This window comes from Aythya ferina (assembly GCF_964211825.1).
Source record: "Aythya ferina genome assembly, chromosome: 15".
Lineage (NCBI taxonomy): Eukaryota > Metazoa > Chordata > Aves > Anseriformes > Anatidae > Aythya > Aythya ferina.
Window position 1 is genome coordinate 15,854,604 of NC_140314.1, and position 71,899 is coordinate 15,926,502.

General features: G+C 42.9%; 1 protein-coding gene and 1 long non-coding RNA gene across 4 annotated transcripts; both read left to right on the forward strand.

Moving 5' to 3' along the window:
* The first annotated feature begins 1,476 nt into the window (after nucleotides 1-1,476).
* LOC311445427 lies at nucleotides 1,477-26,714 on the forward strand. The gene is made up of 3 exons (XR_014698404.1): nucleotides 1,477-1,569; nucleotides 9,513-9,574; nucleotides 24,817-26,714. It is a non-coding gene; the product is annotated as an uncharacterized lncRNA (long non-coding RNA).
* Nucleotides 26,715-42,495: 15,781 nt separating this feature from the next.
* Nucleotides 42,496-58,800, forward strand: HAPSTR1 (HUWE1 associated protein modifying stress responses). 3 transcript variants are annotated; one of them, XR_014698229.1, is made up of 5 exons: nucleotides 42,505-42,955; nucleotides 43,796-43,876; nucleotides 47,814-48,089; nucleotides 48,604-48,782; nucleotides 52,508-54,051. XR_014698229.1 is itself a non-coding variant. In XM_084536881.1 (4 exons), exons 1-4 carry the CDS (start codon nucleotides 42,736-42,738, stop codon nucleotides 55,667-55,669), a joined length of 822 nt encoding a protein of 273 aa, XP_084393007.1. In that variant the 5' UTR covers nucleotides 42,496-42,735; the 3' UTR covers nucleotides 55,670-58,800. The 3 variants fall into 3 exon arrangements, 2 of the variants coding, with proteins under 2 accessions (XP_084393007.1, XP_084393008.1); XM_084536881.1 differs by lacking the exons at nucleotides 48,604-48,782; nucleotides 52,508-54,051 and adding an exon at nucleotides 55,425-58,800 and having other exon boundaries at nucleotides 42,496-42,955; XM_084536882.1 differs by having other exon boundaries at nucleotides 42,506-42,955; nucleotides 48,604-54,051.
* Nucleotides 58,801-71,899: the final 13,099 nt, after the last annotated feature.

Below are 71,899 nucleotides of genomic sequence, written 5' to 3' on the forward strand. Positions count from 1 at the left end.
TCAATGAAATAATGAATCTCATGTTTCATAATGCCAAACAAACATTTCTAGAGCAGAATCAAGGATCATTGTGGAAACACCAGCCTGCACCAAAGGCAAGAAAGAGATGGCCAGACTCAGCAGCAGCAAAGCGTACAGAACTCATTCTCCTTTCTTGAGAAATAAGTCTTTTTAAAAGTCTTTCTGTAGAAAATTTTATTTCCATTTGTTTTCCTAGATTGATGATGTATGATTCTTCCTGTGTTATTTATGGAGAGATTATTTGGCCACATGATTATCTAACACAACAACCAATTACATACTTATTGTACTAATTGAGAGTTTGTGTACAGAAAAATTACCATAGAAATTATATGAAATGAGCTCATCTCAGTGAAACAGAGGGAGACAGAGGAAGACATGCTATTAGAGCAGGAAGAGCATAGACAATGTCTTTCCATCTCGATTTGTCATCTTGTTTTGCATTAGCAGATGCAATGATTCTCTTTCAAAAAACACATTTGGTGAAATGCAAGAAAATCTGTAGTTTATTAGATGCTCATGTATGGCATTTCTTAAATTAAACAATGACATGAATAAAGTCCTTGTGGTCTGTATTTGTTGCTAAATGCTTTTACTATGCAAAGGACACTGAATGGGGATGTTACAAATGGAAGGTGCATTTGTGTGATGTTTTGCAGTCAGCAGCCTGGTGTTGCCTTCTCTGTTTGGGACAGTTCCTTAACCCTTATGCTAGAAACACAAATGTTTAACTACTGCAGGAACAGTTCCCAAGAAATTATGTTTGTGAGACATCTATGGCATTCCTGTTGGGAAATGTGCATCTTACCTTAATGGTTTAATGGGGAAGCAGAAAAATAGGCTCAATAGGTGAAAGAAGCACAAAAGTATAAGAGCAACCCGTAGGTAATTTTACTTTGTTCTAGGGGAATCTTGTATCAGAAAAGCAAAATGGTTCTGCCATGCATCTGGAATTCAAAATTCACAATTTCAGACTACCAATCCCCAAACAATTTGCTGCCAGGGTTCTCTCTCTCTTAGAATGTTGCTAGTGAGCTGGAAGAAATGCCAGCTGTTTCAAGAACAAAGGGAATAGGGCAGTGAGGTAAAAAATTGAGGAGTTCTGCAATTTGTTTCCCACTCTAATAAAAATAATAATAATAAAAAAAACGTAAGCACCAAAATAACAATTATAAATTTATTTTTCTTGTTTTTCTTTTAAAACTAGTTCCTTAAACTTTACGTTGTTGTATACCAACCAGGACAGTATATCAGTATAGGTACACTGTTACTGTCTACAGGCTTAAGAGAAAGAAGGAAAGACAGTTGTTACCATCACCAAAAATATCAACACAGAACTAAGGTTAAAGGAAGACGCTCAAAAATTATAACGGGAAGCAAAAAATTACTAACCTCTTAACATTCTTGTCTTTCACAGAGAGTGCTGTCAGGAGCAAGCCCCCAAGCGTGAGCACACCTCAGCTCATCCGCCAGCACCAGCCCGTCCTGTGGGGAGAGCATGGGGCAGCAAATGGGTGAATGCAGGTCCCTCTCCTGGAGAGCTGTAAGGTAATCCAATAACAAAATTACCAAAATATCATCTTTAACGTGCTACAGGCCTTGCAAGCTAAATCCTCAACTGTCATAGAACTGAACAGTTCAATGAAGGCAATACATACACGTCAATCCAGTCCACTGGAGGTTGTTTATACAGAACAGCGTATGAATCTTGCCAATCTCAAGTGACACTACATTCCTGGAGAAGCACAAAGAAGTGGAAAACAATGTGTCATAAACGCATTTGTAGTAATCCAGCAGAGTCAGGTAACTTTCCACATAGCCTCAGTGGTGGCCATAAACCTGGCCTGCACTGCCAGTGAGCGCCGAGCGCTGTCATGAAACACAGAGGTGGTCATTGCTGGCCAACTCCTGGTCACTTGTCCGTTCATTATATTTTGCATATCTCAGATGATCTGTTCACTAAGAGCTTTATAAGGGCAAGTTGTGCTTGGGCCGATGGAAACGCAGCCATTGGTGGTATTATTTTGGAGGTTTGAGGGCAGCTCAGTGGCTGGGGTGAAACCAGTGCGCCCAGAAGGCCCCTCTGCCTCCTGCTGCCCACAGTGCCCGCTGTGAGGTGCTGGAGAACGGCCCTGGCCCTGCCTCCCTGATCCCACAGGCACTGTGGCTGGGCAGCGTGTTGCCGTCTGGTGTGTATAGCAGATGAGATGATTCCTGAGCTGGACAGGCCGCATTACTTGTGACTGCCTGTGTCAAGGCTAAAATGTGCCCACCTGCTTTCAGTGGTGAGGAGGTTCTTTCTGCACTGGCCTATGGCACTCTTGTGTGTAGAGCTGGGCTGAACCCCATATGGTGCCAGCCAGGTGAGGTGGGAAGCCCACCCTTCCTGCCGCCTCCTGCCTTTCTCCCCTGAGGAAAATTCACTCACTGTTCACAGGAGAGGCAAGATCAGCCCTCAAACCAGTGAATCTGCGGTGCTTCTAAGGGCTTGGGGGACAAGTTTCCCCCCAAAACCTCGTTCTGCGATATGTATGTGCACACATATACATTCGTGGTATGCACTAACTCACAGACAGCCCCGATTAACCCATTTGAGGGGCTCTACATGATCAACACAGCCATGGGTACTCCTCACACCTCTGCCCAGCCCTGGAGCCTGCTTCTCACACTGCCCCAAAAAGTCCTGTCTGTATGTCATTCCCCAGCCAAAACTCCAGGGTATTCAACCCAGTTCCCTGTGGAGATAAGGCACACGTGTGCCTCTGTTGCCAGGTTCAGTCAAATTTGACAGTAAGGCCCCAAAGATTTTATTTTATTTTTTTCTAAATTTTGCTTGAGTGCAGCCATCTCTTCCTTTACCATCTTACTTAGCCCTAATTGACTCTATTTTAACACCATTCTTGCCTGTCTTCCCTTATTTCTCAATGGGTTGCCATGCTGCAGAGAGCAAAGGAAGCAGACTCCTCCATGCATTCCCTGTTCCTTCCCTGGGGATCACTCTCTTCCCAAACTGCTAGCAGATTGAGATGTCTGGCGTCCAGAGGAGGGGGAAAAACCACTTGCTCTCGCAGTCCCAATGCCACTTTTTGCCTCCTCTTTCAAATCAGGTTGGCTGAGTTTGCTGGCTGCAAGCACACAGTCAATTAGCTGTTGTATGGCTGGGTTCAGATGTAAAGAGCTGGGGACTATCAGTTCAGGATGCCACAGTGTTATTGTTACTGTGCTGGCATAGAGAGGCACCTATGTGCTTTTACACTCAAACTCTGGCTCACATGAGGGAGGTTAAACTTCTGAGAAACTTTATTATATATATATATATATATTTTTTTTTTCTTATTCTACAGGCTGCAACATAGTGAATTAAACTTCTAGAAAAATTGGCTGTGAACTTTTTTTTTGCAATGTTCAATGGTTCGACTCAGCAAAACAATCAAAGGGCAAGGCAGAGGCATGCCTTTTCATTGCCTGCTATAAACCATCAAACTCAGACTTTGCACCACGTAGAAGTCTGTGTTATAAACAAGCTCAGCTGCTATCATATTACCATCCTGAGGCTGATTTATATAAACTGCCTTTGGAGATCTGATTAGGCTCAAAAAACCCATACACCACATAGGCAGACCAAATTGCTGGAAGTAAATTTTTAGTAACACCACTAATTATTCAGGTATCTACTATTGGGAAATCTCTGGTTCAGGAAAGTTGCATGCACTTTCTGGAAAGCTTTAGGAGGCAAATAATCAATAGACTTTTTTTTTTTTTTTTTTTTTTTTTTTCTTTGAAGAGGTTGTATCTCTATTCTGTACATGCTGTATATTCAGGAGCAGTAAGTTCAGTTCTTTAAATTGCTGGAGGGACAAATAAATATATTGTAATGTTAAGGTAGTGTACAAGGGGGGTCTTTTTAATTTATGCCATGGAAGGAATATGTATAGCTGGTGAAATTCAAAGGATTTTCAGGAATACTTGCAGGGGTCATGATCAGGACTACTTTAAATGAACATCCACTCTTCATCTTCAACTATAAAAAGAGTTTCTATCAAAGCATAGAAGAAAAAGAGCACTGTTTCTTCTACTCAACATGATATATATATATGTCCATGATATAACTCCACCTCACAAAAATTTTTGGGGCAAAGACTCCCTCCTTATTTATGTGGAGATCCAGACATATCTATGGCTGAGAATATATTAACTCATACTTGTTCAAATGGCAGTGCAGTGACAAAAATCAAAGAGACTTAGCTGCTTAAAAAATGCTGAAAGCTGCCCAAAATTAAGTTCCCAAAGGTGCTGCTTCATGCATTGGTTCTAGCCCAGTGTTACTCAAAAAGTAGTACAAATGTGCTAACCTTTATCAGTCAGAAGTCTCTGCTGTCCTGGATTCCCATGCAATTGAAAGCAGAGCCATCTGCAACAATGGGAGCTTTATTTATCCCGCACAATTGATGCCAAAGCAGTCCTGGGACTTCCATGAGACTGCTATGAATATGTTTGGAGTGGGATGAATCTGGCAAAGCGCTGCTAAACTGCTGTGTCACCAGTCTCAGGTCTGCCGGCTGGCTGCACTGACGGGCAGTTTTTGTGCAGGGTTATTAAGGAAATTTTAAAGCTTTTAGGAGACTGAAATAGCAGTCGGTATTCAGTCCGCCTGCCCTGGTAGAGACTCATGATTGCTCTACCCTCTAGAGGCAGTGGAGAGGATGTAATTGCTGCTGCTAGCACAGATGATGAAGATTTAAGGTAGGGACTATGGTCTGCGCCCAGCCCTGCATCCTGCACATACGGCTCCCACTGAGGACGCAGGGAATTTTGAGAAGTAAGGAATGAAGAGATGAGGAAAGAGTAAAAATGTGAAGCATTTTGTATAGTCTTTCTGCTGACTCCCTGGACCTCATTATGAGATTGTACATTCTTTTCATTATTCAAGGTGACAGCAGGTGTGTACCCGAGGAACAAGAATTTAAGTCTTTGTTTTTGTCAGGGGCATTCAGCACTTTCAAATATGCTGCAGAGCATTTATCAGCTGCAGCATGGGAGAAATCTGTGGCCTCCTGAGTGTCCTACTGAACTGGTCATAATCTTGTTTGCCTCTCTAATACGACTTACTTCTTCCCTGGACTAAGAGTCACCCTGTTCTCACAGGAGACGATGATGAAACTAAATCTGCTTTCCAGCCTGTAGGACTCCCTGAAGAAGAGTGATTTGCTGGCAAGTCAGGACTTGGTAGTAGCGGCAGCTGTACTGATAAGTTCACACAGAATAAGCTCCACAGTTCAGAAGCCTTCTTGCAGGACGTTATTACCAGGCTTAGGTAGCAGTGAGAATTTAGGAGCATCAAACTTATAACCTACCTAGAAAGCTCAACTGATTGCATCCCAGAAGATGGAGCCATTAAAGCAGAAGGACTCAAGCACTCTACATCCTAAGACATCTTGGCATCTTCAGTCATACAATATTTAACTGCCTCACAGCTGGGAAAAGCTCTGGGTCATTCTTACAAGGGGTATATCCAAATATTCACTGAAAATAAAGTATCAGTGTGAATTTTATGGAGACTAATATAATTCCTCTTTTGTGAATGTGCCTTTTTGTTTATGTACCCTTCCTGGCTCCTCAGTAAATAGACTCTCTAGACCTGAGGCTGAATCAAAGTTCAGACAAGGACAGGACTGCTTTTGGTGACCACAACTTAAAGAAATAGGGGACAACAAAACAGCGTGGAAGTTATTCTCTGAGGTGATTCTGTCCTTATTTTTTAATGGGCTTAAAAGACAGAATCAATAAACAAATAAAAGATAAAAAGCAATTTTATATTAACTGTAAACTTAGTTACTTGAACTCTTGCCAGAGTGAAGATGAGAACTTTTTAAACAGCCAGATTCCATGCATGAGTGCTTCTGCTCATGGACAAACATAAATGATTGCTCATGAAACAACCACTCAGCTCTATGGTTAGAATTTGGATAATTAAGGATTGTGAAGGCATATTTCTTAGCATATAACCCTCCGTCTGAGAAAAACACATAGAAACTTTGGTATGACAGAGCAAATGTGAAAGGCAGGTGCATGCCAAGCTTGAGAACTTGGGAAAAACAAAACAAGAACAAGAACAACAACAACAACAACAACAAACAGCATATATTCTACTACCAGCATTAAATTTGTGCTTATTTTTAAAGATGCATATTGAAGTGAGGGTTGTTGGTGAATATTTCCTACCAGGAGTAAGGCTAGGCTACTTATCGGGATTGGCTTGCAGAGGCCAGACAGAGCAGTGAGGGGAAGCTTACACCAAAGGATTCTTCTGCCAGATTTTGAACATTTCAACTTGGCTTTGAAGATACAACCTTGTCCTGATGTGCAGTTGCAGTATCCCAAGATAGGGTCCCCCATGTGAGGCAATTGGTATGGGTTTCCCCAGGTGGTCTCCATCATTAACTGCACCACACTCCAAAGGCAGAGTTGATCACAAGTAAAGTGATGGATATAAAGGCAAACTTTGAGATGCATTGCCCAGGCAAAAGGAACTTGTAATTGATCCAGAATTAGAGCCCAGTGTGAAGTCCAGAGCATTGCTGTGACAAACCCCTAACATGCTAACTGTGACAAACTTCTAAGCAATGTGTGTAGATATAGCCAAAGTTTGTGTGCAACGTTTGGCTGTTATTTCTACCTTGAGACACATTGCAGTTATTCAGGAAGGACTGTATCACAGCTTGTAAGACCATATATGTAAGGTAGGCAGTGCATGCAAGGTCATGGGTGTAAGAGGAGCATTCTCCCTAGTTACCAGATGCCTGGGAGAGTCTGTGTCATCCTGACACCAAGAGCAACAAATCCCAGTGTCATAAGTCAAAGGAAAGCAAAACCTGTAGATTGACAGTGGCTCAGAGATGTTTAGCGGTTCCCTAAACATTAATTTCTCCCTAGCATCATCACCTTGGTTTGCGTAAGGTTGTTTGCTTTTCATTTTGGTTTAAACCTCCATTACTTCTGGCATAGCGTCAAAATGTGAGGCCCTTAGACAACAGCTTGTTCACCTTCTGCCTCTAATCCCAAATCCCAAAGTGTAAGACATCTTTTGGGGGGAAGTTAAAAATGTACTGCTGTGCTTTATGAAGAGACTATAAGGTTCAATCAGGCTCTAGTGAAAAGATAAGATGCAAACCTCAGCAGTAAATAAGGGTTAAAGTGCTCTCAGGAGGTGATGGGAATGGTCTACAGCGAGGAGCTCAACATTCACCTCCTCTTGCTTTGTTTTAGCCATGTTGCTCTCTAAACGTGTATAGTAGTTTGTGTCCTAAGAAGTTTACACTTCTACAGTTCTACAACTATTACAGGCAATTATAATACAATGCTTAAATATTAGGACAGTCATTTTACAGTGATAACATTGATAGGTGTTGGAAGGCTTTTAGTGGAGAAATGGATATTTGGAGTGCAGCTTTATGAAAGATAAGAGGTCACCAGTGATAAAGCAGAAATATCAGTATTAGTGTACAAAATGATATAAAAATTTCTGTTAGTGTGAAAAGTAATAAAATAATTGTCATTGAGCAAAGTAACACAAGGACCAATGCAAAATATTTTTTCAGTCCTCCCAGATTCAGAAGTATCAGATAAGTAATTTTAATTCCTTCATTATGAACAAAATGGCATAGTCTGCATCCCCTCTCTTAAAAAGATAGACTAGTATTTTTTCTCATAATGTTTTGGAAGTGTAAGCATCCTGATCTCTGACTGACATTAAGTGTTCCCAAATAAAGTTACAGTAATGTCACTGGATATTACCTCAAGAGCAGGCAGGAATAGGAACAAAAGTTCAATTTAAGCTGAGTTGACAGAGATGGATGTGGAGCTGTGTCTGAGGAGTACTCAAGGCCAGAGCAATGCACAGTTTCCAGGCTTTATTTGAGTTCTTTCTGCTGGTTAGAATTGCTAATAATACATTGATATGGTCGAATAGCATAAAGTATCAAATGAAAATAGTCTTTCAGGTAAAATTTGCTACCAATCTTGTTACAAGTGAGGTGAAAGGCTTTAAAGAAACATTTACTCAACAAATTGAAGCTGTCTATTTTCTGCCCAGAATTTTCTTTTTAAGAAACTTTGCCAAAACTCCTGATTTTTTAAATAATATTCCTTATTTTAATAAAGAGCATAAGCCAGAATTTCAGGCTCTGATACAGCAGGATTTCTTCTTTAAGTGTGCACCATGTCTACCCAGCAGCCACACATGGATGTGGTCTTCCAGTGCCAGCCCCTGCTCTGAATCTCCCATCCTATTCTGAATATGATGGAGCACAAAGCCTTAAATCATGCTGCCAGGGACAACAATGTGACATAAGCATTATGACTCACTCTTGTGATCTGTTAAAGAAGGACATAAATATTACACAGCTTGTCTCAATTCTAAAATACAAAAGTTGTGAGTTTTTAGGGTTTCTGAATTCAGTGCAAGGCAGAGACATAGGCAAACTGCATCATATTTCTGTGAACTGGCAGTTCCACTTCTTTTATGGTAGGTATTTTTCATTCCTTTGACCAAAACTGGGGAAAGTAGTCTTTCCATTCACCTCCTATTCTGCCTCCCACAAAAAAAAAAAAAAAAAAAAAAAAAAAAAAGTTTGAGTAGAACTTTTCTGATGCTGCCAAAAACTGATATAGCACATAAAATACAGCACTATCACACAATACAAATCAGTCATAAGGCATCTCATTCCTGGTGCATACATGCTATGCAATGGTGAAGTGATTGCACTCCTCAGGTTCCAGAGGTTACACAGGTTACAAACCAGGTGGTGGGCTGCTATCTGCCATCCTTGCTCATGGAAAGTACAAGTAGTCATGGGAGTGAGGTGTTATTCAAAGTGAATATGAACGAGTAAACAGTTCTGATCTAGTGTGTGCATTTTTAAGAATGAAACCTTCTGCAGGTGAGTTTCTCCTGACTGTGTGCTCCCTGGAAGCTGAGACATGCTCCAGAGGTGACTACCGGGAATAGAAGCGGAGGACTCAGATTAGATTTCAGTCAAACATCAACAGCTAGGAGACAATGGAGATCTTTATTTCCTACCGGCAACACTGCATTTGGGCCAGAACACAGCACTGGACTCAAATTCCTGTGGGATTTTCTGGAGAGCTTCAGCCTCCCAACCTCTTTTGCTATTATGCATAAAACAAATAACATTTTTATTTGTGGTACATATCAACTTGCTTAGAACAATACAAGAAAAGAAAACACAGCCCTGCTTCCTTTTTTTGGTAAGTTTTCAGAGCAGTATGGTCTAATAGTTCATCCAAAAAAATACAAAGGAATGTGACACTCACTCCCTTGGCGGCAGGATGGAAGGCTGATTTAACTGGAAAGCCAACTCTTGACAACAGAGAAGTTCCTTTCCTGGGCAGTACCAAACATAGAGGTTCACATCCTTGGCTGTTACAAAGGAGATTTATACTCTACCAGAAACCATCCCTATCTTTTCCAGGTTGACTCCAATAGCGAAGATGAAAGGCAAAAACGTTAAGGAGGAACCAAGATACTAAAAAGGTTAGTATTTATAGCACTGACCTGTAACAGATTCAGACAGATAAACTCCTACCATCAAATGGCTTGGTTATCTGAAGGGCCTATATGCCGACAGAAGGCCACTGGCATCAGACACCAGAATTGTTTGTGAGCGGGAGGCACAGCTTGTGATCTTGGGAGCCAAGTGCACCCAGGGCACTCATAAACCACCATCCTTACCTGACTTCTCTGTCAGACCGATACATGGTGACTCCTCAGATCAAAGGTAAGGCCCCACTCCTCATTTGCATAAAATAAAACTAGTTGCATGTGGTCTATCAGGAAAGGTACAGTTAGAAGCACTGGCGATAATAGATAACAGTGCTGTGTGCTGGGCATTAAGCGTAAACCAGGGATCCTGGCATGCTGCCACCGCCAACTGCCACACCATAAAGGTGCGATAGTGCTGGCTATGGCAGTGAGCCCTCTCAGCGGCACTGCTGGCACCAGTACCCTTAATGGCAGATGTGCGGCTAAACGGCTTATGTGATATCAGTCTCCTCTCCTCTCCTCTCCTCTCCTCTCCTCTCCTCTCCTCTCCTCTCCTCTCCTCTCCTCTCCTCTCCTCTCCTCTCCTCTCCTCTCCTCTCCTCTCCTCTCCTCTCCTCTCCTCTCCTCTCCTCTCCTCTCCTCTCCTCTCCTCTCCTCTCCTCTCCTCTCCTTTGTCGTGGATGAAGCAGAGTGTGGTGGTCTTCAGGCCAGGAATCCTTATCCTCGTTTACCTCTTCCTCACAAGGTAAAGAACTGACTGATTTTCATCTGATGACTTAAGAAGTAATTTACTATACTTTGATTGCCTAAGATTTTATATTTTGTCTATTGATATCCTCACAAAGGAGAAGTAAATACAGGTAGATGACAAGGGAAAGCAGCTTGAACCAAGCAGAAAGCCTTAGTGATAGCAATTTTATCACTCCTATTTCAGAAGATGCTTGAATATTGCAGAAAATGGTAGAACGGAAGTGAGAAGACACAAAAAGGCACTGCAGCTTTATGGATGAACTGCAAACCACAACATCAGGACAGTTCTATCCCAAAAAAGAAAACCCCGTCCCTTAACTGTTCTATGTTGCACTCAGTGCGACTGGTCTGTGTTGCAATGTTTCACACTGATGATGGTGGCTAAATTTTACCTCTGGTCAGAATAAAGCACACCCCAGCAACACAGCACAGTTCATTTTCCTGTCCGTGTGTGCACAGCATGCACTCTATGTAACGAAGGATAATTATGTCAGTACATAATTACAGATAAAAAAGCAGTGAGTGCAATGCCAGAGATGAGATCAGTATGGCAATCCTGAAGAGATATATATCCACCTGGCATATGGTTTAAGGTCAGGCCTGGGACTAGGGTCAAGAAGCTACTTCTTTCACCAAACTGTTGCATGACCATGAGGAGGGCATTTCACTTTTTTTTTTTTTTTTTTTTTTTTTTTCCCCATTTCCCATGTGATGCAAATTAAGGTGATTTTTCAGATGAATATCATTTCTCTGCGGAGGACCTATGAAAAACTCAGGCAATGTTTGAATCATTTAAATGTTCTTTCCCAAATATCCTCTATCAAAGTTTACAGAGCTGCACAAAGGCTGGGAGACTTACAGGAGTTTAAAGGGAGTATTTATAAATCAACTAAGTACTGATTGATAGACAATATACAGATATTCAGAGTCTATAACTCCAAAGACAAAGCAGATTTGTAGAGGAAAACATAATCAGAACAGGTCTACTGGAACTATGAGAGAAAAAGTAAAACGTTTTGCAGTTTTTCTTTTGTTGGGATATATGGGTTTTCATATTGGAATGAACACTTACTACCTAATAGATTTAGACTATGACCATATAAAACATTTAAAGGTAAGAAACAGTTCTTACTTGATGAGAGGTTGCCTTGTTCCACATATTACTGAAGGCTAGACAGGAGCATTAAATCATTTATTAGACCAAATATATATTTTTTTGCATCTGAAAAGGCATTAAATTTTGAGCTGATGCCCCCCTACTGTTAACAATTGGCTCCTTGTTTCTCTTTTTGAAATTGCTTGGCTTTACCATTAAACTGTTTGCTAATACACATTTTTCCTATGTCTCTTTCTGTGATCTATGGTTTAGAGACCTCATCCAGTCCTTTAAAACCAGTGGAAAATCCTTATTAAAAACAATTTTCTGTCTGCTCAGACCATTTATTTATGAATGAATAAACAAAAATACCTCACAGGAGCAAAAAGCTTACCCCAAATAGGTTCAGATACCTGTAAACATATGGGACTGCTACATGGCTATCCATTCACAGATAGCGTAAAGCACATGTTCCATCCTTCTTCCCTCCTGCTTTCTCACCAGGAGACGAGGAGATCACAGATCTAGAGGCAGCCAGGAGCAGGTTGCCCAAGGAGGTGGTGAAGTCACTGTCCCTGGGGGTGTTTAAAGAAAGGTTGGACGTGGTTCTCTGGGACATGGTTTAGTGGGTGATATTGGTGGCAGGGGGACAGTTGGACCAGATGGTCTTGGAGGTTTTTTCCAGCCTTAATGACTGTATGATCAAAAGGAGGGCTACAAAGGAACACGTTCACAACTGCACGATGTGCACAGAACTGCACTAACTTTCAAGGGAGCCGGCTGAGACAAGTCAGCCCAGCCACACAGCTGAACATGGAAAAAACAGGGGCATTGTTAAAAACCATTCCTTTGTATGAAATTCCTTTGTGTTTACTTCTCCAAAACACTTTTTAAAGGCCATTCATATAATGCTGGAACAAGAATAGGAAATGCCTTGCCTCAGACTTCCTGTTGTCAAAGCAAAAAATAATCCAATATCCTTCTGCCTGCGAGCTGGTGTGGGCCCAAAATACACTTTGCTGTGGCACAGGGGCCTCCAGACAGGCTCCTGGAGCAGGACCATGGTACTGGTGTGGCACAGCTGGGAACACACCCTCTGCAATGGGCACCACACCATGCCTGCTCTTCCGGGTCATCTTTTATTTTTAATTCACACAGTCAGGGGAATGGAGAGAGGAAGAGGCGGGTGTTACACTGAGTTGAAGTCCAAAGAGCATTGTTTTCTCATTATGACCATTGTTTTGCCATCATGGATAATTATAATCTGACATCTCAAATCTTTTTTTTTTTTTTTTTTTTTTTTTTTTTTTTTTTAACTGCACCAAGGCACTGAAGCCAGAGACTCCTTGGTGACAACCCAGGAGATGTCTGTTGTTCTTCCTGACTGTGTGACTGTGTATGTTATTTTATGGGGATTCTAGGGTATTGCTGTGGACACGCCAGATATTAAAACTTCATTATACTTGTGTTTGCAAAACAGATCTCAATCACTCTCCATCTTAGACAATTACCCTGGCAGGCAGATTCTGGAGAAATAACAGCCAAAAAGAATGAAAACACTTTTCAATTGCTTTGTTGAAGAAGTGAAATCTGATGCAAATTCACTTAGTCAGCCAAAATACTCTAACGCACCCATATTCCCAGGGAGGTACTTTTCCAATTTTCTAAAGTCAAGCTACTTGTTCCTCCTAAACTACTTTTTCCAACTCTAGCTATATTATGAAGGGAAATGTTTTACCTGAAAACTACACCAGCACATAGATCCTCAACATGAAGCAGGGAGGTGTGTTCCATCCTCACCCTTGGCAGCCTTTCCTGTGTGATCGCATGCTGAAGGGAGAAGTGCGAAGCACTGCTGATCCTGCTCCTGTGAACAGAGGGCTCAGGTGGTCAACGCTCGAGATTCAGTGCAAAAACCTCTTGACATTAAGAATTACCAAGGCACTGATGATTTCTGATATCTTCTAGTCCCATGAAAAAAAATCATGCAATTTGGCTGGAGCTACTGATTGATTCTCACTTCCCAAACTGGTAGCATTAATGTGGCAGGGCTACCATGAATGTACTGCAGAAAAAAAAACTAGTGATATCTACCATAATTGTCTCAATTTCATGGACACCATGGTCTGGTATTTCTGTCATTTTGCAAATCTGAATTCTTTGGGCTGTCAGTGTCTGCTGGGACCTCCTTTACCAAAGGACACCAAGTGCAGGTCTGTCCTAACTGCCAGCCAGTTCTGTTTGTCTTTGCATTATCTTTCCTCATGCACCGTGCAGCCACTTTTATTTCATGCAGGTATTTAGTGCAAATCTTGGAAGCAATTAGTTTTCATGCTGAGTTTTTCAGCCACTGGAAACAAGACTAGTCAGTGGTGAGACCTTTAACTGGGATCTACCTTCTGTGATTAAAGCAAGACTCCTTCCAGGAGGTTCAGGAGATATCACTTTTATGACAGCTATTTCACTAATTAATATTGCTGGAACATTTTCTTGCCTCAGAGAAGATAAACTCCTTTTATTGTTTCTGTCCCTAAAGAGGGCAGTAACCCCTTGACTCTGGAGAATTGACTTCTAAAAAAATTGGAACTAAATGGGCTGAGTTCTGCCACTGCTATCCAGCTCTTGGGCATCAGATGAATTCCCAGATTAGCAGCAAAGCATCCCCAAGGCCACCTCATCTAGCACCTCTGAAAGGGACATGTGAGACTTGCTATGCAGACTAATCCCTAAAACTGGGAGAAGGTGTCTCAGCCTTCAGTATAGCATGAGTTCCTATACCAGTTTGCAGTTTGCCATATTACCAGCATGCTCCTTATACTAACAATGTTCTGTGTCTGTCAAGCAAACATTGAATGGGCATGTAGGAAATGGGTCTGCAAAAAGTCCTTCCTCATATTTTGTGTCTGCCAGCAAGAGTTCTGCTGAAAAATGTTTCCTTGTGAGATGGGGGAATTCATTCTGACTTCCTGGAGAAGGGTGGCTTCAGTCCTTATGGAGCTATATACGACTTCTGAGTCCCTGAAGGTAGCTGAAGGCAAGTACAGTACCAGAAGGCTCACATTCGCTAGAGAGGGGTCTATCTTTCCACTAGAAAGTTTTAGGGCAGATGAAAATAATGATATCTTGGTGAATTGATTTGTGCAGATAATGCATGTGTACATTTCTGTTCTGCTATTGAGAGCCATCTGCCTGTCACGCAAAGCCCTTGCTCCAGGCACAGGTGTGGGCAGGCACCACCACTGTGCCCAGTCCCAACTCTGGATGGTCCTGGGAAGATGTGTGCCTTCCCTGTTTGTTTGTTTGTTTGTTTGTTTGTTTTTTATCAAGAAAATCCTGAGGTGGGATAAAAGCTTAATCACAACCAGCCCATGTCTAAGGAGCAAACGTTTTTGACAAGTGGATATGATCTGCCTGTCCCCGTGCAGGTGACCTGCTGTGTCTGAGACCACCTCCCAGGACCACAGCCCCACATAGCACCCTGCAGCCCCAGGGCTGGCTGCTGCTGCATGGAGAGGGATTTCCTCTCCTGGTCCACCTGATGTAGTGCTCTGTATGGGAAAGCTGATGTTCAGGTTTCATGCTAGATTACTACCCAAAATTATTCAGAAACTTCTTTTACAGTAAACAAATTATAAATTGACATTTGCTTCCCAGAAAGCTCCATTCAAATCATGGGGAAACCTTTCATTAAATCTCATCATGGAGGTCATGGAGCGCTATCATGTTATCTCACTAGGATGTAACATAGGAATGCTTTCCGGTTCTCTCCTCATTCTCTCTGCAGTAGGATCCCACTTGCCCAAAGACAGTCCAAACAAGACCCTAACTGCAGCCAGGTCCGTAGATCTGTCTGCTCACAACCCCTTTCCCAAAGACAGGAGCAGTGCCTGCTGCCTCCTACAGAAGTAGCCCTCTTTCTGTGGTTTGCAGGGCAGCTCCCGGGAGAGCAGCCTCTGGTTTCACCAAGCGTTCATCCCAGGGTGAAGCTTACAGATGGGATGCTCGCTTCCCTGCAGCTACCCACAAATGCGTATCCAAGTGTGACCCTAAGCGCCCAGCTGCAGGCCAGAAGATACCACCGGTAGCACCAGACGACAACCTGTATCACCAGCAAGAGCAGTCCCTGCAGCTGCTTGGACAGCAGCAGGCCCTGGTATCATGTCCTCCCATGGGTGCTGTGCCTTTGTCCCCCACCCCGCACCTGTCCTCCCTGCCCTGGGCATGCAGCTGGGCACAGCAGCGCTGCCCCATGTGGGGCTGCCTGGGGAGGGCCACCCCCAAACACCATCCAGGCAGCTTGGAGGCAAAATATCTGGAGAACCCTCACAGAGGTGACCTAGATGCTTATTGTGATTTTCTTAAACACTTGCATCACTTAAAGAAAGTGCTGCTGGTGCCCAGGCTGTGGGTCACCCCATTTGTAGAGCCACATCTGGGGGCCTCCTCTGCTCTTTGCTCTGGGCTTTGCAGGACTTTGCACCATCATGGTGGCACAAGCTGCAGGGCAGAGCAGGCCTCTTCTCTCATCAGGTATTTTCTTAGGAACTTTGTTTGATCCGAAATGCATGATATTTGAAATTCCTGAAAACTAAGAGTACAGAAACACCCTTAGGCCCATGAGATATAGAGGGTGCGAGTGAATTACTTGGTTTAGTTTTGGTTTAGTGGCATTTAACATATTGTATTTTAGGACTGATGACTGGATGACATGAGCGACAGTGACGTAATTCTCCCATGTCAGCTGGCTTTGTGCCTTTGCCAGTCTAGCAGTTCACCACGGCACTGACTTCAATGAATTAGGAAATTTATGAGAGATCGCTACTCTCCCTTAGTGGCTGTAATTTTCCAAAACTGCCAAAAGATAAATCGACATCACAAATGGCTGAATTCCACGTTTCACATCTCAAATCTCAGTGGCCAATAGATGTTTATTTATTGAGCAGAGTTGAGCACTTGAGCAGAGGGTTGAGCAGAGGTGTTTGACTGCTACAAGCACAGAGCCAGCATCTCTGTGCCTGCTTGCTAAACCCCCTCAACAGGACAAACCTGGCAGAGCATCACGGTATAGGCAAAGCTTGGTTGTGCTCCCCATAGCTGGGAGCAGATCTGAGTTGATCATAGGCCTCTGGGCTCTGCTCTAGGGTGGGATTTAATGACAGACATAATCTGACCTAATGGCAGTGATTTCCAAAGCACTCAACATTATTGTGCATACCTTTTCAATCTTCTTTCTTTCCTAAATACACATGCTGCCTTTTACATTTGTTCTCCTGGCTAATCACACAGTCCCTGGAGCAGTCAAAGTAAACAGGCTGTCTTTAAAGAGAATGAACGCAGGGCTGAGTCATTTTACGGCAGGGCAAGAAGACAAAACCGCAGAGCTTGGGTCCCAGCCCTGTGGTCACCCTTTTCAGTCCCCAGTGCAGCACTTGTATCCTTAGTGCCTCAGTTTCCCTGTCCATGAAATGGAACTTATCATATTTGTCTAACATCAGCCTGTGAAGTGGCTTTAACAATGAAACTAGATAAATATTATCTGAACTAAATGGATATTTTCAGGTGAAATTAAAAATTTTAATATGTTTATAAGACATTGTAACTTATTTGAACCTGAAGGTGCTGGAAGTCATTGGTTTAAGTGTTATTTAAATTGACATAATTGAAAAAATTACATATAATTGGAAGATATTCCCTTCCCCCTAACAGGTAAGTAGAGTGGGTTTTTATGTGAAAGGTCAGCATTAAGTTCTGTGAAAACTACTTCTTCCCAGAAAGCATAACTTATCCACTACTTATCCCAAGAATATCTTTTTTTGGGAGCATTTTCAATGTCATTTAGTCATTCATGATCATATTTTAATTTTGTTATTTCCTCAGAAAGACATAGAAGCCAGTTGTAAAGCTGCACAATGAAAAAAAAAATCAAACTTGGGTTAAAACTATAAGTAGCTCCATTTGGATTTTGAATATTGTTCTAGATATACCATATATAGAGCAAGGCACTAAGATCCTGAGCCAAGGGTGACGTAATACCTACAAACACACTGGATAGAAATATTTCTGGTGAGGAATTGTCCATTGTTTAGGCCTCTCACACTTCTTTAAAGTAATAAAAAGGTTGTTGTAACAAACCAGTCCCGTTCTCAGCCCTTACCAGATGGTTTTTGCAGCTCCCCAGTGCTGAAAAGCTGACAGGAGCTTGCTATGGTAGGAGGCCATGGGACAGACCCAAGTGTCTGCTGTCCATTTTCGTCTGCAATGTAAATACCTCACTGAAACACAACATCTCTGCTGTAAAGAGATTTTCTGATGCTGTGACCATGAGGAAGTGGCTTTCATTGAAACATGACAATGACTCTGTCGTATTAAACCTGCTTTTGATTAACAGCGGGTAATAGCATCACAGTGTGACAATGGATGGTTTCTGCACGCCCTGTTCCCACAAAGCACCTGGCGCGTAGGATACAACCACACAGACACAGCTTGGTCTCCACTGCTGGCCTGAGGTTCTGTTCTCTTTCACTTGATGGCTGTATGAGAGGACCAGCTCTATCCTTCCCTCCAAGCTGGCGCTAGTAGGGAGCTACCGACCATCAAGCAGCAGCTGCCATGGATGCCCCCTTTCTAGAAATCCTGCTGAAAGATAAAGAAAAGCTCTACCTCGGCACAAGGTTTTTCAAAGGTGAACCCAGTGATGCAGGAAGGGGAACCTCCTCAAAGCTGATGAATTCATCTCAAGTTTGCAAAGCCAGCTTTGATGTTAGAGTCAGGCTTTGAAAGGGCCATCTCTCTTCTGGCCCCTGGAGAGAAGAAAGTTTGATTGTTTCAGCCACAGGCAATGGCACCAATATAAACAGTGTGTACAACGACAAATGCTCTGTATCTTAGCACATTCATACTTCAAGAGTCACCAACAGGGATTTAAACACATCTGACTGCTCAGCAGGCACTGGGAAGGACAGAAGATTGTGTTTAAACAAACGTTTGCAGTCTTGCTGTAACAAGAATCACTGACAATTAAAAAAAGTTAGCTTGCAAGTAGCTTGGTACTAGCTATTGTATGCAAGCCCCCTTTGTACGTGAGGGTCCTAGCCCGCCAAATGTTGTTTTATGTAAAATGAGTGAATGCTACCAACCAGTGCATATGCTGCTCTGTGTGCCACCGTCCCAAGTCAATCGTGGTCCATCTTTGCAGACGCTAAAAATAGTGCATGTTGAGATTTGCAAACTTAAAGCAGTAAATAAAAGCTCTCAGTCTGGAGCTCTTGTAATTAAAAGGTGACTTTTGGTGTATCCCTGCTGGGGGAGCTAGCCGGGGGGGAGGGCAGCTGTTTGCCCAAAAAGTGTGAGCTGAGATGGGTGGGGGATGTCTGCTTAACAGCCCGCATTCCTGGGCTCTGCCAGCTCCCTTTATCTTCCGATCTTAATGTTGAGAACAAACAACCATTTGTACTTGAAGCAGGTTGGCTGATGAGACAGGCATTTCAGGTGTACAAGTCCTACAGTGCTGCCAATTTGTAATTACCACACCAGGCATTTCGCAATTTTTTTTTTTTTTTTTCCAAAGCTGCAATCTCATCAATTTGTGAGAATTTCAGCCCAGATTTCACATGATTATTGTTATTTTTTTCTAACATGCAGCTTGCTGTTTCAGAGGAGGTGAAAGTGATTTCAGAAGACCTGTGATTTTAGAAGCAGTGCTCTTGTACTAATCATTATGGACTGAGGCAGGGAATTGCTCTCCAGATGACCCCCACCAGCCTGAAGAGCAACTTCCCCCATATTCCTCCCTGGGAAGTTCAGGGATGAAGTGGACACACACGGTGTGGTATCACTGGATCACAGCATCACAGCGGGGCTGAGGCTCCCCGGGCCTGTCTGCTCCCCCTGCCCCAGCAGGGCCACCCCGAGCAGGGGGCCCAGGCCCATGTCCAGGCGACTTTGGGAGACCTGCGAGGAGACTCCACAGCCTCTGTGGGCAGCCTGGGTCAGGCCTCAGTCATCCTCACAGGAAAGAAGTGTTCCCTGAACAGCATAAAGTTTGGAAAGCAGGAAGAGAAGAAGAAATGTACTGCTCCACTTGCAGAAGCGCTGTGTACAGCAGCCACTTTGCACAAGAGCAGCTGGTCGCAAGGTTTAGTCCAGCAATAGGCCCCTCAGTATTTCTTTGGATTTTCATGTTGCCTTTACTGGCCTTTCTCAGGAGGTGTTTCTGGGTATGTGTGCGCTCTCCACACCAGCTGAAATGGACATGAGGTGGTCACACATCCCCTGTGATCAGTGGGCGCCCTCAGGGTGGCTGTGCCAAGGTGGGGCTCCAGCCCCTCCAGGCCTGCGGCAGCAGCACCAGGCCTGCTCCGGGCCTCCTTGAAGCGGCAGAATCCTCCAGAGCAAAAGAAGTTAATTGCAGTCACAGCTATTTTTTTTATTTCGTCCACTTCCAGGGTAAATACTACAGTATGAGGTGTTATTTTCCTCACTGCACCATTGAAATGCCCATCTGCCAGAGAAGATGTTGGGAAAAACTTTGGTATTTTGCCACAACCTCACAGAATTGGCACTGCCAGCACTTCTTTCGAATACAAACAGGTCAGAGTACTGACCAACATAGTATTGGAAACAAAGAGATGTGTGGAAGCTGCAGTTCAAAACAGGATATTGAAAAAATGTGGTGCTAGAACTTGTACAAAAGATTTGTTCATATCTGCAAGTGTCAGAGGATACAGAAACTCTCCTCTTCTGCAACAAAATTGGCATCAGATAGGGACATTTTCCTGTATGCTGTGCATGGCTGTGCCTCACAGGACACAGGTACTAATGAGGCTGACCAAAAGCTAAGATTTACATGAAAATGCCATCAAGTGCATAAGTAAAAGTTGTGTAGAAAGCCCAGTTTTATGGCCCACCTTGACACATTTATAACAATGCTGAGAAACTGCCTACTTGTCAGAGTACCTAGAGGGTACAAATTTTATCATGGTTTCTCAGAAAGAGGTCTGAGCGTCAGCTGTAGGAAGGGAATATGGAGCTTAAAAGACATGAGATGAGAGGCGGATAAGCAAAGATTCCCCATGGTGTCTCCTCCAGCCAAGGGGCGAAGGCAGGGGCACTGAGCTGAGAGAGGCTGCAGGTGCCTTTGGAAGGCCGCAGCTTCCAGACACTGAGGCCAAGTGATGCAGGCATCCCGGCCATTCACTCCTATGTCTTTCATTATTAATAATAATTTATCCTGTGCTCAGAAGTGTGTTAGATATGAAGACATAACAAGTACAGGATGCATAAAGCTGTTTCTATAGTGAGTACAATTCTTTCCCAGTCATGTAATGTAAAAATAAACAACTCTTAGACAGAAGAAACTCTTTCTCCATAGAGACCTAAATGTTGGCAGATGCAGCAAAGTATGTACTGTGAACCATATTTCTCTATAGAGAAGGGTTGGGCTAAAGTGTGTCAGCTCCATCAACCCAGGCTGAAAAAAAATTGCTAGGTTCATAAGAGAAAATCAACTGACAAGATGAAAATGCAGTAGGTGGAAATTAGCAGCTAACTGTGCTCACACTCGTGTGCGTGGAAGATAACTGGCGATCACTGTCCAGGCAGATCTGTAAAAGGAAGCTAAGGAGAAGGTGCAGGCAGAAAAGTATTAAAAAAGAATAAGGATAGGAGTGAATATAGCTAGAATAAGACCCAGGTTATCATACCCAAAGGAGACCCAAAGCAGTGTACAAGCCCAAAGCAGTGTGCACAACAAACTGCAGTCCATGGAAAGATCAAAAGATGACAATATTGCAATTAAGATTTTTTTTTTTTTTTTTTAATTTTTTATCTATTAAGGGGGTTAATGGCTCCACTGAGAAAGGCTTGAACTTTGTGCTGTGCCATCCCATGATGGTGTGGATGGGCAGTGAGGATCATGTCACTGTTACTGCAATTTTATGTTACAGGTGCTAGAAGAGACACAAGTGACAAGGAGGATGTTGTTCTTCACAGGGATTTAGCTTCCTTTATACAGCATCCAGTTTTTTTAGAGTGAACTTCATTTACAAACATCATTATCTGAGGATATGTTTTATACTCAGATCTCACATATGTAACCTCTGCATTTTTTCCATTTTGTCCAAGCTTTGGAAAAAGAAAAAAAAGAAGAAGAAAAAAAAAAAGCAATAGCATCTGTACCTTTACTCTCATAAAGGAATAAAATCATCCTATTAGAAAACATTATCACAATATATCTTTTAAGTGGGTAACTTAACAAAGTTTTTGAAACTTTCGTTTCAACCTTTGTATGGCTAAATACTATCATCTGTTTTCCCAGAAGCAAGAAGTACCCAGAAGTTGAATTATTCCTGTCTTGAGAAAACCAGCTGCAAAATAACCAGTTTGGGAGCTCACTTCTGGGTGCAGGGACAGCAACCCATACTAGTACACTGCCACATGGCCAGAATATAGAGCTGTGACAGGCTTGGCCAGCAGAGCCATGTGCAGTAGACATCACCTTTTATCAATGAAACTTGCTGAAGTGCTCTCAGTCTTGAGATTTTCCCCTTATTGTTGCACTTTTCCATTTGAAAACAGTAACACATTTTATATTTTTTCCAGACAGAATCACTGCTGACCTCACTGAGATCTCTGCAGAGGGGCTGGGAGGCATTACTGGACCTTTTTAAATGGCTTATTTTGGATATTCAGTTATTTTTGCACATGCACATACACACTGGCACTATATATATATATTTAATTTTGGCACAAGAAATAAATCTAGCAATGGGCTCCATTATTTCATAGTCCTTTTCCCCCTGGCTAGTGTGTAGCAGCAGAGCCCATGGTGTTCTGTGTCCCACCCAAAAGCCAGCAATCTTTCCCTACTAAGAGCTAGTGCAGCTCAAGTAACCTGGAGGAGAGGCCCTGAAACTGCCCACTCTTTCAGGATTTCTCTCTGTAGTATTTCTCTAATTCACTCGTTACATTACTCATGTATTATTTTGCTGATGTCTATAACGTCATTAGTGCTAAAGTCATATTTATGTTCAATTAATAAATAAACTCATACATTATTTATTTTCCTACATTGAAGAGCCTGGGGGTGCTGGTGTAATAACCCATGTAGTGCTATTTATTTTAGAGTGGAGCAGAACTTTATATATGTATATATATATTTTGGTTTATTTTGTAGTCAGAATTTATTTTGGAGCACAGTCACTTGCTGGAATTTCTGAATGTATTTTCAGTCCATTTAAAACATACTAATAGTACAGCAAGTGACCACCGCTCTCCTTCTCTATAGGTGGCTGTTAAGCTAAAGTAATGAGAAGGATTGTTAGCTTAAAGTTACCAGAAATCATTGTGAAACGGCCAGAGAAATATCATTTTCACCCACAGCTCCTGACCCGGGGGTGTACACTGGGAATACTTCTCTAACCTAGGGAAGCGCCGGCTGCGTGGTTTGGTGCCCGGTTGGGACACTTGGCACAGCTTCGCATCACAAGCATCTCCCCCACACCTGACTTGTGTCCGCGCTGCTGGAAAATCGCCCAAATTTGCCCGGCCGGCGGCGTGGGAGCACCCACGGGCAGGCGGCGGCAGGGGGCAGCAGCGGGCGGCGGGGCCACGGCACCCCGGGCCCCAGCCCCAGCCCCAAACCCCCAGCTCCGTCCCCGAGCCCCCAACCCCAAACCCAAGCCCCCAGCCCCGGCCCCGAGCCCCTCGGTAGTGTCCCAGCCTTACGCCCTGCGGAGCCGCTGCTGCCGCTGGCTTTGAGGAGCAGCACCGCTACCAGGGCTGTGTGAGAGGGATAAAGGCAGCCTTCCCTAATTGTGCCCAAAAAAAGCGATCTCCAGGAAGTTTCATGTATATTTTGAAAGAAGCAAAAAGGAAAAGCCCTCCAAAATATTACGACATAGATTTCACAGGGGACCCTTGTGTTCAGGGAGTTTAACAAAATCACGCGGCTATGCAGGCGATGAAAACCATGTTTATTCGCTAGGAGTTCGTTCAATATCATATTGTAAATCATGCAGTTCAAAATCTTAGCATTGTAGGGAATGCCCTTGCGAAATGCACTTGTCCAATCTTTTATGAAGGAAATTATTGAGAAACGTAGGAAAATGTAAGTGTAATGAAGGGTGTGAACTAGGAAGGTGTTTGGTACATGACATACAAAGAAAATGGCAGACTTGCGAGCAAAAGCTCCCCTGATAAAAAAAGAACATCCTAGCACAGATTAAGCCAGCTTCTTGAAACCAGAAACCCGCAGGGCAGAGCTTGCCTCCTGAGTCCACTCCTGCCATCTCATTCTGCCTGGGGGGGTCGCTTTGTCACAGCCACCAAGCAGAGCTCCTCAAAGCATGAAGAGTCACAGGTGGGAAGTGAGCTTTGGGAAACAGGGGCACTACTGTGCCATGACTACAGCATTCAAAGAAATGTTCTGTTTCTTACAAGAAGCAGCAGATTTTTGATGAGTGAAAAAGAAGAACCTTTGCTGAGGATTTGAAGATTCACTGCCAAAAGTACAAGATGAAGGTCAGCTCTGGTTTGGGCTCTATCTTCTGCCAGCAGAGTTGCTTGGGGAAGCAAAGGCAGCAGAGCCATGTATGAACAGAGCAGGGGAATGGCAGGCACACAGCTGGATTGCTGACACACGTGTCCACCCTGTGCATTCAGAGCAAAGTGGAAAAATAGCTTGTGAAATATTCCCAGTCTGGGATTGTGGACATTCTGGAAAATAGTGAATTGGAACAATCTGCTTGAAGTAAGACAACGAGTTTGATGTAGGTTGTAGGATTATAAGCTTTAAATGTAGCTTTGGAGGAAAGTACAGCAGCTATTGCTCTGTCACACTGGCAGTACTTCACCTTCCCATGAAACATCTGTCCTTCTGTGACATGCTGCACAAGTAGTATCTGGAGATCTTGCTCAGATTTACTGTGTGGATTTTTTTTTTTTTTTCCAAAGAATCTGCTCTTCCAAGGAATTTACTTGGGAGAAAGTGTGGTTTCAGGCCAGGCACAAGTTCTCTATTATTAAAGCAAGATTATTGTGTGAAACCATTGCTTCGTGGTTTCACACCACTGCTTCAGAAGTGTCAGCCAGTGTGGTGCTGGTGGACCAGAGGCTGAAGGCCATGTGTCTTTCTAGGACTATGCCAGCTGCGATCAGGGGAAGCTTACACAAACAACTGTGTGCCCCAGCTAATGTCTGGAAATGAGTATGTTGCTCTGGGAAAAATGCTTTGAGATCTTCCAGTAGAAGACAACGATCTTATCCCTTTATTAAATCTGCAGTTTAAAGAGGGATTTAGGGTATAACTGCTTAAGAAAACATATGACTTCTTACATTCTACAGATAGACAATTCGATTAAAATTATTATTTTTTTATCTATTTTGTTAGGTGGCTTTGTGCAGTCTACTTCTTTCTGGGGAGCTGTTCTGACTTCCCTGTGGAGTGCTGCAGTGACACCCAGAGGGACCGCCCAAGACTGAGGCCAACACCATGCAAGACACTTATGCTGAAGTGAGCTATAGCACCTCATAGGACTGACCATCTGAATAGGTGATCCACACATAATGAGAAGGTTAACTACATTTTACTGACCCCTAACTGAAATAGAGGCCTGTGGGTGTGTGAGCAGAGCCACCCCAGATTAGAGGTGTCAGGAGGCTGCTCTGTGCATGCATCTGCTGCTCCTGGTGGCTGCCTTGAAGTAAGGAGGCTGGCGGGCACTGGTGAATCCACTCATCACACGGGTGGTTGGATGAGCACTAATGGCAGCACAAAGGAGGGGCTAGGTGTTAGATATAAGATGCTGCTGGTCTGTTTCCCAAGATAAAGCAGCCTGATGATTTAACTGTGAGGTCAATGGGGGCAGGATCTGTTACGATATTGTCACACTCCTCACAGATGGTATGGGACATCCCACCAGGACAGGGGGCTCTGCTCCTGATCCTGCTGAGTAGTGGCATTCCCTGGTCATGTCCCAAGGGATGTCACCAGCAGGGGTGGCTTCCCCAGCAGTGGCTGTCGAGGAGTCCAGTCCCAGCAATTCCCCCTCTGGGCTGTTCCCACCCTGCAGCCGCTGAGATGGGGAGGGAACATCTGCCAGGGGCAACAGCCAGCCCTCTCCTCTTCACATGCTGCCAGCAAGCTTGTGAAATTTGCATCAGACACTGGGTAAGGTGTTATCTGGAGTACAGAATGTACCTCTGACAATGGTCTGTTTGAACAAAAATCTCCCCAAAACATAGCATGAACTGTGCAATTGCCAGTGCTCCTTCCCAGAGGAACCACTTGCTCCAAACGCCAAGGACCTGGCAGTGGGGCAGTACCCACCAACTGCTTACCTTCAGAGCAGAGTTTACTCAGCTAAGGCTGCTCTTCTCCCGCAGTTAGCAGCTTGCAAGGTGGGGGGACTTTCTGCCACTGATACTGTGCATCGAATTTATGGTGAATGGCATGTTCTGCATCCTGTGGAATTCAGCTTCATAACACAAGCAGATGATCAGCTGAATCCTTTTCTCTCCATCGGCTGTCTGTGCACTAGTTGGAGTCTGCATTATTTCCTTCCTTGAGTTCCTACTAAATAGTTTGAATACTCCAGGACCCAGAGCAAGCTCAGCTCTCTCATATTTTTATCTATCCAGCCTCAGTAGATTTAAAAACAATGGGCGATTTTTAAACTGACAGAATAATCATTTCTTGTTTATTCTACCAGCGTGCTCAGGAGCATGGTCTGAGCCAACATGTCACAGCTATTCTGTTGTTAATCGAATTAGGCACGCTCAGGTGGTGCCAATAAACTGCACCATGTAGCCATGTGTGCTGCTTGGTAAACATTAGTAAAGTTTAACATCAAAAATTTACACTGGCCCATGTCTGCTTTGGTTTCACAGGAACTTCCCTCAGGGCAGAAGGTGTGCATATCTTAAGATTTTCAGTCGGTGCTGGTGATACTGGGTGGGCCGTCAGCTGCATCTTCAAGCAGCCTGCCTGCCAGAGAGCACCTGGGTAAACGTGGTGTGTGTCTGAAACACAGTCTCACCAGACTTGTGAGCAGTTTTTAAGTAGGTCAAGTAACTTTGAGCATCACGTCTCAGATCATACCTTCCTGTGCAGGAGGTTTTATTTATAGCCATAGCTGTATAGATACAGATGCAGAGGTACAGATACAGCCTTCAGCATTCACGGGGGAGTGGTTGACTCTCATTAGACACTTGGACCCAATTCCTTTGGGATTTCTCACCTTAGGGTGTTGCCAGGGACTGTTGTATTGTATGCAGGTGGAAAGTGACAAGCACTATATAACCAAATTATAAAATGAACCAAGTCATTTGATATTTGAAAGAAAAAACACTTTTCCTAGTGCTCATCATTTATTAAAACCTGAAATCAAGAGCTGAATATTTATAGTTTACTTTTGTTCCTCTTTCTTGAGCTCTCTAGACAAACATTTTGTTCAGTTGGCCTAAAAAATTAGCTCCACATGCAGAAAGAACAAATCTGAAATGCTTTTCCAGATTTATTTTCTCTTGGAAGAAACTAAGAGTTTTGCCCACTGATGAGCCTGTTTTTTTTTTCCAGCTCGCTACCTTTCTGGCGCTTCTTCACTTTGGGTTTTTCTCTTGCACTACAATGCTGTGATGCTTGGGGCCCATGCTAGCAGGGATGCTCGGTGCACCCCTTCCCTGGGGCTGTCACACATTGGTGCAGGACTTCTCAGCTACAAAGACATGTGCATGTACTGCAGAAAAACCCTTTCCTGCAGAGCAGGTGAAGACCTGGAGATGTCCTAGAGCACAGAAAGGAGTTTGAAGTTTTGTCACCTGTATATCCAAAGCCCAAAACATCCTCACCAGAATGGGCTTTGGGAATTCGGCCCTTCTCTGTGAACAGCCTCTGAGCCCACTGGATAAAGTGTCCAAGACACACATTTAGTCAGAAAAGCTCAAAGATTTGTGATTTTTGACACCATATTGTGTAAAGCACCTCTCAGACTGTCATGCTGGAGTCACAGCTGTGTTAATCTGCAGAAGCACCCAACACTCCTCTGTGTCGATGGCTCTGTGAACACAGAAATGCTTGTGAACAATTAAGCTCGCGATACTTTTCCTTTTTATTTTTTTCAGGATTTTGGCAGATCCCATCCCATCACGCACATGCAGTAACACCTATTGTGCATGTGCTGCAGCTCTGCGTGCTGTCAGATTCAATTTCTTCTTTATTCCTGGCTGACAAACATACGAAACAACCTCTGCAGCAGTCCAGTATAAACAGCTACATGCACACAGGCATTCTGCTGTGCTTTCAAAAGGCAAGCAGCTGTATACAGGCTCCAGCGAGGATCTCCCACTCGCTGTATGCACACCAACCTGCCCCATGCTCCAGCACTCCTAGGCCCCCTGAACACCTATGGGGCAGGAGAGTGGCCTTTCCTGTCCAGGTGGGGAACCAAGAATCACAAGGTGAGCAGGAAGCTTGACTAAGAAGGGGAAGAGGGCAGTCGGTGAGAATTCATCTCCTTAGCATGGGCTGTTCCTTGGGCTGCTTTCTACAGACTTTAATAGTAACTACTTCATGCTTTAAGTGACATGCCAAAGCAGAAACACTTTTGTGCTTGTAGTTACTGCATAGCGATGCATACAGTCAAGTTTTGGAATGGAAACGCTCCGCATAAAGGCACATACTTGGTAGGAAACCCAGTGGCAAAAAGAAAAGCAGAACCACTGCTTCTCTGCACTGCTGCAGTTCACAGATTCCGGTGCAATGCCCCCCCCACCACCCCCCAAAAAAAAAAAAAAAAAAAAAGAGTTGTTTTATTTACACATGCAACTGGAAAAAACCCTGGCTAGGGCTGCATGTGGGGTACTTCAAGAACCAGCAATCGGTGAAGGCAGCAGCCCCAGGTCAAAGCTGGTACAGGGAAGACAAGAGGTGGGGATGCTGGCTCATGTGACACAAAGCAACCGAGTTCCTCATTGTCGTGCACGTTCGTTCGGAAGGGCTCAGCACTGCGGGGCAGATAAACCAGACATCCACAGACCTGACCTGCCAGCTGCACGTGTCAGGAGCACAGCGGACTAACATCATGCATGCAAGGACTGTGCTCCTGTGGAAAAAGATACTCCAGAGGCAGGGTGTCAATCCTGATGGAACAGCTTGAAGCTTAGCATTTTCTCCAGGCTGTTGAAATGGAAGTTACTGTCTTCCACACTTTTTTCTCTGCTTAAATAACCATTTCAAGTCAGAAGACACCATTAGGAAAATCTGCTTTGTGCACAGCGGGGAGTTTTACACAAGGAAGCATAAACTGCCCAGAAAAGCAGAGTATCCACACTGCACTTCAGCATAACAGGATTTTCCTTCTGGCACTTAAAAGAACACTTGTTCATCAGTAAGAAGCAAGCAAGTGGCTTGCTATACACCTCCTGCAACATATACAATTATACAATACAGCAATGCTTTGCAATTACACAGCCTTTTTCATTCAAATGCAACAAATCATTTTGCAAGTGTTCATTAAGTAACTTGCACAGCATCCTCACTGATAAAACACACATGTTAATTGTGTCTCAACCACAGGCCGAGGCAAAGAAAGATTTGGGGACCTGCTCAGGGCCACACTTTGATGATCAGTAGGAAACACATCTTCCCTCTCATTATCTAATGGCAGTTCCTATATGCAACTTTCTCTGTTCAGATTTTAAATACAGATGACCGATGCCATCTTTCTGTTCCAGTTGGAAAAACCTTATGTGTCAAATTTTGAATGTGAAAATACCATATTTGATACAATATATACCATAAAAAGAAATTATGCTAATAAGAACTTGAAAATTCATAGACCTTTAAATCCTGAAGCATCTCAAAGAGTTCTTCCCTGCATATTTACGATTTTCACTTTGCCACCTCTGAAGTGGAACAAAACCTCCCCTTAGTAGCACACAGCAACACTGCATGGGAAGTGAAGAACCATATCCGAGAACAGGGATGAGAATGAGAAGGGATTTATACCCAGAAACAGGGCACTGCTTCAACGGAAGGCTCGACTGAGAATTCCAATTTATTTTTCCCTGCTTACCTGCAACACTATTATGAAAATCTGCCTGATTTTCCACTTGGCACTGAGCAGAGAACTTCAGCCCCAAGTTCTGTTATGGGAAGAGCAAAGTGTCTGGTCACTTCACCTAACCGTGTCCTTCTGGAGCACAAAGCGCTGCACGCTCCCAGCCAGGCAGAAGGAAGAAAGCTATGTACAGTGCAATTTGCTGAAAATGATCCCATAATATATCATTCCCCAGCAGCTTTGTTTTTATTCATAAAGGGACAGATGAGCAGTATTAATTAACAAAGAGTCATTATTAGAAACGGATGAAACGTTGGACTTGGAAAGTCCACAAACCGAAGCTTGCTGGAGCTTGGGAATGTGCCCCAGGGCAGAGCTGCTCTGTCCTTGCCTCGCTGTTTGAGGAAGACATTAACCTGACCAGACCTTTGCTCTGACCTGCTAATGTAGTTTTTATAGTGAGAACTTAAGGGATTCCTAAGTCAGAAAATACCCAGACCACTGTGTCCATTGGCTACCAAAGAATCCGGTCCTTTTATTTCTGTTTCCCCCGTATTCGCAGTGAAATTCTTTGTTGTTTCAGTCGCCTTTGGATGATCAGGTGTATTTTTTCTAACATACGCAAACATTTACTGCCAAAACAGCTGCAGCACTCTCAAGCCAGAGGATGGCAACCCCACAGCAGGGTGGGAGAAATGGATGGAGAGGGTATTCCTCATCTGCTTCAGCGCTAGGTTCACTGTCCCAGCTTCTGTCCTCAGTGGATGCCATACACATTAAACATTTTGACTTTTTACTGTGTGCATGGGTGAAGGATATGAATGCTCAGATGACTGGGTAAGGTGAGAGACAATGTCTCAGACTGCTTCAGCAATGTCTGGACCTAACGAGATGTTATTGCTCTGCCACTACTGCCTTGTGTTTCGGTACAGCATTGTTCCCAGTCTGTTTGAGAAAGACAATATGAATTCAAAACTGGTTCAGATGTGGTACAGCACAAATCCCTGCTGTCAGTGGCTACAGATTAAGGAGTGATTTATTGTAAACTACATGACTTACTCCATGTAAAGCAAAGACACTGAGCTGCAAAGAGCAAAGGTCATTGTGAGGGCTAACCATCATCTTTGGATTTGGGCCTCCACCAGTAACATGGGCACAGCTAATACGGAACATGCAAAAAGGACCAGAAAGAGACAAAAATCTCCTCATTCTGCTTCTTCCCAAATTCTAGTCTTCCAACTGAAAACACCCCCAGGGAAAACCAGTGCAGAAGAATTAACCAAGACACTAGAGGAGAACACTAACAGTCCCTTTGGCATCCAATTCTTTCTTTTCTTTTGTTGTTGTTTCCCAATACTTTGGATTTACTGCCTTCCTGCTCTCTCTGATGAGCAACCTCTTTGGAAGACAAGTGTCAGGGAAGGACAGCAACTGCTTACTGTTTCTCCTTTCTCCTTTTACCAGCTCCCTGTGTGACACTTCCTGCCACTCAAAGGCCTGATGAAGATAACTACTTGACCTTTCTTCTGCACCAGGGAAGGAGGAATCACTGCTCAGTTCTCCTCTCCCATGCACAGTCTGTTTAAATGCGGAGTTTCTCTTCTATTTTTTAATTCTGTGTCCTCTACTGAAAGTCATCACAGCTTGTAATTTAGGCAAATAAGTTCTAAATTTTCAGATCTTGTTAACCAAGGCTGGAGTTTCTTAATGAGGGAAGTTAAGAGTAGCACTTTTGTTTGATTTTCATTTCAGAGCATAGAAGAGGACTCCAGAAGTTAAATGCTAATTTTATTAGATTATTATCCATTGAAATACACTGAGATTGGTGTAATAACTCAACTAATGGCATCTGTAATTATTTGATTACTGTTGCTGAACTCTGGAGCTGTGCATATTAAAAATATTCTACACTAGGATAAAGCCAAAGAATAATCTAACAGTCATGAATTCAGGTAGAACAGCTATAAAAAATGTATTTGCAGTATTAAGCCTTCAAAATGAAAAAACATCAATATAACTCCTGTTTTCCCATCTCTAACTCAATGTGATGCTTCTAGGCTATTCAGAGAAACATATTACTATTTCAAACAGATTAACTTCTTCTTTTTTTTTTTTTTTCCTCTTATTTTTCAAAGTAGTTAAGTATCTGTATATTGAAACAAATCTCCTGCACCATCCTCATTCCAAACACAGTTAGTGTTGCCAACTGTGGCACATCATGAGTCAAGATACTAAACCTGTTCTAGATGAGGTATTTCTTTACCCATACATATATATATAGTAATATATATATATTTTATTATTTTTTTTCCCCACTGATTCACAGCTAAGGACCTGGCACACTGCTGCTAGACAAGAGAAATGAATACAAATACTCCTTTTTAAGGGAAAACATGATGTGCCATGTGGACTGGAACAATTCAATTAAAACAAATAAAAAAAGAGCAAGAGCAGCAAAGCTTCAGTAAAAGAACTAGAAGAATTCACAGCAGGCAGAGAAGTGTATTAAACACCTGATCACATTGCTCCTCCTCTGTGATGATTTGGTCTAAGAAAACCCCAAATCCAAAGCTAACTCACAAAATATCTAACAAGACCAAATGGGTGCCACTGAAAACACGTCACAGGTACCTTTGAGCCAGGATTTACTCATAGTAAACATGAAGCTACCAAACTTGTCCTGCCAGGAGTGGTCAGGTGCAGGCTCTTCAAAACTCTGACAGAGTTAAGCTGGCAAAGAAAACCAAATAAACCCTTCAGATATTACAAAGCACAAAAATTTCCAGTGTGAGCAGCCCCTCCAGGTCCTGCAGGCTGCCATGCCCTGGGCTTCCAGCAGACCTTCCTGGTTTTGCACAAGGGTATTTTAATGGAGATTGGGAGTTTCCTGGATGGCAAAGACACATACCCATGGGGCTGGCAGCATGCTGACACAGCCTTCTGCAGCTGTGCTCCTAATGGGGACACAGAGAATTAACAATAAATTTGAACTGAGTTGTTTAAGCATGCTTGTTCATTCTACATGTTGTACTTATGGTTGTATGCATTTATGATTATGCATTTATGATTTTCCCCATCATCTGAGCAAATAATTTCTCCTTAGCAAAGGCCAATGTCTAAAAAAAACCTCCCTCCCTTCTCTTTCCTCTGTTTCCTCCCCAAAATACAATCTAAAGGAGAAGGGGTAAGTTAGCTAGTATTCCACCTACAAAAGAAAAGAACAATTTAAACCACAATATTTGGCTGTCGTTTCTTAATGACATGACATTGATTCAAGCCTGCTCTGTCACCAGGATGTGTCTCACCACCTCCACATCACATGTGAGCAGTGAGCCAGTTCAGGGAACCGATCGGACTGAAAACTAGTATTTTTCAAGCACAATAAGATAAAACAAGTAGTTTTCAAGCTGATCTAGTTTGCTATGGGGTACATGATTGTAAATGCTGACATAAGAGAAACGGGGGTTAAGTTTGTATGGGAGAGGACCAGGTGACTGCCCTAATTTTGGTTAAATGTGGCTTTGTTTTTTCACTGCCCCCATCTCCCAGGAAATGAAATAGGAGAGAGCTTAAAAGCTAAAAGTAGGCAGAGGTGACCCAAACTGCCTAGAGCTGCAAAGCCAGAACCAGAACTTCAAATGTGGAGTCAAATGCAAAGAAAATACAGGGGGAATTTTTTTTTTTTTTAAAGAAAGGAAACATATCCCATTTCCATGTTTATTGGATGGATTCAAAGGTCTGTTTCTGTTCTATTCCCAGGAGTAAAATACGGGAAGAGTTACAGAACATTTGCTGACAGCAACGGACTATAGCTGGGGGGGTGGGGGGAATATGTTCTGGAGTAAGCTCTCCAACATCCTCATAAATCCACACTGGAACAGATTATAACCATTGTATTTCCAAGACTGTTACAACAGAGCACAGCAGGACATACTCTCACCATAGCAACTCAGAGAATTGCCCCATCCAAGTGTGTTTCCAGTCTCTGCAACACCAATCTTCCCCTGTCCTTGCTTCTCAAAGAAAATTGATATATTTGGGTCTTTAAATAGCACTTGAAGCCTGAGTCCCAGCTCCAATGCCACTTAAAGTCCTCAGTACCCTACAAACAACAGCAACAGGAAGCATTAGTAACATCTCTCTTATGCTGCAGGGAGGTATTGAAAAATGGGGTCAAACATGGGAAAGAGTCCTTCAAATTCCTTCAGTACACATCGACCCTATGGGGCCCAGCGCTCTCTCTTTATAGAGCATAGTGGAAAGGTTGCACAGAATCACAGAATTGTCTAGGTTGGAAGAGACCTCCAAGATCACCGAGTCCAACCTCTGACCTAACACTAACCAATCCTCCACTAAACCATATCACTAAGCTTTACATCTAAACGTCTTTTAAAGACCTCCAGGGATGGTGACTCCACCACTTCCCTGGGCAGCCCATTCCAATGCCTCACAACCCTCTCAGTAAAGAAGTTTTTCCTAAGATCCAACCTAAACCTCCCCTGGTGCAACTTTAGCCCATTCCCCATCATCCTGTCACCAGGCACGTGGGAGAACAGACCAACCCCCACCTCGCTACAGCCTCCTTTAAGGTACCTATAGAGAGCGATAAGGTCGCCCCTGAGCCTCCTCTTCTCCAGGCTGAACAAGCCCAGCTCCCTCAGCCGCTCCTCATAGGACTTGTTCTCCAGACCCCTCACCAGCTTCATTTCCCTTCTCTGGACTCGCTCGAGCACCTCAATGTCCTTCTTGTAGCGAGGGGCCCAAAACTGAACACAGTACTCGAGGTGCGGCCTCACCAGAGCCGAGTACAGGGGGACAATCACTTCCCTAGCCCTGCTGGCCACACTGCTTCTTATACAAGCCAGGATGCTGTTGGCCTTCTTGGCCACCTGAGCACACTGCTGGCTCATATTCAGCCGACTATCCACCAATACTCCCAGGTCCTTCTCCGCCAGGCAGCTTTCCAACCACTCATATCCCAGCCTGTAGCTCTGCTTGGGGTTGTTGTGGCCCAGGTGCAGGACCCGGCACTTGGCCTTGTTGAACTTCATGCATTTGGCCTCAGCCCATCGGTCCAGCCTATCCAATGACCTGTTTAATGACCTGTTGGGGCTGCATGGGATGTGGTTTTAACTGTGCTCCTCCCAATGTTACCCTCCTAGCTAGCCCTTGATGAAGGGGTCCCAGTTCAGGGCTTGCCCTTGATGGAGGTGATTTTGGACAGACAGTGGCTGGGATGGTGAGAGATGACATTCAGGCTCACGCACAGCCCTACTCCCCCTGCCCCTACTTCTGGCACATGCCAGCCAGGCAGCTGGAGGTGATAAGGCCATGTTATGTCTGTTAATCCAGAACTGGTCTGTTAGACTGCTCATTCTTTAGTATTTCAGTAGTGTTTCATTCTAAAGATTTCGTTAAAACTTCATGACAAACACCTCTTTCTTGTGTAATTTTCCTGGGGAAAGAAGACATTTCATTGCATGCTTACAGTGTGAATAGGACACCACTCTTACTTTCCTTGAACTAGAAAAAAAAGCATTTAAGAAGAGAAACCACATACATCATCCCCTGAAACTGATAAGCTAGTCCTTAGTTCCTACAAACAGGAATTACTCTGTTAACTTCCCCAGCTTACTGTCATGTCCTGTTTACTCAGGACAAACTAATAAGAAGATTTTAAAGAACTGGCAATATTGTGATCCCCGAAGAGATGGTCTTAATTCCATGCTTGTTATGGAATAGAAATTTATTATCTCCTTTACATAGGTGGATAATTTAGCAGAGAAGCTAGAAGACCCATTTTTGGGAGTTCTGTGCGTCCTACTCCCACACAAACTAAATGAAATCTTCCCTGGCCAGGGTCCCACGAGATTACTGGTATTCAAACAACTATTGAATCCTCCAATAGCCGAGCTGCAGAACTGCAAATATTATATTTAGCACTTCAAATGCTTTAAACTCGAACAGTCAGTCCTTACAACACAGGAGTAGGTGGTTTGATTTATTTTTTTTTGTCTACAAATTAGAAGAGTGTGGGGAGAGATGTGCCTTTTGAAAAAATATGGTCAAGCAAGAAAGGACATTGCTGCTTAAGTTGGAATCAGAGATTTTGTATCTATCTCTGTCCATATTACTGATCACCTCTAGGCACATGCATTATAGGCATGCTTGCTCGTGTAAAGAAACATTTCAGTCAAATTCAGATGTCCTTGAGCAAGCAAAACGCCAGTGGCTTCAGTGGGGTTCTGCTGAGCCTCAAAGTTTTATCCAGGAGTTTGCTTTTCATGGCTTATTAGGCCTGCTAATCCCACTGAAAATGCCTCCTACAGAGCTCTGTAGGCACAGCTGAATCAGGCCCTCCTGCACTCCTGTTCATGTGCATCTAGTCCAGTTGTGGGACCTGTGAGTGCACCTGGGACAACCTCAGCTGTAGGACCAATGTGTGCTACTAGATAAAGGGAGGAAAATTATTCTTGTTTGTAACAGCATCAGGTGCAAAAACATTACGGAATCCCTGCTTTTCAAAGCTATCTCCAGCAGTATAAAATGAGACTTGTTATGACAGTACCCAAAAATGTTATGTACCTGCCTACCTGCCACCCTGTACTCTACCCGCCACCCAGTTTCTTCACAAAAGAAGCATTGAGTTACACAACATTACGAGATGTATGCAGGTAAATGTATGACAGAAAAATAAAGTTATTGGGATGGGACACTTCAGGTAGAAACAAAAAAACTCTGAGCACAGGGTTAACACAAGAAATATTCCTGCTGTCTGTGATTTCCAAACACTCTGCAAAACCTTATACTGTAAGCTACTTTTTCTCCTATAGTCTATGATGCTCTAAAAAAAAAAAAAAAAAAAGAAGACCTAAATGCTGATGTGATTTGTAACTGCCTTTGAGAGCATGCAGGCAACCTCCTGTAGACCTTTGGCATCCCGCTGATCCTTCAACTAATGAGCGACACTAAGTGGTGGAGGGCCTGCCAGCGGCAGCAATTCAGATAGTGCCAAATATCTCAACATCACTCCACAAGATCTCATGGAGACTTCTACTTTCATTTATACTCTATTAAGGATTTTTAAAAGTCTTGGCTTCCTGTCTCATGAAGGCACAGGAGCAAGTCATGTACTCTACAAGCAAAGGAAACTCCACTCAGATGACCCACACAAGACGGCTTTTTCCAATATTTCATTTATTCTGTAGCCTTTTTGTTTTATAGGCCAGTCATATATCTGCACTAAGTGATTCAGACACTTTACAGTTAGACTTTGACCTGCAGTAATCAGAGATTATTGGATATTGCTTCTCCTCATGAACTGAATCTGCAGCCTTGGACCTGGCTTTGTGATTGGGTTTTGGGTAAAAACTTCCAAATTGGGCCAATAGTTATGGTAATCCCTTACTACTGACAATACTAGCTTCTGTATACACTAATAAACTTGTGTTATTAGACAGAGCAGTCAGCTGCTCATTCATTGTGTATCATGAAAATATGATACTGTCTTTTTTCTTCCTTTGTGTTTTAATTGCTAGTCTTTCACATCAGAGATTGTCTTTATTTGTGTACAACACACAGCAACAGGATCTTGTTCTTGAATATTATTGGGCTATGCAGAAATCATTTTTATTTCTGATGATGCACTGGAGATTTGAATCTGGGAAAAAAAAAAAAAAAAAGAAAAAAAAAAGTACTATTAACAAGCAGAGTTCTCCTTTCTGAGTGGGTCCTAAGGCATGAAGAAACATCAGGCTGCTCTGGAGTCCCAAGCAAAAGAACAACTGCATATTCACCATGTGCTTTACCTTGCTTTGCAAGAAACAGCATTTATTTCAGAATGAAACACATGGCAAGGTACCACCCAGTAAAAGTGAAAACTAAGTCTGCTTGGTAGGACTGGAATTCACACGTCAATGACCTGCACTTCTGTGCAGATGTGTGGCCTTTCTGACAAAAGGAGTCTTGCTCCTTGTCTGGACTGTGTAATCATCTCAGTAACAGAGCCTCCATGTGAGGTTTTGAGAATCTTGTTCCCACCGAGTCAAACTGCTTTTCAACATAATCTGGGAAAGAAATAGTTTTATCCTATTTCCCTTCTTTCCTGCTTCACGGGTTTTCTTCTTGTTCAGGTTATTCAGTGAGGAATAGTAGTAACAAGTCAATATATACATGTATAAAAGCCTAACGGATTACATCAATAACAGGTTAAACAGTCTTGATTATCTGGTATGCTACAGTTAGCGTGCCATGTTCTTTGTAAGCCAGACTTCTCAGAGATACCTGCTGCTGGTTTGCTCCTGCTTACTTCAGCTTGACTTGGGCTGAAAACTTTTGCCTGAGAAACATTGCAATTTCCAGTTGAGCAATTTCCTTCCCTGCTTCCCTGCTTTTATTTGCTTTTTATTATTATTTTTTTATTTTTATTTTTTAGGATAGCATACCTAGAGTCTGATCCCAAAGGACAAAATAGAGAGGAGAAATGAAAATACTGTCACTCAGACAGGTTATTTTTAAGCTTTGGTGAAATGAATAGCTGTTCTCTTCAGTTCCCCCAGTAGCCTAACCCATCATGAAAGTTCTCTTGTACAAGTATTCACAATTTTGGCCATAGCACTGAGGAACCATTTTCATGTCTACAATCAACCATCAAAACATTTAAATATTAAAAAATATTAGTGTTCCCTTTGAATACATACCAGTCAATAAACCCTCCTCCTCTCCCAATTCTGTATTTTCCTATTTAAAAAATGTTTTTAATTATTTATCATTAAATTCAACTCCCAGTTAGAGTCTGCATAAGGGAATAAAACAAGTCTTCAGAGCCTTTTACAATTAGCATACCCTCATCATGCTCCAGTAATTATCTCCCCAGAGACTTCAGTTGGGATGCCACACTTCTCTCATCACTACCATGCTCCCATGGGGGAAATTAAGAGGCAAAACACCAAGATTACTCAGGTGCCACAATTGTCGTGCACAAATCATTGATCTTTTAGTCTTTTTGCATTTGACTCTAGCCAACAAATGACTTACCAGCAACCAATAACAGCACAGCTGTGTTTGTTCCAGGCCACTTATGGCAGGTCATGATGGATTAGCACAGAACTTGTTCTTTATTTACAGAGAGGAAAAAGTCTTTAATAAATCAATTTTGCTTCACTTTTTTCCCAGGTCCCTATCTTCTTCCCTTTTTACCTTCATGTGGCATAAAGAAGTTAGTGTTGACCACATGAAAGTTCTTTAATCCATCCTATCAAAAATGACATTTTCTCATTTTATGAACTACATGTAATTAAAATTTCTAAATCTGATCACATGCAGGAAAATTCAATACGCCAGTTCTCAACTATGCTAAGTGTCTTCCCACTACCGTCCCAGAAATTGCTTCAGTACAACTCCAATGTTACCCATCACCTTTGATGTAATACATGTAGAAAGGCAAACAACCCTCTTAAAATCTCAGCAGTTTCTATCATATGTAGATATTTCCAAGAACTCTGTGTATCCAGGTTTCTCTAAACTAAACCAGGAAATTTGGCTGCTGTATTTTTACTCAAGATTATGTAACCTAGTGATGGCTTACATCTCCCTGCTTGATTTATACTGAATGGGCATCAGTCATAGCCAAATTTCAGGACTGCATGCTTGATAAATCATGACTAACACTACATTGTATTGCAGTAACCAACTGTTTATTTCAAAGTTGCCAACATTATGCAACTCTACAAATATTCAGAAAAACAGATGTGTTTCAAACAAAGTCCAGGATAACCACGTTCCCTGCTACACCAAGCTACATACACTCACTTCTGATCTCACACCTTACAGAGAGCAACTGCGAAGCCCGCTGAAGTTGACAGAAGCATTTCTGCTCACCTTTTGATCAAGGTCTGATAAGAAGGATTTAGTATCCTATTTATGGGAATCATACTTGACCGCAATCCCATCACACATTCCTATTTGATGCCTTCCAATCCTTAAACAAATTAATAACCTAAAGAATGAATGTTTCCAAGTTGTAGGTAGTTTGTAAGAAATGATATTCAGTGGAGTGGATAGTTGATTTTTCTTTCGTTCCTTTTTTCCCTTAACACAGTTGCACAGGAGAAAAATTCAGTTCTCACAATAATACATACTAACTGGCTTACTGCTCAATATATGACTTACAAAGCAGAATTTTATTTATTGTCAACATTTAAGCTTTTATTTATTTATTTATTTTATTATTATTATTATTATTATTTTTGTAGTCTTTGTACATTCATAAAGGACCAATAGCTTGTCCCTAAGCCTATTCCTAAGCCTGGTGAAGTTATTAATCCTAAAGATGGACTTGACAGAGCCATACCTAAAACGAAAAATAATATCCATGCTTCTGTGTACATACATTAAAAAAGCCAATGCCACAACTTCAGGTTAGAACACATGCACAGAGGCATGGATACTTTCCTCCTGTCTACTTACGTGCAGTAGCATAGCATAACCCACAAACAGGATTTCTCTTGTCTCAGTGGTCTAAATAAGATGATAGCCTGCAGCTTTAGTTTTTAGTAGTCTTCAAAGATCAAAAAAACACCGCACATGCAGTTCTCCTAACTATTTCTTCATGCCATCTCCTCCTCCACTACATATGCTTTTAGGCCTGATTACTCGTATGTTTTGGAAAGTTGTACAAAGATCCAGGTCCAAAATGAGAACGAGTATGGACTGAATGAAAAACACTGTCCAGAGAGGAAACAATTCATAATGTTTGTGTTTCCAGCATGTAGTGGTTTTGGGTCAGATGGGTATGCATTACTATCATTTTACGTATAACACCAGTTTAATAATATGGAAGAGCTGATCTGAAATCCACTTTTTCACATGCAGCCTTGGCTCTGCAGACTTTGGGCAGAGGATATAAAACCAGCTGCAGGCGTATTTAGACTTTGCACCAGAGCAAAAACAAACAAACAAAACAAAACCCCCAAACCACCCAAAAGATGAGAAATCCTGCTTGGTATATGAAGATTGGCCATAAAGCAATGGAAGGACGTTGGTTTTTATCATAATTCAGCCTGACCCATAAAATAACTTTTATGTCTTGGGAACAAAGTGATATAAACCTATTTTAATTCCACTTTAAACATCTCTAGAAGCATAAAGGACCTTGATGTTGCCCAACATCCTATATGACTCATAGTATATTGTGCTGCTCACAAGACTAGTACAAGGAAAACTAAGGAAGCATTCTTGGAACTGCTGTAGTTGACATCAACACCATCCAGGAATTTTGGTAATTAAGAACAGCACAACTAGCTTACGTTATATCTGTGAAGTAACTTTGACTCACTGAGTTCCTACCTTAGGGCTGCATTAGAAAACAAAACAAAACAAAACAAAACAAAACAAAAACAGTTAAACAAATGTTACAGCTAGCATGACAGTAAATTATATATCTATTGGTATCTAGCCTGTATCAATATTTCCAGCTCCAGAATAGGGAATTACATACTTCCACGGGTATCATGTTTGTGCTAAAATTAAGATGCAGTAACTAGCTCAGTTCCCCTCTTCACCTGAGTGTGTACTTGAGGTACAATTTCAGATATAAGCTTCTTCTTTTCTTTGGGATTGAAAGAAGTGGGTGGAGGCTTCACAGGAATTGCATCACCACTGTACTTCTCTTTCCCCTACTGAATCCACCGCCAGCCTCATCTCAGTCACGCACAAAACCCAGTCTTCTCCTCGGAAGCCAGAAGCTACCACGTCCCGTCCAGCCTCACGCCGGCGAAGGCTCCTCAATCTGCTGACTTCCCTGCTCGTTCTTGGCCAGGCTGCCTTGGAGACAGCACCTCGCTGAAGTCATCCTCCTCCTTCCCCGCTCTGACACACACATTCAGTCGTCTTCCCCCAGGTCTCCTCACTGGGCTGAGGAAATTTCATCACTTGTGTTCCTCAGGCACTGCAGCAACGCCAGCAGTTCCCTGGCAGCTCTTGGAAACTACAACTCCCACCGTGCTGCACTCGGAGGGTGGCCGCAGCGCAGAGCTGAACCGGGCTCTGCCTTCAGAGTGTGCTGGCTGCTGGCCCTGGGGGGATCCCCGCTCCCAGAGGATCCCCGTTCCCCTGAGGGCGCTGCGTTATGTCGGCTGCTCTGTCACTGGAGCCGTTTGTTGAGCTCCAAGTGTTTCACAGAGGACACAGAGGGGCAAGCACAACGTGCCAGCCGACTCTTCGGTATTTCTGCATAAAATCACGGCTTGTCTTGCACAGGGGCTTGGAGGGGCATGAGTGTGACTTGAGCAGTTAAGATGCGAACGTGATTTCCACAGCTTTATTTTGAAGAGCGTGAGGTAAATGAGGGGCTCAGACACAAAGGAACTCCGGTTGCCAACACCGGATCGGAACCGTGCCTCACGCCGCGCAAACGGACGATGCACAACGGCGACCCCCCGGCGGTGCAGCAGGGCCGCCCGGCAGCCATCTTCCCCGGGCAGCAGGGCCTGGGCCGGGCGGCGGCGGCGCCGTGCGGGGCGGGGACGAGCCCCGCCGCCGGGTCAGGGGGCGGCCGCCTGTCAGTGCCGGCAGCCGGGGGAAGCCCGAGGCGGGGCAGCGCCTCGCCCGGCTCGGGGACGGCTCCGGCGCCAAGATGGCAGGACCGCCCCGCCCCGCCCCGCCCCGCCCTCACGGCCCCGCGCCGCCGCCGCCTCAGGGCCCCCGGGGCCGCTCAGGGCCGCGGTCCCGGCGGGGGGCGAGGGGCGGCCGCGGGCGGAGCCGCCTCAGGGCTGCCGCCAGCGGGAGGGGCAAGGCCGGGCCGACGGCCGGGGGGAGGGGGCGGGAAGGGAGCCCCACTGCGCCTGCGCCTGGCGGCCGGCGACGTCTGCGCACGGGTCTGTGACACCGTGACCAATCCGCGGCCCGCCCCCGCCCCTCGTGACGCGGCGCGTTGATGGGCGTGCGGGACAGCCAATGGAACGGGGCGCTGCCGTTCAAACCGGAGGTGCCGGGGCAGCAGCGGCCAGTTGTGCTGCGGGGCGGGCGTTGGGCGGCGGCGCGTTCCCGGGCGGCTCCGCCGGGCTTTTACTGTGCTCGGGGCGGCGCCGGCGCTCAGTGTGTGCGCAGCCGACTGACGGAGCGGGCCGGGCCGCGCCCGGGAGCATGGGGGTGAGGTAGGGCCGGGCCGGGCGAGGAGGAAGAGGCAGAGGCGAGCGGGGCCGGCCGGCGGGGCCGGGCCTGCGCGGCGGGGTCGCGGAGCCGGCCGGAGGATGGAGGACAAGAAGGAGGAGGGCGAGGCGGAGATCCAGGAGCACGGCCCCGAGCACTGGTTCAGCAAGTGGGAGCGGCAGTGCCTGGCCGAGGCCGAGCAGGAGGAGGCGCTGGCCCCGGAGCTGCAGGACGAGGCGGCGGCGCAGCCCGAGCACAAGCAGCAGAAGCTCTGGCACCTCTTCCAGAACTCGGCCACCGCCGTGGCGCAGCTCTACAAGGGTGAGCGGGGACGGGGGGCGCCCGCCGGGGGGGGCTAGGGGTGGTGGGAAGGGCCGGGGACGAGGGGGCCGCCGGCCCCGAGCGAGGCCGGGCGGGGGCCGCGCACAGCGGAGGGGTGAGCCCGGCGGTGCGGGGCCGGGCCGGGAGGGGGGCCCCGGGGTCGGGAGCGGGGCCACAAAGGGGCTGCGGCGGCGACAGCGGCCTGGGCAGGGGGAGGAGCGGGCTTCCGGCCCGGGGCTCCGCGCCCGTCCATAGAGGCAGCCGGGAAAACAAAATGGCGTGAGGGGCGAGCCGCCGCCGCTGCCCGGCCCGCGCCCGTAGCGGCCCCCAGCGGAGGGGCCCGGGCCGGCTGCCGAGGCCCGGCCGGGGGCTCGGCCCCGGGGGGAGGCCGGAGAGGGCCACGGGGCGCCCGGGGGCGGCTCCGGGGGAGGGCGGCCTCGGCGGGGGGCCGCGCCCGGAGGGTGCCGGGCGGCGGGGGCGAGCCCCGCGGAGGGCCCGGCGAGCTGCGGGGGCGGGAGGGTTGGGGGGAGGCCGGCCCTGCCCGCGGCGGCTCCTGCCGCCCAGCCCGGGGAAGAGGCTCCGACAAAATGGCGAAGTGAGGGGCCGGCCCCATTGTGCGGCGGGGGCTGCGGGCGGGGGCAGGGCACGGCGCTTCCCCGTCGGGCTGCGGCCGCCGCCTCCGCCGTGCCCGGTGCCCCGGTCGGGGCCGCAGCCGGTCCGTCCCTCCCGGCCCCGCTCCCGAGTTGCCTTTGGAAGGTGGAACAAAATGGCGAAACCTAACATGGCCGTTCGGAGTTAGTGACTCCAAAATAAACAGCGTGTGTCCTTCCTTCCCTGCAGACCGGGTGTGCCAGCAGCCGGGGCTCTCCCTCTGGGTCCCCTTCCAGAATGCAGCCACTGCAGTCACCAACCTCTACAAAGGTAAGGGGCTGCTCCCACTGCCCTGGCAGCCCTCCTTGCCGAGTCCCACTCGGCCTCCTGCCTCGGCTTACTCATAAATAGGGACTGTTAATGTCTCTTATTCATGCTGATAAAATCTAACCCGAGACTGCTTCCTGAATCTTGCAAGTTTTCCCAGGGCCACTTTAGCTGACAGTAGTTGAATCTTTTCTGTTGCCTGATGCTAGTGATTAACAACTTAAAAGCTGTTTTATTCTGAGACCCTTGAAAGTGGGTGCTACTAATCTGCCTTGTGAATTCAAGGGGAGAGTGCAATAGCTTCTTTAGTACTGAAATTTCCTGCATATTGTGTATTTCATGGTGTATTAAATGTTGGGATATCAGTATGATAAATGCATATCTGTGAAGTATAAGTTAGGTTTAGTATTTGCAGAGTCCTGCATAGTTGCTTTGTGGCGAAAATAAAACTTGTTCTTGTGACAGTGAGGCTTCCTAAATAAGCCTCCTGGTTTATTTTAAGCACCTGAATCATGTAATGACTGTGTCTAGGGTGTCTATAAGAAAGCAATGTTAGCCAGAGCTTTGATAAGAATGCACTTTGTACATGGCTGTGCTTTTGTGCTGTTTGACTATGCTTCTGTTGATCAAGGCCTGCTTCTGAACTCTGATGTTCTTTGGGTTGACATAAGAATTCTTTGCTGCAGAAGAATCAGTCAGTGGCTTCTAATTTGGTCAAAAGATTGTACAGAAATAATTTGTTGGAGTAGAGGCTTGAATTGGCACAATATGAATCCCATTATTACTGTCTTCCGTTACTGGGAAGAAACAGAGTAAGTTCCAAACTTGTTTTTCTGATAGAAGTTTTCCATGCTTTTTGAGTTCTGGGGGTGTTTTTTGCTTGGTTTGTACAGTAATACTTGTATATCCTGCAAGTTTTTTGCTTGAGTTCCCTGGTTTGTGGGAATTGCTTTAAACAACTGAATTTAGTAATGTTTGTGATAGCTTATCATGTTTCTGACAAATGTGGTTAAAGCAAAGAGTAAATGAAGGTAAATAACCCTCACCGATAGAGACTTGACTCTCCTGCAAAAAGTGCATGTGAATATTGTATATGTGTGATAGGTCGTATAAAGGGGCATTAGTTAACAGCACAAAGTTGGCCTGAGAGAGTTGGTCACCAAAACATGGCCTGGGACACCAGTCATGTGAGCATGCAGCTGGAGTAGCAGTGGATATTTGTCTGTTTCACAAAATGTGTTGGCCTTTACAGCATCGTTGCTACGAAGTGTAAGGCTGCTTATTTTTGCTGAAATCAGTTAATTACTTTTGAGGCCTATCTTTCCCTGCAATAATGTGATTAACAGATGAATGTGTGGTTTGTCAAGGATTAGGGAAACTAGAATTTAAGTAGGAAGCAGTCTTCAGCCAGGTATGACTTAATACTTCAAAAAGTAGCTCTGGAAGTATTTCCTTAGAATGGTCTCAGTGCTGAAGTAATACTACAGTCTGTCTTCGAATTTTCACTTAACCTCCTAAGTGGAGATATTTGAGAACATGCCTAGAACCATCTATGACCAATGTCATACCCCATAAGTTGGAGTTTCTTAAAGTGAATTTGCCTTTAGTGATAAACTGCTCATAAATATCCTGTGGCTTCTCGCATACTCAGATTTGATTTGGAAGAGTTTTGACAAAGCATTGTAGAATTACTTGGTATGGCTAAGGATTGCAAACTGTCTTGCTCCATTAACAGATCTCTGATTTGCTAACTGAGGCATCCAAAGCTTTACAGTAGCAACACAAGGAACAATGTGTTAGGAGAATGTCATGGTATCTTGAATATCAGTGTTTTTTTTCTTTAAAATAGATTAAAAGTTGAATATACCACAGTGTGCAGGTCTTGGATTGCCAGTCTCAGAATGGGTGCTGGTGATCAAGGCCTAACTGAAAGACAAGACAACAGACTTTCTTCCAGGTGGCAGTGAAGAAGTGAAGGTTTGTTTTCTAAGGTAGGGCTTGGAACTTCAGAGCACTGTAGAAAGTTTTAGTCATTAGAATGACTTTCTGAGCCTGTTGTTTACCTTATTAATAAAAGCTGTATTTTTGGTGGTGGTAGTACTTCATAATTGCAAAATGTAGGCAGCTTGACTGCATGTGTATTTTGCCATCTGAACTTTGTAAACAAAGCAGCCATAGCTTTTAATGCAAGTCTAATCTTTCCCAGGGTAACAATGCTTGAAATTTGTCCAGGCTACATCAGTAGTCAGTGTTTGACCTCATAACAATTTCTAGTTAGCCCTTTGTTAAGTGTTCTTGTATACAAGAGCAGGTTGTTGATGTAAAGTTGGGCTCTTTATTTCTTAGGACTTTCTCAAGGTATTTCAGGAAGGGATTAAACGAATGCTGCCAGTTTCCAAACTAGCTTTTACTAGTGCATTGGAGTCTTAGATGCTGTGGAGCATAAAATGGCTGGAGGAGTGATCTGTTATGTTGCCATTGCTTTGACAGGAATTAGCAATTTTAAGTCTTCTAGTCCTTTGGTTACAAAGCAGCATAGGGAAAAATACTCAATAAAGAGTGCATGGAAGTAATGTGTTAATGTTCTCAGGGTACCTGTACAGCTTACAGTAAAGCCTTGCGGCTTTTAAAGTATGATTAGTTTGAGATGTTTCTGCTGGTAAGTTGTATTCTGTTTGGAGAGCATTTGGTAGTGTTGGTTTTAGTGGTCTCTTCTGGGGGTTGTGCACTGGTGACTTAAATGCCATTCTTAAACATTTTAAGTGATTATTCTTGATTTTTGTATGTGAGAACTAGGTTAGATGTATATGTCAGTTTGCCTGTAAACCAATGTCTTGAACAGCTGTTCTTAAATTTCTTAAAAGCTGGCTGCCCAGAACAGTATTACATTAGACTTCATTAGTAATGCAAGAATACAAAAAGCAGTTTTAATTAGCCTTGCCAGGTTAAAAAAATGTGGAAATAGAATAAGTGGAATTGGAATGGATACTATTTTGCTTTTAATGGAGTAAGAGCTAACATGGTGGCAGCTTCTACAAAATTGAAAGGGTTGCTGGCAAAGCTCTGAATCTATCTCAAGATAGGCATTTCTGAGTAGAGAAATACGGCTTGTCCCACCTCTTACTTTTCTGTGAAATTTTCTTGTTATTAAACTAGTAGCCAGAAATGTACTTACTGAAGTTTGAAAGCAATGCAAATAATTTAGGAGTGCCTTTTAGAGGTGAAATGTACTTTTGTACACAGATGACCATTAACATGAATGGGGGATTCAATTGCTTTTTGTAGCAGGTTTAATTACAAGCAGCACACTTCAAGCTTCTGTGTATCAAGCTTTTAATGGGCCCTAAATAGGGAAAGAAAACTTGAGGCTTCCTTTGTGAATGTTGCTGCCTAATGGAAAGTCATTGGGGATACTGCTTTATTTTTTCAAAAACTATGGTCTCCTGCAAATTGTTTCTGCAGAGATCTTAAATTAGAGGGACTCTAAAGAAATTGAAAATTCCTTCTGTTGGAATTGAGAAAATGTTATTCCTTTATGTGGGTTTTTCTAACTGTACTGATCTCCTTCAAGAACGCAGTCAAAACATGCAGCTGCTCCTTAAGCCAATACTTGTCTGTTAAGTACCTGTTTCAGACTGACCACCTCTGATCTTAATGTTCATACAGTATGATTTACTAAATAGTGCTGTACTGTTGACATGTAGTATAGCAAATGTGCTATTTCTGTGGTGTTTGGGTTGTTAACTTTCTGACTTGTAACATTGGATGGGAAGTGGAACTCCTGTTAGTGTTCTGTTTCGGTTTAATATGCATCATTCCATAATGACAGGTAGAAGAAATGCTTAATGCTTATGGTTGACAGGAAGCCATATTGGTGATGTACCATGCTGTGTGTTTCACCTGTAACATGTACTAAGAATACTTTTCTGTCTTCTTGCAGAGAGTGTGGATGCCCATCAGCGAAGCTTTGATGTAGGAATTCAGATTGGCTATCAGCGTCGGAATAAGGATGTGTTAGCGTGGGTTAAAAAACGCAGAAGAACTATTCGTAGAGAAGACTTGATCAGCTTCCTATGTGGAAAAGTTCCTCCTCCAAGAAATTCTAGAGCTCCCCCAAGACTGACTGTAGTATCCCCTAACCGAGCTACTTCCACAGAAACTAGCTCATCTGTAGAGACTGATTTGCAACCCTTCCGTGAAGCCATAGCTCTGCATGGTAACAGTAATTTTTTCAATACTACTTGGTTAAAATTGGGTGGGGATTCTTAAAGTGTCTTCCTCTTATGCTTTGGCACTTGGTCACTGTAGGTGTCCTAATGTCATGTACCTGTGTTCCAGCTGAAGGTATTTACCTAATTCTCTAAGAGCAGTTCTGCATGTATAAAGCTTGTTAGTAACTAAAAAGTTGCATTGTCACATTTTGAGTAAGGAAAAGGTACTGTATAAAAATACACTTTGGATCCTAACAGAGTTCAGAGCTATAGAACTAAGTATCAACTTCTGGTAGCATTTCTGAAGCACAGAGAGACTTGGCATTTGTACCAATGCTAAAGTAAACAGAATTCTTGGAAAATGATGATACTATGCTAGCAACTAGTTAAATATTAAGTTTTGGCTAGTTGCAAGTAGCTAACAGATCTGTGCAGGGTAGGGGAGGTAATCCAATGTCTGGAATTTTGTCTTTGGGGAACCTTACCTTACTCTAGTGTCCTCTTTTTGTTGTGCACAAGTTAATACAGTGGTCTTCTGCTTCAAGAAGTACACTGGAAAGGGGTGTTGTAGGCTCACCTCACTGCAAGAGTCCTGTTCAGAACTCAGTTCTAGTTCCCTGTCTTAGTATGTGAGAATTTTGAAGACACTGAGCTTCCTTGCTGTCATCAGCAATGGTGGTGGTGTAGATTTTTCTAAGGTAAGGATGTTCAGTAGCTAGTTCTGCATTGAACTTCTTCCTTGCAAGTCATAAAATGTATTTAAGGTGAAAAGAAGCAGTTCACCTATGTATTTTGTCTTCTAAAAAATGCTGAAGGGTAGCAGATAGCTTGAAGTGTCAGTAGTTAGACCATTCATGAAGACTTCTAGATGAAACTCTAGAAATAACTCTGGAAGAATAAACAATCTGTACTGTATAATCCTCAGTGGGAATAGAATTAATGAGTTAACTAGATTAGTGGATTCCTGAAAATGCAGTCTTTGCTTCTGCTCTGTGGCAGTTTTTCAAGATACATAAGCCAGACACTGTTACTGTCTAGGTGACAGCCTCATACCAGCAGCCTGGTATTGTTTGCTGCTCTGTTGCCATTTCAATGAAGCATGCTGCTGCCACCTAGTCATGTAGTATTTGGCAGTTTTCCTTCTCATACTGGAGGCTGGTTAGAGAATTGTGTACCAGTACTGCTTATTCACTAGGTTAAGCTGATTTCATCAAGGCAACTGCTGCAGATGCATATCAATGCAGATAGTTCTCTCAAGCACAGTCAGCTTGTGTTTTCACTGGTAGTATAGTTATTTTCACAATCACAGAATTGAAGGGGTTGGAAGGGACCCTGAAAGATCATTGGGTCCAACCCCCCTGCCAGAACAGGTTCCTTAGAGCAGGTCCTTGTTTCTTAGCATCTGCTTGATAGAGGTATTTCATGGAAGTCACAAAACTGAAGGAGTAGTTAATGCAATATGAAAGACATAAGGTTCAAGAGCACTGTGCGAAGTTCTCTGCCCTGTAATGCATTGTAGGGGCTGGAAGTGTATTTGCCATCAGGTGGTTGACAAGATTACATGTCTGTCACCTGGATTAATTTTTCCCCAATATCAGTTTATATCTGGTCTTTCTTACTACTTATGCTACTCCTTTAGTGACTAAGCTTGTGTTGGGCCCCATAATTGTTTTTAGGTTGTTGCTTTCAATGAGCATTCCTACATCTACTTCCTGTCCTTTAGGGAACTAGTGGCCAAACTACTCCTGAACTACTATCCTATTTATCATTGGTTTTCTCAGAACTATTTTTGAAACCTGTGAATGATCTGCAGGTGTTCATAATTTGAAGTACTTTGTAGGGCTGTGCATGTGCATTTTTTGTCAGGCTGTTTAAATGTGATCTGCTTCTAAGCATTGTGAGAAAACTTGATGATAGTAGTAATCTTAGCAAGTGTTCAGGATTAAGGCTTTAAGCAGAGTTTTTGGCTACTGTGTAAAGAAGTGGCTTTTTATGCTGATAGGTTTCCTGTGGAAGTGGAGTATTTCCTCTATTGGTAGCACGGATGGGTTGAAACAGTTGGGGGTGATACTGAAATTTGCTGTTTTAAGCATGGTCTTGTTTAATGAAACAGATGAGCATGCATTTAAGACACAAAATAAGCTATGAAGCTTTAAGCTGTAGCTGTGCATGAAAGTGTTCTAAACCTGTATTTTTAACCTTGCCTCCTCAGTGTTAAACCTCGTTTTATCTCGCCTATATTGTAGCTTAGCAAGATGGTTAATGGCTTTCTTGACAAAAGCTAGGGATTTCAAAACAGAAACTTCATTTTGTGATATTTGGGGAGGACTCTTTACAGTAGCTAAAAACAATGTTAAGGCAAGCTACACTTGGAAAAAGCTTTTATAGTATGTGATCTATCTCTTCACAGTGTAGTTATATCAGTAATGGACCTGTTACTGAAATCCTGTAGTGTAACTTACGGGTACTGTAGGATGAGTTTTTTGGAATGAACTAATATTGAGTCTACTCTGGCAAGTAGAAATGTTAGCCTTCCATTATTGTTGTGCTGGAGGGTACCCTTGAAATCAAGTATGGCTAGAAACTCATTATTAAAGACTAACTTTTCAGATCTTAAACATTGAACAGTTAGCTCAAGGTAATGTATGATCTCTTACCCAAATGTCCAAGTGGATGTTTCTGAAACTTGAAGAGCTGCATCTAATGTCAATCAACTCTTTTAGATGTGATAATGAAAAATATTTTTGTTCAGCTCTTCAAAGTTGAGTTTTAATATCCACCTAACCCTAAATCATTCTTGCAGTTAGCATAGATGTAGATGCATTTTTATGTACTTCCTGAATGTGTATTAATGTATCCCAGTTCTGTAAAAGAAGACTTTCAAATAAAGATTACATCAAATTGAGCTGACAATAGTAAAATTCCCCAAAGTTGACATGTGCCTGGTTACTTCCTGTCTTGATATAGCTAACATGCTATGTTTGTCTGCAGGACTGCATGTTACGTGCTGGTGGTTCTCCACATACTGCTTGTAAATGATATTTGATTTCTAATCTGGGATGTTATCCATGCTCTACAAACTAGTCTTTCAGCATAATGGGAGAAAGTGCTATCACTTCAGCAAGACGTGAAGCAAGCGTAGGAAGGCAATATTGAAAAGCAGTGTACTTAATACTAAAAATGATGCAATGGGGTCAGCAGCACAGTGAGGGAGTGTTAGTGCTTTTGCTTGTTAGCTTTAATGTTGATGTATATCACTAATTCAGTCCCCAACAGGTGGGGCAAACCCTTATGTTACTATGTGTATGTGTGTGGCTTGGTTCCTTCAAAACCCTAAACTTCCATTAGGTCTTACCTTGTCTTGAAATATTAAATTGTGATATAGAGTGTCTTTCATTTAAAAAAAAAAAAGTGGTGAAGAAACAGCTGGTAGAAGTTGAAATGGGAGGACAGTACAGGTTAGTTTCCTAGGGTTTAAATTGGCATGAAGGTTCTGTATATGCCTGTCACAGGATTGTATTATGTGCTGCTGAAAGTTGGTCTATGAGCAGTTATGTAGAAGTACAGCATAGAAGGGTGAGAAGGATCTATGTATTGATCTGTATGTATCTTGGGTTAATTCCTGCTTTAGGTGAACTTAATGTGGATGTTCCTTTTGATACTTGCTGATTAAAACATCTGGAAAACAGTAGTTAATACTGCTCTGCTGAGCAGTAGTTAATCAGGATATGATCCTTTGGTAGTGACCTGAAGTAACTTATTGTGGATATATATGTATATAGTGCAGGTAAAACTTCAGCTTGTAGTTCATAAAGCTTCAGTTAAGTCAGTGCTAATATATACTATGACTGGAAATGAGAAGTTCTAAGCAGTGTGATGGTGTGAGCCATATTCCTACTTTTCCTAGTAGTGTTATAAAATGATCTAGATGCATTTTTCAGATGCAAGTAGGTTTTTGTGAAAAAAGGAAGAGCAGGAATAAGAATGTAAGTAGTACTGTAAAGTATTTTGGATATGGCATGCAGTTCTGTAAAGTTTTAAAAAGGAGAGAAATACATGTTTCTTAAGTGTCTGTGGTGAAGAAGATTTCTAATGTAGGAAGTGAGAGACTTCAGAGGTAAGTATGGGGTAAGGAAAGAACTAAAGCCTTAGTAGCTATTTGAATCTGTCCTGTTGTGTAGATAAAAACTAATGTGCCTGTGATTAGGTCCTGTTAATCACAGTATAGAAGTTTGAGGCTGTGAAATGGTGTTGCTAACAATCATGTAATCTTTCTTAGTATATCTATATTACTGCCTCCTTTACTGCTTTAAATGTTTAAATGCTTTGGTAGATGTGTTGAAATACATTGAAAACTTTATCTCAGAATAATTCACAATAAATGGGTTTTGAGATTCTTTTTACATGACCACTTCTTTACTAGAAGAAATGAACTGTGGATCATTGCTTCAAAAAGGTGCTCTGTCAACAAGAACCGCATCTCTTCAGTTGCATTGCTGAGTGTCTTTGAAGACACTGCTTCCATGAAATGGCAACTCGAGGTTTCAGTACATGCCTTGAATTTTCTTTGACTTTCCCATATTAGTTTGATTTCTTGGTCTTAAACTGTAATGCGTTTGTAATGCTATGTAATACAGTAACTGCTAGTAACTGAGACAACAGACTCACAGAGTAACAATTTTAGTGTACTATGTAAAGACTTGCTTATTACATCAGTATTACTAAATGTTGGTACCAGATGCAAAATTAAACAGTAATAGAAGTATGATATAATGTCCTCAAGTTCTGATCTCTGTAGAAACTAAATCAAAATGACTCTTCTGCCTTTGGCACCAGGTTTGATTGAAGTTTTTACCTTCCAAATAGTTTCCTAGAGGGTGGTATTGAATTTAAATTTGCATTGGTTCAGTATTATGTAAATATTGAAGAATAAATGCCTGCTTGAGGCATTGCTTGCAAACCTTGTGTGTTTTAGAATGTGTTGCAGCATATTGGATATGTATTTTAATTCTAAATTTGTATCTATTGTTTAAAAATGCTCCTTACTTGATAAAGCTCTATTTAAAAACAGCTCTTGGGTGCCTAAAAACATGTTCATACCTCACAGGACAGTTTTTTGTTTTATTTAGAATACACTTGTGACTTTTAAAAGAACACAATGACCATTTACTTAAGAGCTGCATGTAACAACAGTAGATAACTGATATAAGTAATGTAAGCTGGTGATTCTCAGTGGAAGTAACAGTACTGAACCTGTGTTCAGAGCAGTTTGATTTGGAATCAGTGTGGGGAAGTTTTCACAAAGTATCAACTAGGCTTTGAAATGATGTCAGAACATCCACTCTCTGTGCTGTCAGTTTTTTCCAACTGAAATGCATGGGATGAACTCATGCTTTAAGGTATATTGTATCAGTTGAAATTAAACTTACTGCTGTCTTTGAATTGTGCAGTGATTTGTAACCTCCCCAACTTTCTGCTCTTCAAGTACTTTCTGCCACTGTAGATGGCAGATAACTACAGGATTCTAGTCAGGCTTTAAAACATGCTTCTTCTAAGTATGCACAGTATATCCTGTAATACTGACAGAATGAGCTTTAAATATTAATTCAGCATTAATGTACAACAGTGAAATGGGTGGACCTGCCCCATCCTGATTTGTGTATTCACCTGCTGTCACTGCAGCTGGGTTTGTGGGTTTGGAAGCAATTTATCTTCTACCTGAGGTATTTAGTGTTTTTTTTGTCTTAAACTCTTTGTCAGGAGATGCTGTGTACTGTAGATAGCAGTCTAGGTGCTATTTCATAACTTGACAAGTGGTCAGGTTTCTGACTGGTTTGTTTAATGGCAGAGATATTCAGGGACCAAACCTGAAACAGAGGAGATTATCTAACATAATACATGCTGACTGAGGGAATGTGTATGCTGTGTGCTGCATTTGTTGCAATGCAGCCTAGCTCTAGTAAAGAATAGGAATATCAGACTTTCAGAGCACACTTCTAATACTTTAATACTTACATGGAATGTAGTTCATCTGGTCAAGAAACATGCAGGATGTAAACTGTTCTGTCAACTGTTCTGCCAGGTAACTGAATTTCTCCTAACCCCAAAGCAGAGCTTGTGTATAAGGTAGCTTCTACAGCTGAGCTTCACGGAGCCTTTGAAGCCAGTTGTTTGACCTATTGGCAGCTGATAGGTAGGGTTAGGTTAGGCTTTACTTGTCCCTGTGTGGCTGCTGGCTGCCTAGCTGACTGCATATGATGTGGCAGTGCACACAGATCAGAGTGTGTGTGATGGCTGGACAAAGGTACAGGGTGCTTGTGACTGGTGAAGACATTGAAGAGCTCAAGATCGTCAGGGTTACTAATAAGGAAGTCCTATTGGAGAACTTAATTTACTTGTTCTTACTGCTAGAAAGTCTACTGATCTAGATCTTGTTCTGTCATTCTCACAATTCCTGCTGTGATAGTTTTCTAGGGCTAGTAGACTTTTGTACTCTTTAATATTGGTATGAAGCAGTTAGGACAGTGAAGATACTAAGCTCTTGCTTAGAGTATAGCCTGAATTTCAAGTAGAGAAGGACTATTAGTCTTGCATGTCCTGACCCTGTCTTGGAATGTCCTGTTCTTGCTAGCTAAGTTGTTACTGAAGAGATGTTTAAATCAGCATGATGTATCTACAAGAAATTTACTTTAAACAAGAAAAATAAACAGTAACACCCTGCTGTTGCTTTGCTTTATGTTCAGGTTACTTGTGACATTGTTTTGGATCAGAACTGCCAGTAGTAAATTTTGGGGGTTTGACATGTGGTTTTGCTTTGCTGATTAAATGCTCTTCTGAATACTAATGTGTTGGCTAATAGTGGTAGCCCTAAAGTAGTTTTTCATTATTTAAATGAGTTGCTGTGCAAATGTATCTATAATCTGATGTCATACTGCAGTTTTCTTCAGAATTAAGGGGACTTGATAAATAAACCCCTAGTAGGGAGACTTTCCTTCTGTGAAACTAATGGTTTAGGCTGAAGCCTTCACACTGGAGTAGCCTGTTCTGTGTGGTGTGTACACACTGCATAGCATGTCACTTGCTTATGGAGCTACCATTTATTGCAGTGTGCTGTTACAACCTGCTGTATAAGATCACTCTAAATATAAAAAGTGGTTCTTCTGATTTCTAGATGCACTAAATGCTGGGAAGGTGGACTAGACTTCAAATAAGTAGGTGTGGTACAAACAGAATGAAGTGCCTGTAATATATCACTAAGTTAACTCAGTATCATCCCTTCTACACAGAAGTGAACTTTCTTTACTGTTTGACCTAAATGCTCTTTCTGTTTTTCCCCCTAGGTCTTAGTGGTGCAATGGCTAGTATAAGTGTTCGCTCAAGTACCCCAGGCTCTCCTACTCACGTGAGCAGTGGCTCCAATGCTAGTCGAAGGAGAAATGGACTCCATGATGTTGATTTGAACACTTTCATATCAGAAGAAATGGCACTCCACTTGGACAATGGTGGAACTAGAAAGCGTACCTCAGCCCAGTGTGGCGATGTCATTACAGACTCACCAACTCATAAACGCAACAGAATGATCTAAACTGCAAAAATTTCAAACCCACCATGCTGCTTGAAAGCCACTTGATCCTCAGAGTACTATTGAAAAGGAAACATGAGGCCATCTTCCCATATTCACTGTTAAAGACAAATGAATTCAATAATTGCCATAAGAAGTTTTAGATATTACATTAGATGCCTCTTGTTACTGCGGCTTTCTTAAACTATATTCTTAGCAGAGGACATCAGATATTGTGTAGTAGTTAGCAAGATCATCATAGGTGAACATGTATCCGTTCCAAGGCTAAAAGTGACCTTACTTGTATTCTTAAAGGGAAAGGAAATTTCAGATGTTTATTTGGTTATAGAATGCTTTTTTTTGTCCTTTATTTCCTGCTGTGTTGAGTATTTGCTTAAACAGTATTGCCAGTTTGACTGAAATTGTCTACAACATGACTTGGCATCTTTGTCAAAACTGCAGGCTTCCATTTTTGCAGCACTGTACCATGCACCTAGTTTCTCTATAGTAACAGTGTGCAAGTTAAATATTGGACTGTACCCTTCTTAGTTTTAAAAGCAGTTGATAATTCTGGTGATTGTGTGATAATGTAAAGAGGTGCTATGATGGTCATGCAATTAATACTTAATATTGAATCAATACAAGGATCTTTATTGGATTCACTTTGTGTGTTTTAGTGCTCTGAAGTAGCAATATTAAACTTCCCCAATTAACTTCATAGGCTTTTAAAACTTCAGTTTGAGGAAAATATATGTACTTATTGGTATTATCCTTGTGGTGGTAATACACAGTGCAGACTGCACCAGTGCTGACCTAAATTTAGAGGAAGATGTCCTGTAATTGGAAAATAGGCTTTTCTGTTCAGTATTAGTGGAGGGTAGGTTTTGTGTACACCCATATCCCATTTTACATTTCTTGTGAAGTAATTGCCCATTGCTGGGGAGGGGTGGGAGGAGAGGGAGTGCAGGGGAGTAGTTGGAAAAGGGGTGTTATCTTAACAAGTAAGACTTATGGTCATGTGGAAACTTGGGACTAACTTAAGGGTCTGTGTGATGCTATTTCCCTTGGGAGATGCACACAGGTTCTCTAAAGTGCTAAGAAAATAATTTAAAACTGGAAGTTAATTAAAGATCTGGATAAACATGCTGTAAGGCTGAATTAAAAAGGATAAATGGCTTTCTTTTCGTGTTGAGCTTACATTCATAGGATCAAACTCTGGCTGCCATAACTTAAGCATAATCTACAATTGAAATGAAGATCGAGATTGATCTGCAAATCAGTTTCTGAATGGGGAAGGATATGTCAAAGAACTTTTATGTAGCTACAAGAAGTATTTCCTTTTGGGTGGAGATTGAATTTCTGCCAAAGGAGGGGATAATACAGGAGGAATAGAACAATGAAGAGATCCAAACCTGCAAGTTGGGAAAGGGGTATTAGTGAGGTGGTATGCATGCCTAACTGGAAGCATATGCTGGTTTCTCTTACATGAAATCTAGCTATGCTAGATCCACAATACTAAATTCTGGTGTTCTAGCTAAGTTAAGGCACCTTGAGTTCTAATATACAGCTCTTCAAGACTTATGTTCTTGTACACTCAGATCTTTTTCGTATTATCTTCCCTGTTATTTGAGGCAGACTTAACTGTAGTCTTGTTCCTTTTTACCCTGATGTCCCTTCATTGGTGTTCTGTAGTCAAGGCAGGACAGCAATGATGCATTTAAAATTCTCAAAATTCAAGGCTCTTTAAGAGCAAGATTTCCTTGCTTTGTGGTGCTTCCATCAAATTTCTTTACATTGAAGAGCTCTCAAAGGTGTCAACAGTTGCACAGAGTTGCACAATATTATAGCTAGAGCTTCTGTAGTTTATGGGGCAAATATAAGATCTTTCCAAAGCAAGATAGTAAAAACTGTTCAAAACTCCCTACCTGTGTTACATAGCTGAACTTGCACATCACCTGAAGACTCAGTATACATTACTTTCAGTTACTGCTAATAACTACGATTCATAAGACTTTATGTAAAATATTAATACTGCATAAAACTAGTATTCATCTGGAGGCTACATTTTCAACTGGGACTTTGAAATAAGATAGTATCTAAATGTTAGTATTTATTTGGCTGAGAGAAGGATTTTTGTCCCAAAAGGAGAATCACAGGTTGGAATTGTGAACATAGAGGACACATGTGGAAACTGTTCTTCATCTATTCTGTTTGTTCATTACCTGGCTTGTACAATTAAGATGCTTATGCTCTGCAGCTTCTAACACTTTACTATTACATATAGTAAAGGTAACATAGTGGTGTCAGAGTTCTGCATACATGAACTAAAATACAGCAGTGCTTCTGGTCTAGCCCAAATAGACAGAGCCTTTTCAATTATTTCTTTCTTGCAGTTAAATCCTATTAATATTCTGAAGCATTATTTCAGCCTAGCACCACTTAAAACAAAATTTATCTGTATTTTTATTTGGTTTGTGCCATTTTTGAGAGAAAACATTAAACTAGTTGCAGTAATAGTTTTGCTTGTACTTTAAAGCTGTACCTTAAAGTATTTGGCAACTTGTTTGTTTTCCCATTTTAGTCCCCATTATTTGCTCTGTTAACCTCTGCCACAATGATCAAAAATGCATGTATTTACCTGATAAACACAGGGAGGACAGATTGTCTCAAGATGACAAAAGTTAAAGCCCAGTACCTATTGCTTTGAAGATTTCCTGTGCTAGTGTAGAAAATTGATGTGGAAAAATAGCATTTTGCTGTTACCCAAACTGTAGCTCCTGGAGCCAGAAACAAGTTGACTTTATGTAAGAAACACTGATTTGAGAACTGTTTTTGATTATTAAAAAAAGGTGCTTACTTTGCTTTCTCCTATGAATCGTATAGTTGACCGGTCTCTTCTCCATGTACATCAAATCTAACATGAATGTGCGGCAAGTTACATACAGTACATCCTGCACTGAAGCTACTGAGCTTGGCTTGCTTATTAATGAAGTAAGTTTTAAATGTTAAATTTAAAGCTATATTACAATAAAGTAATGCAAAAATGATTTTGGCTGAAACTGAAGTCCTGCAGTTAAACTTACTCAAATGTGGTTTACCCAGCTGGAGTAATAGAAACTAAGTCATAATAAACCTAATAAAAAAATAAATACAAATGTTAAGGCTGCTTGTAGTTATTGAGTAACATAGTCCATTGGAAAACCCCAAACTAGAAGATTAAAACCCACACCAGAAGATTAGAATGAGTCAGGCTTGTTTCTGCAGAGTAGAATTGTTCTTTAAGAATGTATTTTGATGGTGGTAGCTGTTTAAAACTAGTTATGCTGAAACTAGTTATGCTTAGGCTTTGTTGCCTCTTGGATCACAAGCTGCTCTCTTACAGGCTCTACTTACAAACTCCAGAGTCTTAATTGGGATGTTCTCTTTGCATTTGCACAAGGAATTTTGCGGAGTTCCCATGTCACATCTAGGAAAAATGTTCAACTTTCTTAGAAATTCGTAATGTTAATTTTTGTAGTATAGCTTTTCTCTAGCCAGAGGACTTTTTGGATGTATGTGTAGCTTTTTCTTCATGTGGCAGTCCCTAAACCTGTAAATGTTTTTCCACTTACTTTACTAGCAGGCCTTTGAATTTGTTTTTTAAGGGAAGCTTTATTTTACAGGAACTTCAGTTTAAAAATGTTAATATTTTCCAACTTAAAATGTTCTAGGGGTGACCTAAAACTATTTTGAAGTGAGTACTGATAAGTCTTGCCAATGTTAGCCTAGAGCTAGTAATTTGATGGTAACTTTTTTGGCAGCATTAGGGAATGTACACCTGCCTTGTCCCACTGAATTCATTGCACCAGGTGGGGCTGATGTGGTTATCTGGGGAAGCCACAAGGCCCTGTGACTTTCTCCTTCCAGGTCCTCTCATTATTGAAGGTAATGGGGAATGTGCTGGCACTTGTTAGTAACTATTTTAACACCTGTCTTTGATTCTCCCTGTGTGCATTATAACTCCTTACTATGGAAGGGTCAAGCTGTGGATAGTGGGAGGCTGTTGAACTCCTTGACAGCTCACAAAGAAGTGGCTCTGTAGTGACCCTGATGCTTTCTGATGTCTCGTGTTGGGCCCCTTTCAGACAATCTCAAAAGAAAAATCTGTCTCAAGCTCACAATAAAAGTAGTGAATAAACAAAGTGTACTTGTTTCTGTGTAGCATGGAAGCATCACCAAGGCATGGAAGAATCACCAAGGTCTGTTATAAAAGAAGCTTGGAGAATGAATGCTTTTGAGCGGGGAAGTATATTTCACCATTTTCTATAACTGTTCTGACCAGTGATGTTGCTTTTGTAGTTCATGCAGCAGTATCTTGGGTGGGTGTTGGAACACTGGGACTCATGCACAGAGGCTGCATTTAATTGTCCAAGATGGGGGTTGTGGTGAGGGAATGCACAAGAATATGGCCTTGTTGGAGCTGGCTCTGGCACTTGGGCATATGCTAGTTTGTAGTAAGGGGAGTACTGGTTAATTGGTTGTAGCTAAGGCAGTTTTTAATCATGTTTTTGTAATATTTCACTGTTCTTGTATCAACCTTTACTTCTAATGTGAAGGTGGAAAAGGTGAAGTTGGTTCTGAATGCAGTATGAGCGGGGGTAGTAGATCATGCACAAAAAGAACAAGACTGGGGGCTGTCTTTGTATCATTACGGTATAAGTGTTGTGTCTGTCAGCAGCTGGTGGTGTTCTTCCAGTTCAAATCACTAAGCTATGGGAGTTGTTCCTGTATCTTACATATAGTGTCCTTTTCATAAAGCATCAAAGCAGATGATACAAGATATTTATATTTAAGGTAGATGCATTAAATCTCTTAAAGCTTTTACTGGGGTTTTGACAGGGTCATTTCTAGCTCCTAACCACAGTCATGCTTAGCATGGGCTCACAGAACACGATCAATTTTGAAAAGTTTAAAGGTCAACATTTGTTGCTTTCAATACATTCCTTATGTTGATAACTATTTGAACCAAGCTTTCTCTTTTTAAGTGAATTCTTTGTCTTACCTGACTTACCTGAAATACAGTATATAAGAGTAGGATTAATACTGGGAGAACGTACTAGGTTTGTTCTTTATCTGAACAATTCCTGGAATACAGTTAGTAATTCCATGCATCTATAGCATTGCTGCTTTACCAATTGATATTTTTAGACCACTTTAAAACCTTGAATCTTCAAATCTTTAGAATGCTTTAGGGTGTTGTTTTTTTTTTTTTTTTTTTAAGATGCTCATGAATAGCTGGAACTGTAAAGCCCTGGGGAGGAATTTTTCTACAAGTTGGTGACAAATATATTTTTATATCTATTTTGTAAGGTGCAGCTGGAGATATCTAATGCTGTCTTCAGAAGTTTTCTAAAGTCTGGTTTCCTCTTCTTTTTTAAACAGCACTGAGAAAAAGAAATGTGGGGATTGTGCTTAGAGGTGAGGGGACTTAGCACAGGTGAACTTGTATTGCATGTCCTGTCAATAATTTAACCTTTAATTTTACTGAAGGAACCATAACATATATATGTATAATTTCATTTGTCTCCAAGCTTTTTTGCTAGAAAAGCTCATGCTAAGTCATGGCAACATTTAAATGACTCTTGTGGAAGTGCATCTGCCATCTTTCATGTTAGGTATGCTATTTACCCCCCTCTTTCCAAATAAACTTGTAATTAACGTGAATCACTGGAGATGTATTTCTCTGCTAAAATGAACTTAAGTCCTTGACTTAGGTGTTATGTGTTGGGTGTTCCTGAGTAGGAAACTACTGAAGATGCTCTTGAGTATTCTAGCCGCAGACACTTGCGTGCCACAAGATGACAGCGCAGCTTATCTAGATTTTAGTGTATTCATTAAAAACTGATTATGGACTGACCTGATTCTTCAGATAGTTTAACTTGCAAACAAATTAAGATTACAAGCTGTAGTGGGATTACGTGGCAAGGTTTTGGTAGCAGGGGCCATAGGGGTGGCTTCCATCACAAGAATCTAGAAGCTGCCCTGTGTTAGGTAAGGGCCCTGCTGCTGACCAGAGCCGAGTCAATAAGTGATGTTGTTTGCATCTCCGTGAAAGCATGTTTAAGAAAGGGGAAAAAAAAAAATGCTGCATTGCACAGCAGCTGGGAGAGTGAGAGGAGCGAGAAAGAGCCTTGCAGGCACCAAGGTCAGTGAAGGAGGAAGGGGAGAGGTGCTCCAGGCACTGGAGCAGAAGTCCCCTGCAGCCTGTGGTGAGGAACATGGTGAAGCAGGCTGTCTCCTGCAGCCCTTGGAGGACACTATGGTGGAGCAGGTGGCCCTGCACTGACGGAGGCTGCTGCCTGTGGAGGAACCCCCCCAGGAGCAGGCCCCAGGCTGGACCTGTAGGCTGGTGAGAGGAGCCCATACAGGAGCAGGTGACCTGGCAGGAGCTGCTGCCCATGGGGGACCCAGGTTGGAGCAGTTTGTTCCTGATGGATGGACCCTGTGGTACAGACCCATGTCTGGAGCAGTTCTTGAAGAGCTGCTGCCTGTGGGCAGCCCACACTGGATCAGTTTGGGAAGGATGGCATCCCGTTGGAGGGACCCCACAGCACAGGGGATGAGAGTGACTGAGAAGGAGCGGCAGAGATGAAGTGCTACAGACTGACCACAACCTCCATTCCCCTGCACTGCTCAGGAGGAGGAGGAGGAAGAGGGCAGATGGGGGGGAAGGTGTTTTTGGTTTCTTTCCTTTGTTTCTCACTTCTCTAGCTTGTTAGTTAGCAATAGGCAATGAATCTTACCATCTCCTTATGTTGAGTCTCTTCTGCCTGTCATAATTGTTGAGCGATCTCCCCGTCCCTATCACAGCCCTTGAGCTCCTTGCATCATATTTTCTCCCTCTTCCCCTTTGAGGAGGGGGAGTGAGAGAGCCACTGAGGTGGAGCTCAGCTGCCCATGAAGTAAAACCATCACAGTTCTTTTTGGCACCCAACATGTGGCTCAAACCCACAACCCTGGCATTCAAGAGTCCCATGCTCTACTGAATGAGCCATCCAGAGATCTGGATGGGAAGATTGCTCAACAATTACTGTGACAGGCAAAACAGACTCAGCATAGGGAGATAGTAAGATTTATTACCTATTGCTAACAGTGCAGGTCCTCCCGCTCCACTCTGGTCTCCTCCACGGGCTGCAGTGTGGAACCCTGCTTCACCATGGTCCTCACCACAGGCTGCAGGGGACTTCTGCTCCAGTACCTGGAGCACCTCTCTCTCCCCTTCCTCCTTCACTGACCTTGGTGCCTGCAAGGCTCTTTCTCGCTCCTCTCACTCTCCCAGCTGCTGTGTAGCAGCACTTTTTTCCCTTTCTTAAACATGCTCTCACAGAGGTGCAAACAACATTGCTTATTGACTTGGCTCTGGTCAGCAGCAGGGCCCTTACCTAACACAGGGCAGCTTCTAGATTCTTGTGATGGAAGCCACCCCTATGGCCCCTGCTACCAAAACCTTGCCACGTAATCCCACTACAGAAGCAATGGACTGCCAGGCAAACCATTGCAAGCCCCAGAAGGAAGTGGTCTAGTTTGCCTCTACTTTTAGTAGAACTTTTAGTAGAACTTTGCATATGGTCTTGTCAAAATTCAGATTTCCTTAGGCCTAGGTGTATTTCCTAAAATACAGACAGTCTCTCACACATTAAGCTTACTTGTCTGGAAATGTTCTACACATTTAAATTCCAGTAGTTGGGAATAAAAGCCTAAGAGTTCCTTCAGAGCTACTTTTCCATTTTTTTCCTAGAATGTATGCACATTATGTGTACATCTACATTTTCTCTCCTCTGCTCATGACTATGGTCCTTTTTGACCTCTTACGTGAAGTCTTGCGCCAAATGCAGCCTGACTTGTGAGGAAAAGCACTACAGAACATCTAGATATTTCTGGTAATTGTACGCAATACATGAACATGGACACTTTACATGAACACTTTAAATGAACATGGTCTTAGGTTGCCTATAGAAATTGTGTGGTCTTCAACCCTGGAGACAGTCACAACTCAACTAGACAGCTTAGAGCATCCTGCTCTTGTTGGGTCTGCTTTGAACATGGATGGCCACAGAGAAACTACACAACTGTCCCTGTTGCCAAATAACAGATGATAATTTAACAGATGAATTTCCCTTTCCTATGAGACGTAGGCTCTTTTGGAAATTTAAGGGTCATTCTATCAAAATTGCTGCTCTGTACTTTCCAAAGAATGCACAGCCCTGCTAAGTTGAAACTGGTCTCAAATGTGGAAACTGATCTCAAATCTGGCTACTTCAGCTCCTTGCCTGTCTCGTGTGTTTCATGGGCTTCAGAGTAATAGAGCAGATCCAGGCTGAGTTGCAAAGTGGCCTCTGCATGATGGGTGTTTACGATCTCTGCCTGGCAGATGAAACATCAGCCTCCAGAGGGCAGGAAAGCATCTGCCTGAGCTTGGTTTTGGTAAGGCACAAAAATGGGTGTTTGGGCAATCTTGTAGGAGGTGATATTTTAGCTAGAAGTAATTAAGTGTTTTTATATCAATGACAAACCCTGTTAATAATGTTCTGGTAGACTGGCAACTGATATTGTGAAAATTGTAATAAAAACGTGCATGTTAGATGCTGTTGGTATGTTCTGAATCAATCTATAGGGAAAGCAGGGTACAGATGTGAGGCTGTCAATTAAAAATAGACAATCATTTAACACTCTAATTGTAGTTACATCTGTTTCTCATGATTTATTGGAGACATCTGATAAAAATTACATCAGTTATAAAGGTCTAAAACTTTCAGCTTGCTAGATGTATTCTATTCTGAAGATTCAGATAAGCGTTAGGTGGACTAATGGCTTCTTGAAAGTGGTTTTTACAAACCTGGGATATTGCCTGGAAAGTAAAAGCTGTATTAATTACTTTGTTCATGTCTACAATCTCCAGAAAATCTTTTTTTTTTTTTCAAGTTGTTCCAGTGCCTGAGTTTGTTGGCTCTGAACTGAAATGCCTGGAACTGCATTACTTTTCACTTCCTGAAATGCTTTCTGCATTTTCCACCTAGACTAAGCAGCAGGTCCCAGCTACGCCTCCTTCCTTTCATGGGTGCTTCTAACTCGCAACAGAAACTGGTGGCACTCTAAAGCAAATGTAAAAAATCACATTGAATGTACATCAAATATTCCAGCTTGGGAGGAACATAACTACCACCTGTTGGCCAAAAGCCCTTGCAAGTGTGTACTGCAGTGTGTCTATTTTTTCCTTATCTATTTAACAAAATACCAGTATTTTGACTTCCAGGTTATGGCTTTGTTCATGGCATGCTGGAATGTGTGCAACTCAGCCAGCAGTCACATTTTCTTGGATCTCCATAAATGGGCTTTACAGATCATAAATGTCACTGGAGCATGTCAAATAGGGTGGCAGACTGGAGATGGGTGGGTATGTTTGGCATCTATGTGCACCACCAGTCTGATCTGACACCATTTGGAATAATAAGGCATCATCAGACTTGATCATGCTGACTTTTGCAGCTGTATTTCATTGGCTGTATGTGAGCCACGTGAGGTTCCCTAACATGAGGTGACTAACTAGTCATACCAGGGTAACTATTGACTATCTAGTCACATGAGGTGACTAACCCACCATGTTGCCTTTCTACCAGTTGACCAAAGGCTTATGAAATGAATATTGACTTTCAATGCCACCATTTACCTGTGCATGCACATCTGAGATGCTATTGTTAACTTTAAGTTCTGCCCACATTTTTGTGGCTATTTTGCCACAGCTGTTCTGAACAAAGATGACAAAGCTAAAATCAGTTTTACCCAACCTGCACCGCCAAAACCTTGTCCAATGCAGTGCTCCAGATCAACCCGTAAATCCTTGTGGTAGTGGCATTAATGTGGAGCTAGAAGGCCATGTGGAGACTCCAAGATGTTTTTTTTTTTGTTGTTTTTTTTTTTTTTTTAGCAGGAGTCTTGAGGAATGTAAAAACTATGTGATGGGAAAGAGGTGGCACAAAGGTTTGTGGAGGTAAAGTGAACTTGCCCACCTGCTCTTACAGCACTTAACTGCAACAGCTCCTTAGCCTGGACTGGATTAGCTTTGTATTCCTGTAGTCCAGCATTGGCTGTACTGGCTAATTGATGACTTCAAAAAAAGTAGTTTACAACTCTTGCATTGCTTAGAGCTAAATAAAACAAGTGGCTTAAGTTCCTGAATAAAGGTATGCTGCACTCCTAGGGAGAAGAATCCTTTCTCTTTAAGCTGTAGTTTGGTAAGTGGTTTAGGCTCAGTGGAGATGTCTCCATTTCAAAATATCACTGTGGGATTTTGCAGGGGTGATGCTGATGCTTTAAAGAATCTGAGTTTCTCAAAGCTTTAAAGGAATGCAAAGAGCCATTGGGATTACTTAACTAGCATGCCCAGTCCCTTTACCCAATTTGAAAACCAGTCATTCAGCAAGCAGAAACAATCCCTCGGGTGACTCTTGCCAGTGATTTTGAAATGGTTCTTTGTAAAGCAAAACATCCAGAGTTACATGAGCTGCACTCAGAGGCAGGAAGATGACACTGGAGCATGGGTCTAAAAACTGCTGATATGCTCTTGCTGCACTGAACATCTCATTGCTGCTTGCAGAAAAAACATGTACTGGCTATGAAAATGAAGTTTTGGCCTGAGGAATTTGTAGCTGTTGCAGATTAGGTGTCAGCTGTTTGTGGGCTGTGGTGTGGGGCAAAGTGGCAGGAATGCTTTGCCGCAGGCTTCCAGGAACACTGGGAAACTTGTCAGATGGCTGGAGAAGAAAGTTCAGCTCCTGCTGCCTAAGTGTTGCAGGGAGAGCAGATGCAGGTGGAGTCTACAATTGTTTTCCGCAAAGACTGTTTGGTAATGGGTACAATCTGCATGTGGAGGGAGAACAAGGTATAACTCATCAGAAACAAAAAAAAAAAAAAAACCCTCACAGATTATACAATAACATTTTCTGCAAATTCAGCCTTTCCATATGGCTGTAGCTGGTTGCACTCATTAACATAACTGACCTGAAGTAGGGAGAGGGGACTTAACAAATCCTTATTCTATTCCATTACCTGCTCTCTCTCCAGCCTACCTGATAAGCACTTAGATAGGCACAAATAAAGATCTCTTGGAGGAATACAAAAAGGGCCACCAGAGGCCACCACCTTGAACTTGTCCTTTCAGGCATTACCTTTAAGTGTGGTCCCTCAGAGAAATCCAGCTGGTAAGCTCATCACAACCTCAGATAAAACTACTGTGAAGCAGAGCGAGATCTTCAGTTGCTTTATGGTGCTGTGCCTGTTCCCACTGCTTGGGAGTATGAATAACAGGAGCTTCTTCACGTGGTGAAGCCGCACAGCAGGTTGGCAGCAGGAAAGAACCTCATGGTGTGCAAGTAGAGAGGAAGAGGAGGAAATCCAGTGCAGACACTACGCCCTATAACTCCTATGCAGTGGTAGAGCCCCTCATGTTCCAGGAACCATATGTCAGTGCATTCCACACGCTGCTTCAGTGATTTGGCTGCTGCCTTTCTTTACTTAGGAGCAATCTGAAGCTCCAGTTGTTAACCATCAGATGTATAGAATGACTATCAGGGAGTCCTAACCGCTCATTTTTGCACCTTTCAGCCCTAGTTTCTGGACAGTGCATAGGAAATGTCTTCAAGTAGCATGAATCCTTGCATTAACTGGCAGAGAAAAAGATTAGATGACCTGAATGGTCCAAGGCATATGGAATGAACTCTAGGTCTCCTGAGCTCTGGAGGAATTCTGTTGCTTGTTTTGTTTTAGCCTTGTTTTCTTTTGTTTTTGGCATCCAGCATCTTGTGCCGTTAGCTGTGCTGCACTGCGCAGTGGCACTACTTGGGTTTGCATCTGTCACCAATGGATTTGCATCCTTCACCAGTGGGTTTGCTTCCAAATGATTCCTTTGCCTTCTAGTGCCTCAGGTTGTTTTCCTCTGTATAACTGCTGAGGAATTAACACTTTTTTTAGCTGATGAACTAAGAACATCATATGAACAGAACTATGGAACAGAAAAGCTCTCTTGAATTTACTAGCTGTATTTGTGTCCTTAAAGAGCTGTGTGTTGTCATCTGTCTTTTGTGAAGATTAAAATGTATCTTGACAGATTGCTTTCCTACTTTCTCTGTGGCTGAGGGCAACTTTGCTGGCCCCTGGTACTGAAACTGTCACTTTTTGTTAATCCTACATGTTTTATGCATTAAAACTTTCAAATAAATCAGTAGAGTTGTTGTAATCTCCATAATCATAACATTATACAAGAATAACTCTTGCATGTCAAGCCCAAAGTTAGATTAGGCAGCTGTAAAATATAGGATGAGATGGCCAAGGTAGTGCCTTTCAGGTAACTTGGTTTTCTTGGAGAACCTGTGTCTTTGTGGCAGTGCCAACTGTCATTCTACATGCTGGTTTGCACCTCTTGCCTCAGAGGCCCAAGTACTCCTGTCTTGCATGTGTCATTTACTGATTCACTTCTGGCTCATCCCCTGTGAAGCAGAGAATATTATCTATTATTATAATAATGTTATCTATATTGTTTACACACAGGCAGGAAACAGTGAGAGAGAGACTAAGAGCAGACACAAACAGTGCTACTGCCCAGCTGGAAAGTGCTCCGGCATGGACCTTCATCATATCAGGGTAATACGTGAGGCAGTGGATGGAGTTTTGACTTTTGTCTTGTGTTTTCCTGCTTCTGCAACTATCTCTTCAGTTTTATTTTTTTGAAGACACATTGTTTCTGTCACCTGCCAGAGTGACATTTAAACCCTCTAGCAAAATCCAGGTTTACCATTTCACATAATGAAACTTTGTTAATAAATTATGAATTAAATGACATTATTTGCTTTCTCCTTTGAACTTTGTTTTTATACAGAACACAAAGAAATGCAAGATGGGGAAAAGAAAGTCGGTATTAATTGATGGTAAAATATTGATGGTTCTTCAAAATCAAAGGTGGAATAAATGACTTGATTTTCTTCTGCATGGCCTAAGGCCTGGAGAATTTCATTCCCAGGAATGAACTGCAAAGCTCATGGTAGCACAGGGATCTGCAGGTGCAGCTGGAGAGCAGAGTGAAAGGCAAGAGCAATCAAGGAGAAAAAAAACATCCAATATGAATTAGCAGGCATCCTCTTTCTCTCTTTTAGAGGAAAGGGTTGAGACTGGAGAAGGGCCTGGAGGAAGGGCCTGTTCATATGTCCTAAGAGTCATGGTAGTGGAGAAGCCTGCTCAGAGGAGATGTATGGACAAGGTAGCATAGAGCAGTGTTTCATCACTACATCAGTTTTCACTGTCTGTGGGGAGAGAGCTGTCCCCACCTGTACTTACCTTTGCAGGTCTCTCCAGATGGCAGGATGTGCCTGTTAACCCCGTGGGATCCTCACCTTGCCCAGCAGGTTTGGGATGCTGCTGGCTGGCAGCACCCCGAGTTTGACAGGTAAATAATATGAAAATCCCTTTAACTTTCTCTCCAACCTGCTTTGGAGTTCACACAGGGCTCTGGCACAGTGAGGGCCCGTATGATACCTGTCGTATGTGCTGGCAGGGAAATGGAACCTGGTGCCATTTGCTGCAGCATGGGGCCTTTACAACTCCTTTTGGGCTGTGCTTGTGCTGCTGTCAGGTAGCGTACCAGGAACGTGTCCGTGAGCTGGGTCCCCAAAAAGCTGCTCATCCCTCTGACACGTGCTTGATGGGTGGCGGTGCTCATCTGGCCTATGAAAAGGATGAGCCACGTGCCCAGCACTATGGATAGATAGGGTGGTCAGAGGGAGAAGGGCCTGTGGGGCTGTGTGGTGGCTGCTTCAGGCTGGCCTGCACTGTGCCCCCATGCTAATGCCCTCTCTGTGCTTCTGGGCAGTGGTTTTCCTTGTGTCCAGGTGGGCACCTGGGGTGTGAAAAAAGACATACCTTCAGCAAGCTTACTGTAAGGTATGTGAGTACTGAAACGAGTAAAGTTATTTTAAGGTCTGGGCCGGACCTACGAACGTACTAGACAAATAGACATAGACTTTCCCCTGTTAAGACCATCATCTTCACCCTATGGTTCAGCCTGTTGGTTACATGAAGCTGGTACGTTTACAGGAGGTTTATTGCCATTATTATGACAGAAATGCGTGCCAACAGTAGAATGGAGCAGGCCATTCCCTCAGCTCTTTGCTGGCCATGCTTGCAGAGCTGGCTCCGTATGTAGCCAGCAAGCACAGTGGAGTTTAACCACAAGCTTTGTTTCAACTTTGTTAGGAAATGTCTTGGCTCACACCACACCTCTCTTCTTGTTCAGTCTCTTAGATTTATGTATTTCTTTGTTAAAGATTGAGGCCTTCAAGCAGGATTTATGTGGACATCTCAAGCAGATTTCTTCTGGTGTGCTGTGTGTCAAAGCAGGCCGAGGGCCCAGGATGGATTTTGAGACACGTTCTTTGAATCATGCTGCCATCTAGGGTGTGAGCATGTAAAGACTTCACAGACACAGGCATTCACATTCTCCAAATATTTTCCACAGAGTTTTCCAGATTGTTTACTCCCCGGGCAGGGTGGATATACTGCCAGGCCTCAGCCCACCTGGGCTGCTGGGGCAGAGCGCTGCTTGGAGATTAAACACACGTCTAGGATGTTACACAATATTATTCCATGGAAAAAGATGCATAAAAAAAATGCAGAGCAGCATTACTTTGTGGCTCAGGAGTTAACATGGTGTTGGGAGACCAGGAACTAATTCTTGGCTTTGATGTTGGCCTCCTGCTTGGCCACTGGTGAAACCATTGCCACTTTCACTTGATGCAGGCTGTGGGTGGGCTGCCCCCACTGGGGTTAGAGGTCTGATCTCAAATCATCCTTTTACACGTGCCCAGGCACATACAGTTATTATTTTTTTACAAGTACCTGTACAGCTTGTCAGGTTTAGTGGAAGACATTAGGCTCTTGTTTAAGTCATAGGCTAACGGCTTTCTGTGGAGCAAGCCTTACTTGTGGTGCGTACTCACTCTGTGCAAAATGTTGCTTAGCAGCTCCAGGGTTGTGCTTTTGCACCTTACAAAAAATTTGCCTTGCTTTTATGTTAAATAGCTTTTTTTTTTTTTTTTTTTTTTTTGTAGGTCCAAGAAATTTTTACACATATGTAGGGAAAAACTGAGCCAAGGCCTGGCTGCCAACCAGTTTCTGCCTGGGCTTGCAGGCATGGTTAGGGAACAGATGTTCAATTCAGCCTGAAATCCCGTGCTTGAAATCTGCACTAATGGCTCTGACCCCACATCAAGGACATCGAAGTAGAGTTTTTTTTTATTTATTTTTTTTATTTCCAGTTCAAGTGTAACTGAAATTGTTTAACAGAATATTTCCTACAGACTTTGCATTTGTAAAGCCCAGCAACTGAGTCTCTCAGTTTTCTGATTTAAACTTGAACCTGTTTGAATTTGCTGAAGCTGCGTGTGTTTACCGTAAGCTTACCTTGGTGTATGAGTTAAAGACCTCAGTAAATCCAGCTGGTATTTTACCCTGAGCTCAAATTCCTAGTTAAATGAATTTATATACAGTCTTAAATTCCTCCTAGCTGGCTGTCTCAGTCACAGACAGTCAAAGAGTGGCTGCCAGGGCTGTTTTGCAGTCCATCTGTATAGACAAACTTGGCACTTAATAGTCCGGATCAATACCTATTTTAGTTCTTCCACAGTTATATTACTTTGACCTTCCTGATTGAAGTAATGGTATCTGGAAAAGCATGTGTGCTTTGGAAAGGGGAATATGGCAGATGTAGTGAAGTGAGTATATTTTTTTAAAGTGCCTTTTATTTTTAACTGTTTATGGCTGTAAAGCAAAGGATGTAGAGTTTACTAAGGATCTCCATCCTATTCCTGCACATCCCTTCCCCCTTATGTCCTTCTGTCAGTACCTTGCAGGGGTGGTTTGGAAATGGGTACCCCAAGGAGCCCTGATGGCTTTGTTCTTTCCTGTCGCAGCCACTGACTTCTCCGGACAGTGGAGCAACATCATCACTTAGAAGCCCCTACCTTTGTGTGGTGCTAACAACTCCAAGACAGTTTTACCCAGGCAAGGTGACAGTAAGGAGAGAGAACCTGTAATCTCAGATCTCTCTGTGCGTGCAGGACTTCTGCCTGGGTGGGATTACTTAGGCTGTTCTGCATGTATTTTTCCACTGAAAATTTACTTAAAAACTCACTTTATTGACAAGCTGGACACAGGACTTTTTCCTCTGAA

What these genes read in the sequence shown, in the direction of transcription:
- HAPSTR1 (XM_084536881.1), top strand. Translation starts at nt 42,736, where the DNA reads ATGGAGGACAAGAAGGAGGAGGGCGAGGCGGAGATCCAGGAGCACGGC. An exon ending in CGTGGCGCAGCTCTACAAGG is followed by an intron (nt 42,956 to 43,795) that starts GTGAGCGGGGAC and finishes CCTTCCCTGCAG; the next exon opens with ACCGGGTGTGCCAGCAGCCG. An exon ending in AGTCACCAACCTCTACAAAG is followed by an intron (nt 43,877 to 47,813) that starts GTAAGGGGCTGC and finishes GTCTTCTTGCAG; the next exon opens with AGAGTGTGGATGCCCATCAG.